At 39.8% G+C, this 56,317-nt stretch overlaps 6 protein-coding genes and 1 long non-coding RNA gene across 7 annotated transcripts; 2 read left to right on the forward strand and 5 right to left on the reverse strand.

Moving 5' to 3' along the window:
- The first annotated feature begins 9,550 nt into the window (after positions 1-9,550).
- On the forward strand, positions 9,551-10,183 carry LOC120287844. The gene is made up of 2 exons (XR_005546106.1): positions 9,551-9,611; positions 9,689-10,183. It is a non-coding gene; the product is annotated as an uncharacterized LOC120287844 (long non-coding RNA).
- Positions 10,184-18,303: 8,120 nt separating this feature from the next.
- LOC104456455 (cytochrome b561 and DOMON domain-containing protein At3g07570) lies at positions 18,304-22,198 on the reverse strand. Its single transcript, XM_010071253.3, has 4 exons — positions 21,928-22,198; positions 21,267-21,666; positions 18,960-19,249; positions 18,304-18,685 (listed from the first exon to the last, which is right to left on the reverse strand). Exons 1-4 carry the CDS (start codon positions 22,108-22,110, stop codon positions 18,458-18,460), a joined length of 1,101 nt encoding a protein of 366 aa, XP_010069555.2. The 5' UTR covers positions 22,111-22,198; the 3' UTR covers positions 18,304-18,457.
- Positions 22,199-24,816: 2,618 nt separating this feature from the next.
- Positions 24,817-30,070, reverse strand: LOC104416282 (cytochrome b561 and DOMON domain-containing protein At3g07570-like). Its single transcript, XM_010027691.1, has 5 exons — positions 30,032-30,070; positions 29,745-29,893; positions 26,110-26,117; positions 25,389-25,678; positions 24,817-25,044 (listed from the first exon to the last, which is right to left on the reverse strand). The coding sequence occupies exons 1-5, from the start codon at positions 30,068-30,070 to the stop codon at positions 24,817-24,819; spliced, it is 714 nt and encodes a 237-aa protein (XP_010025993.1).
- A 5,990-nt stretch (positions 30,071-36,060) lies between these two features.
- Positions 36,061-38,978, forward strand: LOC104456456 (peroxisomal membrane protein 13). The gene is made up of 5 exons (XM_010071254.3): positions 36,061-36,301; positions 36,839-37,072; positions 37,196-37,533; positions 38,158-38,250; positions 38,401-38,978. The coding sequence occupies exons 1-5, from the start codon at positions 36,277-36,279 to the stop codon at positions 38,611-38,613; spliced, it is 903 nt and encodes a 300-aa protein (XP_010069556.2). The 5' UTR covers positions 36,061-36,276; the 3' UTR covers positions 38,614-38,978.
- Positions 38,979-39,300: 322 nt separating this feature from the next.
- LOC104456457 (uncharacterized protein At4g08330, chloroplastic-like) lies at positions 39,301-42,375 on the reverse strand. The gene is made up of 2 exons (XM_010071256.3): positions 42,201-42,375; positions 39,301-41,490 (listed from the first exon to the last, which is right to left on the reverse strand). The coding sequence occupies exons 1-2, from the start codon at positions 42,350-42,352 to the stop codon at positions 41,148-41,150; spliced, it is 495 nt and encodes a 164-aa protein (XP_010069558.1). The 5' UTR covers positions 42,353-42,375; the 3' UTR covers positions 39,301-41,147.
- Positions 42,376-43,954: 1,579 nt separating this feature from the next.
- Positions 43,955-46,764, reverse strand: LOC104456458 (F-box/LRR-repeat protein 12). Its single transcript, XM_010071257.3, has 3 exons — positions 46,577-46,764; positions 45,788-45,844; positions 43,955-45,709 (listed from the first exon to the last, which is right to left on the reverse strand). The coding sequence occupies exon 3, from the start codon at positions 45,437-45,439 to the stop codon at positions 44,267-44,269; it is 1,173 nt and encodes a 390-aa protein (XP_010069559.1). The 5' UTR covers positions 45,440-45,709; positions 45,788-45,844; positions 46,577-46,764; the 3' UTR covers positions 43,955-44,266.
- An 859-nt stretch (positions 46,765-47,623) lies between these two features.
- LOC104456459 (GPN-loop GTPase 3) lies at positions 47,624-52,464 on the reverse strand. The gene is made up of 10 exons (XM_010071258.3): positions 52,314-52,464; positions 51,672-51,900; positions 51,451-51,559; positions 51,288-51,369; positions 50,957-51,042; positions 50,010-50,113; positions 49,764-49,894; positions 49,598-49,691; positions 48,956-49,011; positions 47,624-47,986 (listed from the first exon to the last, which is right to left on the reverse strand). The coding sequence occupies exons 2-10, from the start codon at positions 51,714-51,716 to the stop codon at positions 47,881-47,883; spliced, it is 813 nt and encodes a 270-aa protein (XP_010069560.1). The 5' UTR covers positions 51,717-51,900; positions 52,314-52,464; the 3' UTR covers positions 47,624-47,880.
- Between the last annotated feature and the right edge of the window lie 3,853 nt (positions 52,465-56,317).

The raw sequence follows: 56,317 nt of genomic DNA on the forward strand, positions 1-56,317 counted from the left end.
TAAGAAACATATGTCGAGTGACGTTCTGGAGGTCACACTTATATTCATTTAGTCTCCATACGCCTATCAACTTAAATTTTTAAGTCAAATTTTCTAAATTAGATCTGTAAAACTCCCTTACGTGGACGGTCAAACTTTCTAATATAGATCTGTAAAACTTTCTTATGTGGTTGGTCACTGATTCATGGGGTGGTGTTTCTCATTTCGGGATAAACAATTAACTCATGCGTAGTTTAGGTTCATGAAGTCCAAGATATTCAGAGAGTAGTAAAAATGGCCAATGAGTAAGTGGATTTTAGTTATTTTTATTTACATTAATTTGGAGTGGATTTTTAATCAAAAATTTGATAACCACTTAATATTTTTCAGCCTACATAAAATGAAATGCATAAGTACATAATACCACGCAGATCATATAGTCCCTGAATTTGAAAATTCCAATGCTTCTATTCCGAAAAGTAGAATTTCCAGATTTAGATTCTCTGTTCTCAGCTTAAAGCAAGACACTGTAAGACAGAACACACAAAAAAAAAAAAAAAAAAAAAGAGTAAACTGCGAGAAGCACTGACTCCATGGTTATACGGACTATTTGCATATTGTGAGAAAAATCTAAACTAGTCGTCTAAACCAATAATGTATTATGATTGTTCCCTTCGTATGAAAAACTCAAAATATCGTATTATTCAAAACAAAGAACTTGGAGTTCACTTGGCCTTCAGACTCAAATAATATGAAGGTAAGAAGGAATTTTTTTCTAAACAGATAAATGTTGAACCGTCTTTAAAAAACTTAATCATATAGTATATGGACGAAGCTAAAAGAATTAATCCAAGGGTAAGGTCATGTAGTATCTCGACATCAATGAGGTAGACGGCAGACCACATATATTAAGGGAGTAGAGTTCTAATGGAACATCTTATATAACATTTGAAATTCAAAATTTGAGTTGATTTTCTTTTTATTCAATAAAACTAGTCAATTCCTAAAAATTGTATTGATTTAGTTTCTCTAAGTTCGTGTGCCAAATTAAAATGAATAACTCATTTCTTGTCTAAAGAAAAAATTTTTTTATTAGGATTGAAGCCAATGACTCAGATAAAAGTCATAATTTTTCATCTTTCACCATATTAAATTGTTTTTAAATGACATCTGACTCGAGTAAAATAGTTTTCTTCGTGCAAATTCTTTTTTGACTTCTTCGGTGCTTATAATAAAGTGTAGGAGCCAATAATGTGTACTCCATGCATCAAAGCAGAGTACGTGTCGCAAATAATTCCTTATTTTTTCGTGCTGGTAAGTAATGAAATTATGAGTTTAGACCGAAGTATTAGCACATACGTTACACGTGTTGGACTAAGGACAACTAGTTCTTCGAGAGCGGCTTTTGAAAGTTTCATCCAGGTTTCCTGAAATCAGCAGATAACTCTATGGTGCTCGGCAATAGCGATGGTCGTGGGACATGCACAACGACAGAATCGTTCATTTTCTTGTGCAAATTCAGTGATATATCATCATTTGCGTATTGTTCGAGTTCGGAAAGGTGGGTAGAGCTTAGGATCATAGACTTGGAGAAAGATTTATTGTCTTCTGAATCATAAAGGTCATCAAAATATGATAGATCGTCTTCTTTCTACGCATGATTTTTGTTTTTGTCCATCTCCACCAAGCTATTCACGCATACATAGCACAAAAATCAACGGCCAGTTTTCTTAGATCCAAACCCTAAAGCATGTACAGAAATGTGTTATTGATTAAATGAGATTCCGAAAGTCATTACATTAGCTCCGACAAGTGAAATTTTCTAAACAAGTGCAAAGTCAGAGAGATCAAATTTCAAACTTGGGTGTGGGAGAGAAGAAAACCCGAAGAAAGTGAGATGACAAATTATCCTAGAATAAGAAAATGAAATCCTTTTTTGAGCTTATTAACGAGACTAATTAGATAAGCGGATTTGGCTTTGCATTAAATTTGGTATCAAGTTTGAAAAATGTGATAGGTCATTCCTCCTCCTAAAGACATGCGTTAATTTTTCTTCAAATGATGCGTATGAGTAAATCGACTCTCAATCATGCATGCATAGGTGAAAATAGAGTTTTATTTTCGTTCATCGTGGAAAAATTTAGTCCTTGAAAATGTACAAGATGAAAATCATTAATTTGAAAAGGACAGTTCACATTCTAAGAATTGCCTTCAATAAAATTTTCAATCAATACTTAGAAAGCGGGAGAAGTGTAAAAAAAAAAAATCCTAAACTTTTTTTATGTTGTGTCAATTTAGTCATTTCCGGTCAATTTTGGTCGGATTTTGCTAACTAGATGCCGGCAGGCTGACATAGCCTGATTGGCGTTGACGTTGACAATTTTTAATAATATTTAATTTTTTTGAATTTTTTTCTTTTTCTTTTTTCCTTCTCCTCCTCCTTCCTCCAACCGGTCGCCAACGACTTGCCAAAGGCAACTGCCACAAGGTCAACCTCGCCGGCCACCTCGCCAATGGCTGCAAGGACGACCTCGCGACTGGGCGAGGAGAAGCCAGCTTGAGGCCGCCTAGGCCACGAGGGCAGCCTCGTGCCGGACTGGCAAGGCTGGCCCTTGCTAACCATTGGCGAAGCTGGCCCGCCGACCATTGGCGAAGCTCGGCCCTTACTGCCGAGGCCTCAAGGGCGGCCTCGCACCCAAATCTGGCAAGGTTGAGCCTCGCCGGCCATGGTCGAGGTTCAACCCTCGTCGCTTAGGCCTCAAGGGTAGCCTCTCGCCGGCCATGGGCAAGGCTCAACCCTTATCGCCTAGGCCTCGAGGGTGGCCTCGCCCATGGCTAGCGAGGCTTGACCTCGCTAGATTCAAGCAAAAGGCCGCCCTCGCGGCCTAGGTGGCCTCGAGCTAGCTTCTTGCAGCCTAATGCGAGGTCGCTCTTGCAGCCATTGGCGAGGTCTACCTCGCTGGTGGTTGCCTCTGGCCAGTCGCTGACAACTAGCTGAAGGAAGGAGGAGGAGAAGGAAAAAAGAAAAAGAAAAAAATTCAAAAAAAAAATATTATGAAAAATTATCCACATCAAAGACCGATCAAGCCACGTCAACCAACCGGCATCCAAGTCAACAAAATCTGGTCAAAATTGGCCGGAAATGACTAAATTGGCATAATATAAAAAGGTTTAGGACTAAATTGGCACATATGTAAAAGATTTATGACTTTTTAACACTTTTCTCTTTAGAAAGCTAGTAACGATTATTGTCCTTTTTCTTTTTCACCAAATGAATGTTATAGGCTCTCACGTGGAAAAAATATTATTTCTCGCATTTTTATATATATGCAAAGCATTATTTTCGTATTCTAATCTAGCTTTAACGGTACTACTTCTTGCCCATATCGACATTTGCAGAAATCAATCATCACTCTAACGAGCATTTAAAAAAATGATTGCAATGATAAAATAATGTGCAAATCCTATATTATTCTTTTCTATGTGGCATGTGCTTACCATGTGCGAGGATATAGTTGCATATTAAGCTAAAACGGAAGGAAAAAAAAGAGAGATATCTTCAACCAGAAAAGGAAAACAAGATCTTTTCAAGGATATTTAATTGGGTAATGTATATAGACAATTTATCTCTGATTTACATTTTAGGTAATATATCTCAGATTTGCCAAAGTTATCAAGTAACTAATTTAGTTTATACATAGACAATATGCATGTCTATGTGTTAACCCTATTATTGGGCCAATATGGTAATTTCCCTGTTACGTACTTAAATATCTGAACTTACTACATGAAACAAAAATTACCAGCATACCATTTTCGCTTGGATATACTTATCTAGCATTTTCAGAAATTCATTTATTTCCTTATTTATTTATTTTCTAGACTTTCACAATTTTGAAATACTGAAAAAAGAAAAGATGTCCTTTTGGGATAGTATTAGTTATAGCCAGGAAAACACGATATTTTCAAGGATATTTAATTGGGTAATATATAGACAATTTCCCTCCTATTTACATTTTAGGTAATATATCTCAGATGTGCCAATATTATCAAGTAACTCATAGACAATCTACATGTCCATGTGTTAACCCTATTATTGGGCCTTTATGGCAATTTCCCCTGTTACGTACTTAAATAAAACTTACCAATATACCTTTTTCGTCTAGATATATTCATTTAACATTTTCGGAAATTTATTTAATTTCTTATTTGTTTATTTTCTAGATTTTCACAATCTTGAAATACTGAAAAAAGATGTCCTTTTGGGATTGTATAGTTCGTAGTTAGCAAAACAAGATCTTTTGAATGATAGTTAATTAGGTAATATATAGACAATTGTCCTTCTGTTTACATTTTAGGTAATATATCTTAGATGTGCCCATGTTATCAAGTAACTACATAGACAACCTACATAGCCACGTGTTAGCCCTATCATTGGGCCAATATGGCAATTTCCCCTATTAAGTAATACGTACTTACATATCTGAATTTGCTACAAGAAACAAAACTTACCAACATACCTCTTTCATCTAGATATATTCATCTAGAATTTTCAAAAACTCATTTATTTTCTTATATATTTATTTTCTAGATTTTCACAATCTTGAAATAATGAGAAAATATGTCCTTTTGGAATAGTATAGTTCATAGCCTTTAAATGCCAGCCATCCCTCATTTGAAATTATGTAGTAACTTAGACCCTGCTAGGTTGCATTTACAAAAATCGCATTTCTATCATTGATAGCAAAATAAAAAATTTTAACATGAAAACACTGCTTGCATGGTTTTCAAGGGATAATTGTCCAAAAAATCCTAAATCTATTGTATAATGACTAATTCAATTTTAAATATTTCAATTATGATAATATAGTCCTAAACCTTTTCTGATTTGTCAATGTAGTCTTTCCGATAAATTTTGGCCGGAAACCTTTAACGGGAAACTACCGTCCAACATGGTGTATCCAACACTAACGTAAACAATTTTTGCAATTTTTTCAAGTTTCTTCTTTTTTTTTTCTTTCATTTGCTTTCCCTTTTTCTATTCTTTTTCTTTATTTTCCTCTCCTCGTGGTCGATAAGGGCTGCCCTCGCCTCGGCAATTGTCAAATTTGCCAGATCTAGCTAGGGGTGTGCAAAATACCCGGGAACCGCCCGGAACCAGACCGGAACCGCCCGGAACCGGTGGTTCTTGAGGGAACCGGTCCGGTTCCCGGTTCCAATTTTTCGGAACCGGTGGGTACCGGTCCGGTTCCCGGTTCCATGGGTGGATCCGCCCACCCGGACCGGACCGGTTCCCTTTTAATATTAAAAAAAATTACTAAAATTGAATACAAAGCAATTGTTTTGTGGCAATTGTTTCTACCGCAGGATGAATACAAAGCTGAATATTAGGGAATTCTTATGCTTTTTGGTTGTTTAGTTTATTTATTAATATAATGATGAAGGTGATGTATTCAATAAAGTCTTGTTTAGTTGCACTTATTTTGTTTTCCTTTGTTTGGATGGTGCCTCATTTCACCTCCTTTGATTTGTTTGTGCGACTTGTGATATTTTGCCGAACCTTATGAGGGATATGTCCAGTTCATAGCTTTAAGAGAGACCCATTTTTCCTGAATACTTACTACTCTCTCTGCCTCTATATCAACTTACGTACATCAATTCCTTCATTGGTTACATTTATAGTTGCAACAAATGAGTTTTTGTTCCACGTACTTAAATTTGGTTTTTCTTTTCTTGGTTTGCTTTGATGTCAAGTAGTCGTTCATGTTGAAAACCAAAATTGTTTCGCGTCAATATCGGTTCCATGGATCCACCAGAACCGGACCGGACCGGACCGGCGGTCCGATTCCCGGGTGGATCCATGCAACAAACGGGTGGATCCCAATTCCAATTTTTCGGAACCAGTCCTTAGCGGGCGGTTCCCGATTCTAGGTCGGGAACCGCCCGCCCGGACGATGCACACCCCTAGATCTAGCTAGGGCCATGACACCCTTACCGGATCTATGTGAGGGTGACCCTCATTTGAGGCCAGCGTTGGCCGCATACCATACAATCCCAAACTTGGTGGTCATACCCTACTACAATGATGATACTATAGGGGAGATCTTGTGGAAAATAGCTCAACGCAAGGATGATAAAAATTAACACCTCTCATTCTTATTACTATTTTTTTCATAAATATTAAAAAAAAAAAAAAAAGAAAATGTTGCTTTATTCAAAACCCTAACTCTAAAAAAATATAAATCGCTAGCTGCAATCATATCCTTGAGTATACTTCAAGATGGCTTTCAATACAACAGAGCAACACTTAAATCGAACAAATATAATTAAAGGAAGGAAGTTCAAACAATACAACCCCCTTAACCTATTCTCTATGGAAAATTATACATGAAAAGGGTTAAAAGAAGGGTCATTACTTCCTGAACTTTAGTATCTCTAAAACAATGAGAATTACAAACAGAAGATCAATAATAATTCCATAACCGACATTCCATCCCTTTCAAACTTTTCTCCAATATGAGTTCCTCGGAAAATATCCGCAATCGCCAAAATAATCAAAATTCACCCCCATGTTATGATGATACTAATTCCAATGTTCTCACACTTCCCTTTCTCGATGGAGGCAAAATTGCCATCACCTTCCGAATGTTATATATAAAAAAGAGGAGACATGTATACATAATAATTAACTAAGAAAAATATATACATACAAAAATGAGATAAAGAGGGGAAATAATGTGATCTTCGCTATCTGATGGCTATGACATTCGATAAATCATTCTTCCAATATCATAAAAATGTGTTAAAGAAGTATTTTCAGTGGAGTTATATCTAACTCTCATCTTTGCCTTATTCCTATGTCCAAAGAGATTTATATCTATATATAGTAATCTAATATCGTAAGTGCATGCCTTGAACTTTGATAATGGAACAGGCGGTAAGCAGTGGGCTGAGTTATGCTGGGCTCTTCCATTATCAGGCTGACAACGGGCTTGTGCTGGGCCCATGTTACATGACCCAAATTGACGCGTTATGGTCAAGCAGAAAAATTCATGTACGCATATGGAGCATGCGAGTTTTTTTTTAGGTAGAATATAAGAGATATATTGATTTTAAACCAAAGAGCTATACAACTATAAACAAAAACTCGGCACCAAAAACTTACACTCACAAAGACAAATAAGTAAGAGCGAGTGGAAGGGTACCAAGGAAAAAGAGGAGGGGGAGGGGGGGGGAGGAGCCACAAACTACACAGGAGCATAAACAAGCCAACCAGCGGCTAAAAGCAACCAACACAACGGATACAAGGAAAGGGAGAACAGGGAAACCCTTACAACAAAACAAGGAACAAGGCAAGTGTGGAAAAAGACGCCAATGAATGGGGAGAAGGGTAAAGAATCCCAACTCAAAGATTAGTAGATAGGAACAAGCCCACTGCTGAAGTAGCTTCCAAAGAAATCAGGTGCAGCCCCATCTTCAGCTTTCGCGACACTAGCAAGACCCTTTGGAGAGTAGAGGGTTAGGAATAACCCCCTACTCAACTAAGTCCTTCACCGAAAAAGGTAGAGCATGCAAAGAGGTCAGTCTACCAAAATAGATGGGTTGAGAAACCAGCACTGCAGCAATCTTCAATTTGTAAAGGTGGGAGGGACCTGGTGAAAAGACAAAACTTTGTCCCTAATAACCTTTTGAAGGCACTTTTTCATCGCCAAAAGGGAGGGAGTCCTCTCCCAAAAGAGTATGGGTGCGTTTGGATGGGCATTTAGAAAGCCCATCCAGCCCCCAAAGCCCCTTCAGCCAAAGAGAGGTGTTTGGCAACCAATTCCCAAGGAGCTTTCAAATGAAAGCTGGCCCTTGGGAATGCTGAAAGCCCAAGGCTGGTGGAGACCAGCCTTGAGCTTTCAGCATTTTCGGATGCTGAAGGCTTCCATTAATAAAATTTCGTGGAGTTCCATTTTTACCCTAAAAAAACATCGGAAACCCAAATTTACCCCCATATAAAAGAGCAAAACCAGGGGTTTCGCCTTGCAGCTCCTCCAGAAACGCTCACGCTCCCAACTCCTCACGCTCACTCTCCCGAGAGCCCCACGACGATGTCGACTTCAAGATCAGCTTGGATATCGAATCCACCTTCAGATCTGCCAACGACACTTCTCCAGCACCTTCAGCGTGTAAGCTCGCTCGCTCGCTCACTCTCTCTCTCTCTCTATCTCGCTCGCTCGATTCTTCTCCTCATCTGGGTTTGATGATCCCATTTGACTCCCCTACTCCGCCTGTTTGTATCTCGTCTGCTTTTGCTTCCGAGTTCCTTGTTTTTTTTTTCCATGCTCTCGCTAGTTGGTAATCGAGATCTGTGATTGTATAACCCATGGCGGAGTGCGAGGTGAAATTCGGGCGGTTGCTTTTTAGCGGTCGAATGCGTGGGAATTTGGAGTTCTCCTTAAAAAGCAAGGGTTTTGTGTTGCTTTGCGGGTTTCGCGAGCTGAGATTCAATCTGGGTTTTCGAGGTTGGACAGATTTTTAGTAGTGAGCGGCAAGGGCTGTGGGTTGTGGGTTGTGGGTCGTGGGTGTTTTTTTTACGAATTTCAAAGGACATACAATTGGAGTTTTCCGTTCAATGTTTGAATTTCAAAGGACAAGTTCACAAATAGAAATACTGCATTCGCTATACTGTTTTGTTTCTTCATTTCTATCAAGCATTACCAACAGAAAACTTTGCATCCATCCTTATGTTGTAATTTTTATGTGCCTCGAAACGCCTAGTTTACCGCTGCTAATTGTAAATTGTTTGGAGTTATGTTCTCTCGGTCTGGTTTGGTTCCTATTGAATGAACTTTGGCATCTGTGGATTTTTTCTCTTTTAACATTATTTGTCCATAAATTTTTGTACACCATGTTTCCTCTTTCGCTAGCCGACACCGATGAATACATGCACGTGATCTTATGATGCTTGGCCACATGAGCATTGATTCTGTAAACTTTATTGGGAGAAAGAGTTGCATTATGCTTTTGTAACCATGACTAGACAGTTGAAGAAATGCAATCGTGCATGATTTTTAAGGCTGCTTTGTTTAGCTTGGAAGAGCTGAAATGATTTGTTTTCTTTTCTTTTCAACCCATTGAGCTCACTGCTCACAAACTTGAAACCCATAAGATAATAATATTTAGACAAAATCCAACAACAATCATTTCTTAAAGCTTTGTTGTTGACTATATATCATCATTCTCTTGTAAATACTAATATGGCAAAAATGTCGTTGATCAGCATCTCCATAATGCTTGTGAATTGTTTGAATCCCCAAAACATTCTTTACCGTGAATTATTAGTTGGACTACTGTTGGACTACTGAACATGTTATTCTCCATATTAGATTTTGGACTAAGAGCATGCTCCACTTGAAGACTGAGAATGCATCGATATATTTCATTTTCATGTGTAGCGCAACTAAATGTGTAAAACTTGCTCTTCCCTTCACTCTTTGAGCACCACTTTTGTTGTGGTTGTATGAGTGGAAATCAGCTATGAAAATTTGACTTCTTTCTTTATCAGCTCTCGGAGGCTTGAAGTCGTAGGGTGGAGTTGCTTCTTCAAGTTGGAGCATTTTGTGTGGCAGTTGGTGCGTTGATTGCAGGTACTTTTTCCATACGGTATTGGACAATTTTTTTTTTTTTGGTAAAGGTAATAGATATATTGACTTTAAACCAAAAGCTATACAGCTATACACAAAAACATGGCACCAAGAACTTACACTCAAGAAGACAACAAGTTAGATCGAGTGGAAGGGTGCCAAGAAGGAGGAAACAGCGCACAAAAATCATAAACTTGATGACCCGCGCAGCTAAGCAGTAGCAAGAAATCATCTGCAGCAGACAAAGGCAACCCTCACATACCAGATGCAGCTCCCAACTTCAACAATACCCACCCACCGAAGAGCAGCACAAGAAGCTAATTAGCCAACCAAGCAGCCTACAACTCTCAAGAACCGGCGAAGGCAGCAGCAGCACCAAGAACCCGAACTTACAGGGGAATATCGGCAGAATTAAAAATGGACGGGTCCAATCCCCAGCAATGTCGAATCCTCCTATTTCTATAAGTGTTGCAACATTTCTGATATGACACGTTTACGTGATCAAATACTTATGAATTTAGGAAGTAATAAATGATATTTGTAATTTTTAATGATAATGAGCTTCTTTCCTCAAAGCATATGTTATCATGTTTTTATTATAATGAAAGTATTCTTCTTGTAATTAAGAAAGAGAGCATGTGAAGTTTTTCTTGTAATTAAGAAAGAGAGCATGTGAAGTTTTTCCATTTGATGTTTTTTAGCAAAAAAGGAATTTTGATTTTAATAAAATTGTTTATACAATATCTTTAACATTGTTGTTAAATATAAATTAAAAAGTCGCAAATATTATTTTTTTAATTTTAAACAAATGAAAATTAAAATATTTAAGATTAATCACCAAATGGGCTTTGCAAATGTGTTTTTTACCAAACAGCATTTCTCTTAAAGTTGCATTTCAAAGCAAATGTTGTTCCACTCCTTCCAAATGATGTTGCAAAGGGCCCCAAACGCAAACCGGGCATATGGAGCATGCAAGTTCATGTTTATCTCCACCATTAAATGTGGTTGCACCATGGAGAACCCACATAATTCAATAATTGAGATGGAGTGAGTTTTTATACAAAATGTAGGTCGGTGTTTCGATATATTTGTAATTAAATGTATACCTTGCATCTAACAATTTAGAACCATTCTCACAAATTGCTATCCATGGAAATTGACTAGAAGCACACCTCATTCTTATAATTGTCCTCCACTATAGATCTTGTGAAAAGTTCTCGATTGGCTGCCATGAAAGCGATCGAGTTTGGTCACAAATCGAATCAACATATAAAAGTTTCAAGTCACAATTAACAAGTTTCCTGCACGAATCGTGCTTACCAGATATGTAAATCACATAAAACCCCACATAGTTTAGTTAAAGTCTATACTTAATCCAACCTACAAGGAAACACAAAAACGATAATCCGGTCCATAAAAGTTCTAAAAATCCAAGAAATGAAATCGAGTCGGCAAGCCGATCGCCGAATCAAATGTACACCGAACTTCTGTGCTCAATCAGTTGGTGCCAAATCAGCAGGTTTGCCCGAGGCCTCAGCAAGGCCGTTCTTCCCTGTCGAGTCGTTCAACGAACGATTGTCGTCAGCAATGCACCGAGGCAGCGCGTCATCGCCTCCTGCAGCACTCGATGATGCCCCAGCAAACCCCAGAAATGCTTCCATTGAAAGCTCGCGACCCTGCTCATTTTGAGCAATACATAAATAAGTACATACATACATATCATTTTCAAATACAAGGTTGGAGGTTTTTATGAGGATGAGAGGAGGATGTGGAAAATATGGGGTATATGTAGACCTGAAGATTGGGAAGCAAATCTGCATAATTTGCTGGATTGAATGGGAAGGGCATGCTTGCCATGGTTGGATTTGAGGCCATCAGCCATTGGATTCCCAACTTGATTTCCTCGTTCCTAGCTGTTACAAAAGGCATAGATCATAAGTTCCTAGAGACAAGGAGGAATACCGCCACCATCAAGCCTTCTATACCGCAAAAACAGTTCAAAATAGCTTCAACAACATAGAAAGTAAAATCAAACGTTAAGTGAGTTCTAGATGATCCGCAAAAGAAAGCCTTACCACCCATGTGAATCTGATTCATTAAAGTCTCGCGAAATTCCTTCCGATTGATGTTTGCATCGCTTAGATCCTGAGTATCCATCTAATTAATCATCGATGGACAACTTAAAACACCCGTCAGTTCATCTCAAATATGGAGACTTTAAATAGAATTATGTACAGAAACTAAAGGTTGGGATCGAATTCCTCAAGCTCGGAGAAAGTAGTCTCATCTCACCTCCAACGTTGTTAACTCAGCAGCTCGTGCCCTCTCTTGGACTCGCTGAGATTTCGCCTTATGCTCTAACAGATATTCCTCCACCCTTCTCATGTTCTCCGATTTGGTGGCAGATGCACGCCTCAACATAATTCTAGGAGCAAAAATTGAATGGAAATAATTTCCACTACCATATATGAGAATTTCGAAAAATAAAAGGAGGAGAGAAAGATTTGGATGACTTCATGTAAAGAGACACTCTTCAATATGAATTCAAGAAATCCAATCACATTTTTTTTTTATATTATAAAGTGGAAAAAGAAGAGGAACTAATTTGTAAATACGAATTCTCAGGGAATTGTTAAAAATGATAGAGCATATAGTACAAAGAAGGCCGTATAAAATGAAATGCAAAAGTACATATTACCACCCGGCTATTGGTGTACGAATTCGAAAAATTCATTAGCTTCTATTCCCAAAAGCATAAAATTGCAAGATTTAAGATCTTTGTGAGCTTGATAGCAAGACACCGGAAGACAGAGCAAAAATAAGCAGAGACTCCATGATTTTACGTAGAAAATGTGTATTGTAATTTAAATCTAGACTAGCCATCTAATTCAATAATGTTTTCCGGTTGTTCCTTTCGTTTAGAAAGCTTAAAATGTCTTTCAATTGAATGCAACTTTCAAGTAAAATTATAATTTCCTTCTTCCACCATTCTTCTCCTCCATCAAATTGTTTTGGGAAAAAGCCACAAAAAACCCTGAACTTTGCTCAAAGTGACACATTTACCCCAAACTTTTTTTTTTACATGAAAAACCCCAAACTTTTCAAACCGTGACACATTTACCCCAATCAAGGGCATTTTTGTCTTTTTATTCTGTTTTTTCCTTTTTCTTTTTTATTCTTTTATTCTTTTTCTTCCTTTCGCCGGCCCAGGGTCTCCCTTGCGGAGGGCACCCTCGCCCAACAAGGGTCGTCTTCGCAGTGTCCGGCGAGAGGGCCGCCCTTGCTAGATCTGGCGAGGGTAGGGACACCCTTGCCCGACACAGGTGAGGGCGGCCCTTGCCGGCGTCGGGCGGCCCTCTCACCAAATCTAGCAAGGGCAAGGACACCCTCTCCCGACGCAAGCGAGGGCAGCCCTCGCCGGACACCGGCTTCCCTCCGCTAGAGCCAACGGAGGGAAGAGAGAAGAAAAATAATGAAAAGACCAAAATGTATCACGGTTGGCAAAGTTCAGGGTTTTTCATGTCACAAAAAAAAAAAGTTTAAAGTAAATGTGTCACTTTGGGCAAAGTTCAGGGTTTTTCGTGGCTTTTTCCCAATTGTTTTATATGACCACCTTTTTTGGGGGGTCTGATTATGACTTCTTATTCAAGAGTACAATTTCTTTTTGCCCATAGTTCTTTTGACTTCTAACGGTGCTCATAAGTAAGTTAAGGAGCCTATAATGTGTACTAATCATGTATTATAGCAAACTAGGTGTTGCAAGTAATTCCTTGTTTTTTGGGATATTGTCTGGAATTAAACTGAAGTATTAGCACGTACCTCTTTGAGCGCCTTGGATTAAGGATGGATGATTCTTCGGCAGCAGATTTCGATTGTTTCTTCCTTGGCTTCTTGAAATCAGTAGATAACTCTGTTGTGCTCGGCATTGGCGATGTCCTTGGGGCATGCACAACAACTGAATCGTCCATTCCTTGCGCAAGAATCTGTGACATTTCATCGTCCGTGTATTGTTCAAGTTCAGAGAAGTCGACAGGACTTTGGCTCATGAACTGGGAGAAAATTTCATCTCCTTCTAAGTCACCAAATTCATTAAAATATAGATCGCCTTCTTCCTCGACATGATTTTTGCTTTCATCCATCTCCACCAAACTGTTCTTACAAAAACAACAGCCGATTTTCTTAGATCCAAACCCTAAAGCATGTAAGAAAATGTGCTGGTTGAATTAATGAAAAGCCAAAAGTCGTCACCTGATGATTGGCTCCCACAAGTGAGGTTTTCAAAACAAGTGCAAAATCAGAGAGGCCAAGTATTGGGTATTTGGGTGTGAGAGAGAAGGGAACCTAAAGAAATGAAAGTCAAAGAAGGTGCTAGAACAAGAGAATGAAATCCTTGCTTCAGTTTATAAACAGGACTAATTTAAATAAGCAGATTTGGCTTTGCATTTAATTTGACGAACGTGACTGGTTGTTCCTATCCTAAAAAAACATATGCATGAATTTTTCTGCTCACTATATATATTGTTCTTTGTCAATGGCCACTCTCAACTCAAATGTTCTTCGTCAATTTTGCATGTGTCGGGTCAGGAGGGAAAAAAAGAGGCTCTTCTTTTCGTTCATCATTGAAAATTTAGTTCTTGAGAATGTAGGAAGTGAAAAGCTTGAATTTGAGAAAGGATAATTTGCCATTCTATACTTAGTGGATTAGCGAGAATCATTATCCTTTTCTTTTATCACCAAATGAACGTGTCGACCATTATTTCACGGGTCTCTGTTTTTCACGCGAAAAATCTATTTTCGAACTTCCGCCTTGCTTTAACGGTAGGTCTTGCGCTCATTGACATTTGCGGAATTCAATAATTATGCTAACGGGTATTCTAATAAGAGAATTATCATGATTAAAATGCGCAAATCTTATATTATTCTTTTGTCTTTGGCACATGCTTACCGCGTGCAATGATTTAGGAGGGGCATATTAAACTCAAAAGGAGGGGGAAGAAGAAGATATTCCTTCAACCAGAAAAGGAAAACAAGCTATTTTCAAGTATACCTTATTCGATAATTTGCTCGATTTGTTTATATAAAGACAATTTCCCGACTATTTACTCTTTAGGTAGTAAATCTTAGATGTAGAAGTAGCTAGTTTGGGTTATATGTGACAATCTGCATGCCCATTCAACCACACTATCGAGCCAACATAGAAATACAACCTGTCAGGTACTTAGTATTTGAACTTGCAATATGAAACAAAACTTGACAACATTCCATTTTCGCTCGGATATGTCCATATAGCATTTTCAGTAATTCATTCATTTTCTGGATTTTCACCGTCCAGAAATTACTTAGAAAAGGATGTCCATTAAAGAAAGTATAGTGCATAGCCATTATTCAATGCCAAGTTGCCAACGGCCTCTCATTTGAATTGCGAAGTAACTTGGAGGCTGTTTGGTTACTTTTACAAGATTTTTCTATCGAAAAAATAGTTTTTAACATGAAAATGCTTTTTTTTTTGTCAACACACGACAACGCCGGTTGCATGGTCATTGATATTATCAATTCTCTGAAGACAAAACCAACATAATCTATTATCTTGAAAGAAAAAAAAAATTATCCTTCATGATGGAAAATCAATGGGAAAAGTACCAAAAAAGTCTTAAACATATTACATTGGTACCAATTCAATCCCTAAACTTTTCAATTGAACTAATTCAGTCCTAAACCTTTTAATATTGATACCAATTCAATCCATCGGCCAATTTCGGTTTTGGTTTATATTGACGCGGCAATTTTTATGATTTTTGAATTTTTTATTAATTTTTTTTTTTTTTTTTTTTTCTTTTCTTTTTTCTCCCTTCTTCCTCTGTTCCAGCGGTGGCCGGCGAGCCTGCGGTGAGGCTCATGGCTAGAGGCTCGCCGACCACCGGGTGAGGGCCGCGACCCTCACCGGCGACAAGCGAGGGCTTCATGGCCCTCACCCAATGGCCGGCGAGCCTCCGGCCACGAGCCTCACCGGAGGCTTGCCGACCACCGCGAATAGAGGAAGAAGGGAGAAAAGAAAAAAAAAGAAAAAAGTTAATAAATAATTCGAATAAATAATTAAAAATCATAAAAATTGTCACGTCAGCATCCGGCAACCAACCAACGTCCATGTCGGCGCCAACCGGCCAAAATTGGCCAGATGAATTGAATTTGTACCAATATTAAAAGGTTTAGAACCGAATTGGTCAAATTGAAAAGTTTAGGGCTGAATTGGTACCAATGCAATAGATTTAGGACTTTTTTGGTATTTTTCTCGAAAATCGATTCTAATTTTTCTATTTCTAATGTTGGATTAATAATAGAAAATGATTGCAGATATAGGTAAGAAGTTTCATCTTCTCATTTGTCACAAAATATTGATGAAAGCTTTTGGTCCGTTAAAGTTTTTGTGAGGGGTCAAATTACTAATTCTATAACAACTGCATATTTTTATCACGGACAACGACCCCTCATATATCATGTCTTAAAGTCATTAACATTATTAAATTTTTGCTTGTCTTTTAATAATTAATATTTTCTTCTGGTCTATAAACAATAATTTTAGTTTGAATTGAAAGTATTTCTTTTAATCTTATAAGGAAATAAACGTGCTACTTTTGTTAGTTCTAATTAATTGATTTTTAGTTTAACTACATATAGCTTATGAATGGACGATATCATGGAGTTATCAAATAAATGAAAAGTATAATTGATATTAAGACACGATAAACATAGTCTAGTGAAAAGAAGAAGAAGAAGAAAAGATAGCCATTTATTATTTGGCAACCAAAGATTAATATTTTTTTATGAAGAAATGCTTAAATAAACCAAAAGATAAGTTAAACGATTTCATTATTTTGCTAGTTGCAATCATATTTATGAGTGTACTTAGAAAAAGCCTTCAAGAGAACTGAGCAACATATCAACAAACAAATATATATAGACAATTCCTCCTATTTACATTTTAGGTAATATATCTTAGATGTGCGAATCTCATTAAATAACTAGTTTAGTTTACATATAAACAATCCGTATGTCCATTATCTAAACCCCATCATTAATCCAATATAGAAATATATCCAATTAGGTATTTGAATATCTAAGCTTGCAACATAAAACAAATTTGATAACTTACAATTTTCGCCCGGATATGTTCATTTTGAATTTTTAGTAACTCATTTATTTTCTGGATTTTCACAATCCTAGAATTACTCATAAAAGGATGCCCTTTAAGGACAATGTAATTCATAGCCATTGAATGCCAACTGTCTCTCATCGAATTGTGGAGTAACCTGGAGGCCGTTTGATTACGTTTACAACACCCATTTCTCTGTCAAAAAGAAATAGTTTTTAAAATGAAAACACTGTTTGCATAGGTATCGATTTATTGAATTAATTGAAAACGAAATCTAATATAATCTTTATCTTGAAAGGAAAAGAAAATTATTCTTCATCTTGGAAAAAGTGATTCTGGTTAACTCATTTTGACAGTTGCTTTTATTCTTCTTTGATGAGAGCTTTTAGTGCTTTTGAAATTTTTGTGAGGGATGAAATTACTAACTCGATGACAGTTGCTTTTATTCATCAGTGACTCTTAAGAGCTAGAGCTATTAACTTTTTTAATATTCCAGTTTGTCTTTTAATTTTTAAGATTTTCTTACATCTGAGAAACATGCTACTTTTGTCAGTTCTAGCAAATTGATAAATACCATAGCTGAAAAATTTTAAATAAAAGTCTAAAATGAATTTTGTATCAAATAAGAACCCGAATTAGATGTGTCAGTCTCATATAAGAGTCTAAAATGTCTATGGTAGTTTCAAGTAAGGGCCTAGCCCCGCTAGTCACCAGCTAACTAGAATTCCCGGCCGATCAAAAGACAATTTTAATTTTAAATTATTTTTCTTTTATTTCTTCTTTTTTCTTTTCTCTTTTCTTTTCTTTTCATTTTATTTCTTTTTGGTAAGCGCTAGCGAGGGCCAAGCGACCCTCACCAAAACTAGGTGAAGGTCACCTTACCTAGGGCCTTGCTAGTTGCGGGCAAAGGTGGCCCTCATCTATGGTTTTCGAGGGCGGCCTCGCTTGGGGCAAGGGTCATCTTGTCGAGGTGAGGACTAATCTCACCCATGGTCGGCGAGGGCAACCTCACCCAATCCTATCTAGGCATCACCAGCAAAGAAGAAAGGGAAAACTAGTAAAAAGAAAAAGAAAGAGAAAAAGAAAAAAAAACTCAAAAAAGGTAAAGGATGGAAATGTCTTTGATCAACTGAAAGGTCAAACTTTTTTTTTAATTGATATAGCCACTTCAAACTATTATTTGAAATAAAATTCATTTCGGACCCTCATTCGAGAAAATTAGGTATTTCATGCCTTTATTTGGCTTTTTCTCCATAGCTTATGAATGAAAGACGTCATGGACTAATAGAATAAATGGAAAGTATAATTTGCATTTGATTAGGATAGATATTGTTGAGTGAAAATGATATTAGATAAACATCTATTATTTGGCATAACCAAACATTAAATATCTTTTATTAAGAATCACTTAAATAAACTAATAACAAGTTAACTGACTTTACTATTTATAAATGTAAACAAAAATAAACGTAACCAAACGGGACCTTCTTCAATGAAAAAACAAAATCACCCTATTTACTATATTGCTAGTTGCAATCACACTCATGAGTCTACTTAAAACCGGCTTTCAAGAAAACTGAGCGACATATAAATTATAAACAAACTAATTTAAATTACAAGGAGAAAGTCCAAAGTCCACGACCCTTTAACCTATTCTCTGTGGAAACAAATACACACAAAAGGGGTACAAAAAGTGTCATCACTTCCTAAACTTTTGTATCTCCAAAACAATGAGAATTACAAATAGAAGACCAATAGTAATTCCATAACCAACATTCCACTTGTTCCCCTTTTCGCCTAAATGAATTCCATAGAAAACATTCGCGATCGCAAAAATAATCAAAACCCGCCCCACATTATGGTGATACCAGTTCCAATATCCTCGCAATTTTGATCCCTTCCCCGGTCGAGCCAAAATTGCCATGACCTGCCGAATTTTCATATAAACAATAGAAAAAGACATATAAGAAAGACCACAACTATATAAGATAGAAAATGAGATCGAAAGGGGAAATAGTGTATATAATATTAGGTAAATCATTCTGCCAATACATAATAATGTGTAGAAGAAGCATTGCAAGGGTCCAAAGAAATTTATATATGCATAATGGTAATCTAATGTTGTATGTGCATGCCTCGAACTTGGCAAAAAAACTGAATTGAGAGAGAGAGAGAGAGAGAGAGAGAGAGAGAGAGATTACCTGGAGGCAGCCAAGAACAAGAATGAAGATTCCCAAACCCTTGTGGGTGGAGACATTGCTGGCACTGATCTTGTTTTCCAACACGAAGCCGCAAATGATTCCCACCAAACCCAGAACGAAAGCCGAGGATTGAACGGCGGCGTGCACGTAGAACCACATCGGGTCGTACTGCTGGCCGTGACGAGCCACGATTATCCCAATGATCATCAAGATGCTCCATGCCAGCATGTTCAGGATCCCATGGCTCCTCCTCAGTCTGGTATAGGGAGTGCCCTCAGTCGTGGTTTGGCCTGTTCCGTAATTTGCATGCCAGAAACCCCATATTAGAAAGACCTTCATCTATCACTTAACATCTAGATCGTAGAAAAGAAAGTTGAAACAATGATGGCAATTTTTCTTCTCCCTTCTTCTTAATATTATTATTTAAGATATGCATGTACCTGGACCCAACTGAGGTAACAATGATGGCAACTCTCACGTCATTTTGCCTCAAAGACCTTTTCAAACTCTCATTCAAAGTAAAATAAAGAACTGAACAAAAGACCGTTTCGAATTTGGGATTAACTGGAGAGCCCTGAGATTGCTTCTTGATGACTATCAGAAAAATGTCAGCATCCACATTGGGTCAACTTGGGGCAATTTTTCATATTCTATTTCTTTCCGTCCAAACGGCGAAGATCAGTATACTTGATAAGGAATGGCACGCTTCAACTTCTCTGCACCGACGTGACACTTACCTGCCCCCTTGACATTGAGAGGTACTTAAGTGCTTCTGAAGGATCAAGGCAAGAAAATCACATAACGTATGACCCACATCAGCAGTGATGTTTCAGTGTTTTAGTATGACCACTTCCTTCGTTTATGTATACACAAGTTATGTTGTTGATCTCCACTCAATATTTTGTACTCTATGATTGATTAGGTGAAAAGAGAAGGGGACGCAGGCTGAAGAAATCCTGACATTTTTTCCTAAATTAGACTCCTTAGAACCATCTTCCAGCTTATTACCTTCAGTGTGATTAATTTTATGTATATGGGTGAATATTTATAGTGGTTTTATGTAAATTAAGTCACATCCTTTTTCAATTTTTCCCATATGGAGTCCAGCAAGAAAGGGTTGGCATCCCACACACCATGATGATGCGAAAGCTAGAAAAAGGCAATGGGCCCAACAATACTCAACGTGTGCGTAAAACGTACACTTCAACACATTCATTGATTTATTTAGTTGGTTATAATTGGTGCTAGCCCCATTTCCATAAAAAAATAAAAAGAAAAAAAAAAGTATTGAGAAAAAAGAGTAAGCAATAAAGTAACAATCATAAAGCAGTTGAAACATCAAACTACCAACATTTTTAGCTTTTATTTTTTTTGGTCGGTCAACATTTTTAGTTGAATAATGAATATATAATTAATAATTTAATCTTGTGTAATGACTCATTCAAAATTGTAAATAAAGGATTTGACCAATTTAATCCAAGATTTTCATGTCTATAATCTAATCACGTTGTAGCCTCTCTTCCTCTCTTTATTTTATGTTTTAAAAGGGAAGAAACTATTCTTATTTCAAACAAGTACTTGCATGTATTGCAATATTCTATGTAAGAACTCAAATTTTATGCAGACTGTGCACATTATAAAACTATATTCTTCTCTCTCTTGTTTGTCACTTTCTTCCTCCTTTCCTAACTTCCTCTTCACCTTTCTTTTGATTTCTACCAAATTGGTTACGTCTCTGCATCTATCTTATTCAACCTAAAAGAAAGTGGAGAAGTCATCAAATATCTACCCAAAACGCCTGGAAACGCACTAGCCCACCTACCACATGGAACCCACCAAACAAATATTAAATCCATTATTTTTTTGTTTCGTTCTAAGTCTAACCTTGGACAAACTCATTTGGTATTATCGCATCAATTTAGTGACCGAAGGTTGTCATTTTTTCGAATTTGTTTTGTCTTATAAAAATCTCTATGACCCCGTCTCCGATAATATTCCTAACCCAACCACTCCTATTCTCATTTAGTAAGTTGACTTTTGGTTGCTCATGTTTGCAATATGGTGAAACTGAGTGAAAAGTGGGGGACAAAGAAGGGTAAAAACCTTCCCAAGACAATCCCGTGATCCTATCTTTTCGAGGTTAAATTAGGTTTTTGCGTAGACAGACGGCATTTGATCTATGTCTAAGAGACCAACAGAAGCCTTGACTCGATGTAATCCATTGTTCTAAGCAATCCCGTAATCCTATCTTCTCATGGAAAAGGAGCAAAAAAGAGATAAGAATAGCAAGAGAGCAGTTGCACTGACCCGAGACAAAGTTCACGGAGGTCACTGTCATGTCCTGGTGCTGCATCAGCTGATACGTCGACCCCGGCGTGAATCCGGACGGCCCGACCGCGTAAATCAGGTTCGACTCAGGCTGGGCCGTGTTTAGCTGGAACGCCATGTAGGTGCGGTTCGACTGCGACACGATCATGGACGAGCTCGCCACGATGGTCAGGGAACCCTGGTCGGGCTTGACCTGGGATGGAGTCTGGGCATCCAGCGCGTACTGCTTCACCGTGCCGCTGCCGCTTGACGAGAACCAACCAACCACCGCGCTCGCCCCAACCATCTGCGGTTTGCTCGAGAAGCCCATGCCTATGTAGGAGTTGGCGGTGGGCGTGGAGAGGACGAAGCTCCATGTGTTTGCGGATGTTTGCTGGTACTGCAATTACAGTGTAAATTCACTAATGCTCAATCGATCACATCACATATCCAAAGTTTTAGATTGTTACAGCACCTACAATGAATTCAACTACCATATAAAGAATGACCTGTGAATCGTCACTTCGATTCGGGGTTGGTAAGATCCGGAACCGGTTCTCTCAAGGTTCCCAGATTTCAAAAATCGCCATAGTCTATAGATCGAAGAAACGCGACATACATCAAAGTACAATATTGAATCAGATTGAAGAGACAGTCTTACTCTGAGGATGAAGTTCTCAGATGCCCAAGCGGAGATGCAGGCGAGAGAAGTCGTGTTGAAGGGGAGGCCATCGACGTTCAGGTTGGAGCTGCACGAATCCAGCGACGACGACTGCGACCATACAGATGCCGCGAGGCCGCAGAGAGAGACGAGGACGATGACTAACGACGAAGACACCTTCATCTCTCTCCTTCTCTCGCTCTCTCTTGCTCGCTCTTTTCTCTCTCTCTGGAGGGTGGAAAGTAATGGAGAAAGTGTGACATTAATATATGTGAACTCGCCCGAGGAAGGTGACGATGTTGCTCCATTATTTTAAGGAGAATGATTGTAACTAACATGTTGTCTTGCCCCTGTACATTATTGAAGTCCCCATTACTCTTTACTTTATTATTATCCCCTTTTTTCTTATTTTCCCGGGAAAATCAAGACCGGATTTTCTTGTATTCACACGGCTTTGTAATGGGAATATTTTATTTTCGTGAATATCTAACTTCTAGTCCTCGAACTTAGGCACGTTTCCCAATCAAAAGATGAAACTTCGAATTTTATCTTACCAAGCCCTCGAACCTGTATGAATTTACCAATTAAGTCCTTCCGACACCAATCCTTATCTCCTTCCAGCTAATCTAACCATCAAACCAAGTCAGAAGATGAGGCATAGAAATTTCACGGTGGCTTGCCTTATGAGGCAAAAGGTACTGCCATTTTTTACGACATCTTGTCTATCAAGGCCCAATTTTTTGCACCATGTCACGATTCGACAGCCAGGTCAGCTTGAGTTGTTCAAGATGGGTTGTAGAAGGACTCGATTTCAAAAATTTAGGCAAGATCAATGACTCGATTGAATAAACCTAGAGGTTCAAAGGGTCGATTGGGGAAAGCCCGCGATATCAGGGACAAAAAGTAAAATTTCATTTTTTTTTCCTTCCTACATAGGGGTTCTCATCTTGAATTTTCAGTAACTTATCTATTTTTTTGGATTTTCACGGTCCTGGAACTACTCAGAAAAGGATGTCCTTTAAGAACAATGTAGTTCATAGGCATCGAATGCCAACCATCTCTCATCGAATTGTGGAGTAACCTGGAGGCCGTTTGGTTACGTGACCCATTTCTCTATTAAAAAAAAAAATAGTTTTTAACATGAAAACACCATTTGCATAGTTAACGATATTATGAATTATTTGAAAACAAAACTTAATATAATCTATTATCTTGAAAGAAAAAGAAGATATATATATATAATTTTAGATTAATAGCGAAAAAACGATTGTAGATCTCTTTTATGCAAGAACTTATACCTTCTTCTTCGCCCCAAAACTTTGATGTGAGCTTTTAGTGCTTTTGAAATTTTTGTGAGGGATCAATTACTCACGACAGTTGCATATCTTCATCATAAAAAGTTACTCCTCTCATATCATGTCTTAAGAAGTATTGACTTTTTTGATATTCCGGTTTCTATTTCAATAATTGGATATCTTCTTACATCTGATAAACGTGCTACTTTTGTTACTTCTAACAAATTGATATTTATCATAGCTTATGAATGAAAGACGTCATGGACTAATAGAACAAATGGAAAGTATAATTGGCATTTAGCAAACAGATATTGTTGAGTGAAAATGATATTAGATAAACATTTATTATCTGGCATAAACAAACATTATATTTTTTATCAAGAAACTCTTATATAAACTAATAACAAGAGACTTTACTATTTGTAAATGTTAGGAAAAATAAACATAACCAAACAAGATCTTATTCAATGAAAAACAAAAGTAAATAAAAATCACCCTAATTACTATATTGCTAGTTGCAAACATACTCATGAGTCTCCAAAAAAACAGCTTTCAAGAAAATGAGCAACATATAGACTCCGTTTGTTTCATGGAAAGTAACTTTCAAAAAAACGTTTTTCGAATTTTTCAGTGTTCATCTCATGAAAAATGAACTCATCAGGGAAAACATTTTCTATCAATGGAAAAAAGTCTTCTAAAATAGGGAAAAATATTTTCCACTTTTCAAGAAAACATTTTCCATATCTTCTTTCACCTCACTTTCTTTGACCAAATACATTTTCCTTTTATTTTTCTTTTTTTTTTTTTCAAAAATTGATTTTTATACCTTCTTTTTCTTTTTTTTCTTCACCCGGTTGCCTGCCACAGCAAAGGCCAGCGATCAGCCACTGGTGAGCTCGAGCATTGCTAGAGGACAACTAGTCTTGAGCCTTGCATATAATGATGCTCGCACCACCAAGAGGTGGTGAGGCTCACGCCTTGCAAATTGGAGGCAGCAATGCTTAGACCTCGCAAATCGACAATGCCCAAGCATCGCTAGGAGACCACAAGGCTCAAGCCAAATCGATGAGCCTCATGGTTGCTAGAGGCCGTGAGGCTCGAGCCTCGTTAGATCAATGACGCTCAAGCGTCACCAAGAGGTGTCGAGGCTCACACCTCACAGATCGGTGATGCTCGGGCCCCATCAAACGGAGCTCACCGGCCATTGCCATGTTCAGTGACCGGTTGAGGAAAAGAAAAGGAAATAAAAAAAATCAAAATCAAAATCAAAATCAAATTTTTAAATAATAAAAAAAGAACAGAATAAAAAAGTAAAAACAAAAAATGATCATGAGAAATATATGGACGAAAATCAAATTAGATATAGAATGGTAGAAAATATTTTCCATTTTAATTTCATATTTTAGCCGAATATCGAACAATATTATCATTTTCTTGGAAAATGACTTTTTGAAAAACATTTTTCATAATTGAACGAAGCCATAAATTATAAAACAAACAAGTTTAAATTACAAGGAGAAAGTTCAAACTCCACGGACCCTCAAACATATTCTCTGTGGAAACAAGTGCATGCAAAAGGGGTAAAAAAGTGTCATCACTTCCTAAACTTTGGTATCTCCAGAACAATGAGAATTACAGATAGAACGCCAATACTAATTCCATAAGCAAGATTCCACTTCTTCCCCTCTTCGCCTAAATGAATTCCATAGAAAACATTCGCGATCGCAAAAATGATCAAAACCCGCCCCACATTTTGGTGATACCAATTCCAGTATTCTCGCACCTTCAATCCCTTCCTCGGTCGAACCCAAATTGCCATCACCTGCCAAATTCACACAAAAAATAGAAGAAGACATAAATTCTTATTAACTAAGAAAGACGGCAAATATACACGATAGAAAATGAGATCAAGAGGGGAAACACTGTAGATAATATTAGGTAAATCATTCTTCCAATACATAACAACGTGTAGAAGAAGCATTGCAGCATGGCTAGTGAAGGTATGTCTGTCTCCCATCTTTTTCCCTTATTCATGTGTCCAAAGAAATTATCTACATATGGAAATCTAATGTTGTATGTGCATGCTTTGAACTTGATAAAGAAACTGAATTTTGTGTGTGTGTGTGTGTGTGTGTGTGTGAGAGAGAGAGAGAGAGAGAGATTCACCTGGAGGCAGCCAAGAAAAAGGATGAAGATTCCCAGGCCCTTGTGGGTGGAGACGCTGCTGGCACTGATCTTGTTTTCCAACACGAACCCGCAGATGATTCCCAGCAAACCCAAAACGAAGGCCGAGGACTGAACTGCGGCGTGCACGTAGAACCACATCGGGTCGTACTGCTTGCAGTGACGAGCAACGATTATCCCAGCGATCATCAAGATGCTCCATCCCAAGATGTTCAGGATCCCATGGCTCCTCCTCAGGCCGGTATAGCGCCTGCTCTCAGTCGTGGTTTGGCCTGCCCCGCAATTTGCATGCCGAATAACCCCATGTTAGAAAGAGCTTGATCTAGCACTTAGCGTCTAGATCATAGAAAAGAAAGTTGAAACAATGATGGCAACTCTTATTATTATTATTATTTAAGATATGCATGTACCTCGACCCAATTGAGGTAAAAATGATGGCGACTCTCAAATCATTTTGCCTCAAAAGACTTTTTCAAACTTATTCAGGTAAAATAAAAAATTAAAGAAAAGACCCTTTCGAATTTGAGATTAACCGGACAGTCCTGAGATTGCTTTTTGATAACTATAAGTAAAATGTCAGCGTCCACATTGGGTCAACTGGGGGCAATTTTTCGTATTCTATTTCTTTCCGTCCAAACGGCAAAGATCAGTATGTGTGACAAGGAATGGCACACTTCAACTCCTCCGCCAATGTAACGCTTACCTGCCCCCCTTGACATTGAGAGGTACTTAAAAGTGCCCGTAAAGGATCAAGACATTATCGGCCGAACTTTATTATATGTGAGGAAAATCACATAACGAAATATCTACATTAGCAGTGATATTTTAGGGTTTTAATATGACCACTTCCTTTATTTATGCATACACAAGTTATATTGTCGCTCTCCACTCAATATTTTGTACTATATGATTGATTGGGTGAAAAGAGAAGAGGACGCGGGCCAAAGACATCCTGAATTTTTTTTTCCATAAATTAGACTCCTTTGAACCACCCTCTAGCTTATTATTTTCAGTGTGATTAATTTTCTGTATATAGGTAAATATGTACAGTGGTTTCATGTATCTCAAGTCAAATCCTTCTTCAAATTTTCCCATTAAAAAGGGTTTGGCATCCCACATGCCATGATAATGCTCGAGCAAGAAACAGGCAATGGACCCATCAATAGTCAACGTGTGCATAAAACGTACACTTCGACACATGTATACATTTAATCAGTTTTTTATAGTTGGTGCTAGACCCATTTCCATTAAAAAATAAAAAGAAAAAAGAAAAAATATTGAGAAAAAAAGTTAGCAATAAAGTAACAATTATGGAGCAGTTGAAACATCAAACTATCCACATTTTAATTAAATATTGAATATATAATAAATATTTTAATCTTGTGTAATGACTCATTCAAAATTTAACAATAAAGGATTTAAGCAATTTAATCCAAAATTTTCACGTCTATAATCTAATTTCGTTGTAGCCTCTCTTCCTCTCTTTTGTTTATGTTTGAAAACGGAAGAAACTGTTCTTATTCCAAACAAGTACTTGCATGCATTATAATATTTTATGTAAAAACTCAAACTTTATGCAGTCTGTGCATATTATCAAACCATATTCTTATCTTTTCTTTTCTTTTTTCTTTTTCATTTGCTTCCTCCTTTCATCACTTCCTCTTCATCTTTGTTTTAATGTCTACCAAAATGGTTATGTCTCTGGAAAAAATGGAGAAGTTATCAAATATCTACCCAAAATGCCTGGCACTAACCCACCTACCACATGAAACCCATCAAACAAAAATTAAATCCATTATTTTTCCGTTTCGTTCTAAGACTAACCTTGGACAATCTAATTCGATGTCATCGCATTAATTTAGTGATCGAAGTTGTAATTTTGTCGAATTTGTTTTGTCCCATAAAAATCTCTATGACCCTGGCCCCGATTATTTTGCAAACTCATTCACTTCTATTCCAATTCTGTAAATTGACTTTTGGTTGCTCTTGCTTGCATTATTGTGAAATTGAGTGAAAAGTTATAGGTGAAAAGTGGGGACAAAGAAACGTAAAACCCTCCTAAGACAATCCCGTGATCCTACCTTGCCGAGGTTAAATTAGGTTTTTGCGTAGATAAACAGCATTTGATCAATGTCTAAGAGACCAACAGAAGTCTTGACTCAAGATGTAATCCATTGTCGTAAATGATATGATCACAAATTGATCCTTGATCTTTTTTGATATATACACAATGATCCTCATCTATCATTGTAAAGTCATATGCCATTATGGCATTATGAAAACGTATATATCCTTGTCTTGACGACGTTAAGGCCATATATCGACCCCCAAAGTCGACATACCTTTTCTTCTTGGCCTTTCACTATGAAACCAACAGGTTGTTCCATATATATTTCATCCTCTATTCTCCATTGAGGAAAGCAGTCTTTACATCCATTTGATGTAACTCAAGATCCATACTAAACACTATTGCCGAACTATGCGAATCAAGGCAAATCTTACTATAGGAGAAAATATCTTCATAATCAATTCTTCCTATTGATTATACCCTTCGCCACAAGGCGAGCCTTATGCCTTCAATCGAGCCATCAGCCTTTCGCTTTTCTTTTTGAGAACTCACTTGTTCCCAATGGCTTTGCGTCCTTTTTTGGAAGATCAAAAAGCTCCTTTGTACTTGGTTTGATTTCATTGACTCCATTTTCCTCTTTTCATTGCATAAATCCATTTCTCCTTACTAGGGCAATTTAGAGCCTCATTAATATTTCTTGGCTCATCCTCATCTTATGGAGCAACCATAAAAGTTTCCTTTCAATGTCAAAACATCGACGGGGAATACTTTGGCGACTTGTTCACCGTATGAGAGATTGTACACTTAGCACATCATTCCCCATTATGCTCCCACTTGGATTAGGTAATGATGATGTCCACATCGTGTGGTTGCAATTGAGAATGAGTTGAATTCAATTCATCACATCTTATATTACTCCCACTTGGATGAACTCCATTAATATCATAATCTTAATCCAAGGTTTCAAATAGGAAGTAATCTTCCCTATTTCGCCCTTCTTAGAAATTCATCCACTAAGAATGTGACATCCCGTGATTCAAATTCAGTTATTCTCCCACTTTCCTGCTCACTTACGAACACATACCTTTTTGAGTGTTCGAGTATCTCATTAAAATACTCTCGCAATCCCGAATTCGTATCTTCTCGTGGAAAAGGAACAAGAAAGAGCTAAGAATAGCAAGAGAGCGGTAGCGCTGACCCGAGGCAAAGTTCACGGAGACCGCTGTCTTGTCCCGGTGCTAGACCAGCCGATAATCCGACCCTAGCATGAATCTGGGTGGCCAAACCGCATAAGTGCATGTTTGGTTCGGTTTTGGGGAAATGTCCTTGAAAGAATGCAAATACCTTTGAGGTAAGGGGGTTTTCCGAAATGCTAGACTGTTTGGTAAACTATAACTGAAAAGTACTTTAGGAAAATGCAAGACTATTTGGTAAACATATTTGAAAAATCATTTAGTGTGACCAAATTAAGTTTTTTAGTTTTAGTATTTTTAAAATTACAAAAAAGAAACAATGACTATATAATCTTTTACATTTTCATGTTGAGAGTAATGTAAAAGATATATATTAGTAAATTTATTTAAAATTATATTAAAAGAATTTGATTATAGATTAGATGCAAAGCTCAACTTTTGGCCTAGGATTCTTTTAGGTTTGTTTTCAACTTTGAATAATTTTTTTAATTATTGTAGTATTAATCATCTTCGTTAATTAATTATCATTCTAGTGTATTGATAAAAAGTTGGGCTATTGATTATCAAAAGATAAAAATGGCAACAACAAAAAAAGGTGAACCCAACATTTGCAAAGGGTTTTTATTATTTTTTTAAAAAATAAAAATAAAATCTGATGAAACTCCGCCGCCAATCAACGGCGGTTGGGGTGTGGGGAAGATGATCGGTTAAAAAAAAAAAGAATCAACGGATGAATAGTAGAGGTGGACTTGCATTTCCGAAATGCTGAAAGCCCAAAGCAAGTCCCCACCTGCTTTGAGCTTTCGGCATTTTAAAGGCCAGCATTTGGCCAATGACACCTCCAACTACTGAACCAAACACCTAAATTTTTTTCCAATGGGCTTTCGGAGCTAAAAGCCCCTTGGGAATACTGAACCAAACGGGGCCTAAATCAGCTTTGACTCGGGCTGGGCCGTGATCAGCTGGAACCGCATGTAGTTACGGTTCGACTGCAACCCGATCATGGACAAGTTCAAGGTGAAGGAACCCTGTTTAGGCTTGACCTGGGCTGGAGTCTTGTCGTCCAATTCGTACTACTTCATCACGAACACGCCCGACGAGACCCACCTGACCATGGCGCTCGAGCCAACCATCTGGCCATTCTTCAAGAAGCCCATGGCTATGTAAGAGTCTGTGAACGGTGTAGAGAGTAAGAACTCCCATTTGTTTGCGGATATTTTATGGTACTACAATTACAGCGTAAATTCACTATTGCTGAATCGATCACATCACATCCAAAGTTTTAGAATTTTACAGCACCTATGACGAATTCAACTACGACCCAGGAATCGTACTTCAATTCGAGGTTGCTAAGATTCGGAAACCTGTTCTTTCAAAAGTTGCCCATTTTTTAAAATCGCCATGGACTAGAGATCAAAAGAAATGCGACATACATCAAAGTAAGGAAAAGTATCAAAAAAATCTTAAATCTATTATATTTATACCAATTTAGTCATGAATTTTTCAATTGGATCAATTTAATCATAAACATTTTCACATTGGTACTAATTGAATTCATCCAATCAATGTAGATCGAAAATTGCTAATGAAGACGCCAGCGATCATACATGGCACAACCGACGTTGACGTTGACAAATTTTAGGCGAGGGTTTCAGCTAGGGGTATGCAAAATACCCGGGAACAGCCCGAACCGCCCGGAACCGGCTATTCTTGAGGAAACCGGTCCAGTTCCGGTTCCAATTTATGGGAACCGGTGGGTACCGGTCCGGTTCCCGGTTCCATGGGCGGATCTACCCGCCCGCCCACCCACCCACCAAGACTAGACCAGAACTTTTTAATATTTAAAAAAATTACTAAAAGAAACCCTAGATCTCTTCTCATTCCCTTCGTCTTCTCTCTCTCTCTCTCTCTCTTCCTCGGTTCCTCCTAATCCTATCACCATTTCGATTCCTCCCTGAGTATCAACGCCGTCACGGCTGCTGTCCGCCCCCTCGCTCCAAACCCCTTCCGCCAGCAATCCGACGCCGTTGCAGCCCCTAAAACCGCAACGACCAACGCCGCAGATCCCGAACCGGTCGCGCCTACGACCACTTCCTCACATTGGTGCCTACGACTACTTCCTATAATCTCTCTCGCTACCTTCGACCACTTCCTCACCGTCGGGGCCTACAACTACTTCCTATAATCTCTCTCTCTCTCTCTCGCGGAGCCTAATTTCCTTGGTTCTATCTTGCGTCCTAGATCGAATTCTCAAATGGGTTTTTTTTTTTTTGGGTGAAGGAGGTGTGTCGAGGTGCTATTTGGAGTGAGAGCAGAGGCACAAATGCGATTCTGGAGGTGGAGCGGTTCTGCTGCGATCGCCTCAACCCTATTTTGCAGGTTCTCGCTTGCTGCGAAAGTTCTTTCTTTTCTCCCCACCCATGATGTGCAATTCTTGATTCTTGTTGGAATCGTAGGTGGGAACCGCTTGTTTCCGAAATGCTTGATTTTGGAGCTTCTATTGCCTGTGGTCATGCGTGTCTTTGAATTTGGAATGTGGAAAATGGAATGTTTTCTGGTGGTTGAAGTCTAGGCTTCTGCTCGCAATGTTGAATTTTATGCAATTGCACATGCTTTCACCTTTGATGTTTACCCGAAATGGAGTGTGGTTTCTGTATTGTTGTAGTGAATTCGAACTCCTAGCTGATGATGATTTGCATTTAAGTGAAGGAATTGGAATTACCCTTTTGGTACATGTTAATGAAGGTGGATGGATTATATACATAATGTTACAGTTTTTTTTTGTCTGAGATAGGGATTATTTTAGTAGGTAGTGTCGGGTTGTGACTTATGTGGTATTGACTGTATTGTTTATTTTAGAGTGTTCTCACCATTAAATTGCAGCGACACTCTGCTTTCTGCATTTCTGTGTAAATTCGTTGTGTTTACTTCTCCTACCGTCTACATCTCCACGTACTTAAATTTGGTTTTTCTTTCTTTGACTTGTTTTGATGTCACGTAATCGTTCTATGTTGAAAACCAAAATTGTTTCGAGTCAAGATCAATTCCATGGATTCACCCAGGAACCGGATCAGACCGGCAGTCCGGTTCCCAGGTGGATCCAAGCAACAAACGGGTGAATCCTGGTTCCAATTTTTCGAAACCGGTCCTTAGCGGGCGGTTCCCGATTCTAGGTTGGGAACCGCCCGTCCGAACCATGCACACCTCTAGTTTCAGCCCTCACTTGGATCTGGGTGAGGGCTCAACTCGCCTATGGCCGGCCAAAGAGTAAGGAAAAAGAAAAAAGGAAAGAAAAGAGAAAAGAGAAAAAAAAAACAATTAAAATTTCTAAAATGACTTTAAAAATTATAAAATTTGTCCATATCAGCGTCGGACAGCTGCCGATGTTGAGGTCACAATTTCTAATATAAATTAGCCGAATTGACTCAATTGATATTAATGTAGAAAAAGTTATGACTAAATTGATGTCAATTGAAATATTTATGATTTAATTGATATCAATACAATAAACTTTTTTCCTATAGAAGTATAACATCAAATCAGACTAAAGAGATAGATAGAGTCTCACTCTAAAGATGAAGTTATGAGAGTCCCAAGTGGAGATGCATTTGACAGCAGGGTTGTCGAAGCGGATGCCAAAGATGGTCGGTGACGATTTTGCTCCATTATTTTAAGGAGAATGATCGTAACTAGCATCTTATCTTGCCCCTGTACGTTAGTGAAGTCCCCAATGCTCTTTTACCTTTTTATTATTCCCTTTTTTCTAATTTTCACATGTTTTCTCGGGAGAATCGAGAACGGCTTCTCTTGCGTTCACGCGGTTTTCCAATGGGAATTTCTAATCTTCCTGAAAATATTATTTTTAGTCCTTGAATTTACATACGTTTCCCAATTAAATGATCGAATATCGAATTTATCTTATCAAAGCTGTATAAACCTACCGTTCAACTAATTCCAACTAGCCGCCCATCAGACCCCATCAGATGATGAGGTATAGAGAACATTTTTCCATGATGACTTGTCTATAGAAAAGAAATTTCACAGTGGCCTGCCTTGCTACCATTTTTTTTGTTTTACGACGGCTTGCCTATGAAGGCACAATTCTTCACACCGGGTCACGATTCGATAGCCATGTCAGCTCAAGTTGATCAAAATGGCCGGTCGAAGCACTCGATTGTAAAATTTTAGGTAAGTATAGTGTCTCGATTGAATAAACCAAAAGTCGATTGGGAAAAGTGGACAATTTTTGGGATAAAAAGTAAAATAATCCGACGGACAGGACGATGCCGTCGGGGCATATCGGCAGAGTCCTTGGCCGTGTCGCCCAGGCGTTGAGCTCATTCGATGATTCCACAGCGGTGACAAATGGCGATGAGAGGTCCGGAGATGGCGGCGTGATTGCAAAGCTCTGGCCTTGGGAATTTCACCTTCTCTTCTTCGTTTGAAAGGTTGCCCCAACTTTGTCGCACACCCTTCTTCATCATGCCCTTGGCTTCTTCGGCATTGTACTTTTGCCACAGGGGTGAAAGAAAGAGAAGAAAATGGAAGGAATTTTTTTGGGGGGGTTCGAGTTGATCTGACAGACTGTCTAGGGCATAATAAATATGTATTTTGATTTTATAATAGAGAAGTTGCTCGTTTCATCGTGGTTCGACGCGGAATTGGTTTTCGGAGAGAGTTGATATTTTATTATTATATTGATTCGGGTTCGAGCCGGCCTTCTGATTTAAAATAATCTTGTGAGCTTAAATCTAGGACGATCGAGCTACATTTAGGCCTCATTTATTTTGTCAAAAATATATTTCAAAAATAATGTTTTTGGCCATTTGGATCACTTAAAAAATAAGTCACCGAAACCTTATACTTAAATTTTAAAAAAAAAAAGATTTTTTTCTTAAAAAGAATTAGAAAACTTTTTTCAATATATAATTAAATATCGACACTTGAAGTTAAACTCTGTACTTAGGCATGAGAACTCAATGCTCGTTCTTGAACCCTTTAGCAAGACCAAGGCCTAGAGGCTCAGCCAGGTCCGCTAGGGTTCATTTAGATCAAGCCTGGATCCAAAGAGGTAGGGCCCGAAATCCTAGTGCCCAAGCTTGGGTCAATATAGGTGGGCTCAAGACATCGACACCCGTGCTATGACCTTGGCGCCAATCCTAGGTCCACAAAGATTAGGCCTAGGACCTCGGTACCATTGCTCGATGTCCCAACCTTAGTCCACAAAGGCCAAGGCCAAGTTCCCATAACTTCCTTGTCATTCCATGGAGGCTAGGCCAAGTCCACAAAAACTAGGCTCAAGACCCCAAAACCCATGTTGTGAATCCCATGCTTGAGCTGGAGTCTGAGTCCATCAAGGGCTAGCCAAGCATGCTAACCCAAATATCCCGCACTAAAGCCTAGGTCCATCAAGGCCAAGGCCCACAAACCCGATGTTCGTGCCTGAGTCCCTGATGCCCAAACATGGTCTTGGTGAACTTAGGCCAATGCCCATGCTTGGTCCCCTACACTTGAGCTCGAGACCCCAATGCTTATGCTCATCAAGACCAAGTTCAAGATCCCAATGCCCGTGCCTAAGTCCCCAACACCAAAGCTCGAGACCTTAGTGCCCATGCTTGAGCCCAAGTTCATCGAGGCAAGGCCTAGGACCCCAGTGCTTGTGTGTAAGTCCACAAACCTAAGACAAGTCCTCAACACTGGAGCATAAGTTACCGTCACCTGAGCCTAAGTCTATTGAGGCCAAACTCGGGACCTTGATGTCCATGCCTAGTTCCTTGGCTTATTGTCCATAAGTCATTAGTGCCAAAATATCATATGTTGATTTAGGAAAATTATATAAGATTTTCCTTATATATATTAGATTCCAGCCAAATATTGATTAGCTCCATTTGCTCAGTGATCCAGGGACAATGTTTTCCTTCTTATTTAAAGGGGAAGTCGATTTCTCTCAATTTAAACTTCTTGTTTTCAATCCATAGAAAAAGATTTCTTAAATCAATTAGTTTTCTATTATTCAAACATCAGAAAATCGAAAATAATTATCCAAAAATAATTTGGAGATGGGTATCAACGAGCTTTAGATCGAGCACCAGATAATCCAATTTAAGGATATTATGGCGAAGTTTAGATTGCAGACGAGATGATTGCTTTGAAGAAATCGTAAACCGTGTTTTACATCTAAGCTTGCCGACTTCGACACCCCTTTAATTTAAAGTGTTAACAAATGATTGTGGGTTATCCTGGAGCACAAGACTTATGATTGCATAAGTTGACGCAGTCCATCCAATGGGAAAGTATGAGTTTGTAAGTTTTCTCTTTTAATTTTTTTTTTTATCTTTTTGGAAATCATTGAATTGGACTTATTATAATGGATTTGAAGATGAAATAGTCAAGAGCGTGTCATGAATTCCGACCAAAAAAAAAAAAAAAAATGATTGCTTGTCATATAAATAAAGGTGAAATTAACATTGGATATCTCAAAATGGAATGCTTTTGTTCTTCTAGTGAAAGAAGCTAAAAATTATGCACGTTTCACAAAAAATAAATAATTTGTAAACTTATTTAAGTCAATCTTGATCTTGAAAAGTCAAGCTCAATCAAGATCCTATCAAGTGTCGAAGTTTGAACTTTGAAAATTCGAGTTGATTTGAGTACATATATTAAACCATGTCAACCATGTCAACTTGACTTAACTTGATTGTTCATCAGAGTAAAAATATTTCAATTGTTTTCAAGGTAGAGAAAAGGAGAAATACTTGCATGCACAGAATCGAGGGACCGTTACAACTATTGATCATGTAGATCACATAATATTCTCACGTAATAAATAAATAAATAAATAAATAACGACACATAGGGATGAGCATCAAGTCCAGCGTAATTCAAGATCAGCTCCGAAATTCTAGGTAAAATTAGTTCAAATGGGGTAGAATAGGACGCTAGTTCTAGGGTGTGAATTGGCAACTCTACTCGAGAACCGGTTTATTTCAGTTCAAAATCAATTTACCTCGTCGTTCTCAATCGAAATCAATTATCTTATAACTATTCGATAAAAGCCAAACAAATCTAACTCCGGACAGAACTGGGAATCGACCGATTCAGTTCCAGGTTAGTTCCTAACATAGCCATTCCGTTCCCAAACCCGATCAATGAGGACATGAAAGGTCGGGCTTGGTAATTGCTAAGCCCTCAAACCGGTCAACCTCGGTGACATCCTACGATCCACGGGGACCGAGAAACCATTTCCTCGAGATGCGTGATGTGTGATGATCATGCGAACGAGCCCGACCACCTTCCAAGCCCAAAGATCATCGTGCAATAATGATACTGGCGAGCCCAACGTGTCGATCGTCATCTTTTTCTTCTGCCCGCGTCATCTTCCCCGTCTTTATTTCTTTCTTTTTTCGAGATGATGACTGAATGTTATCGGATCGCGGCTGCTAAATGCGAAGGAGGTGAAAAGCCATCACGTTTCTCGATTCCCTTGTCTCCCTCTCTCTCCCTCTCTCCACCCCTTCTCCTCTCCGCCCGAGGTCAAAGGGAGGCTTCGCGCGTGAATCAGGCATAACGGGGTGCTTCATCTGAGTTCGGAGCTCTCTCCTATCCTACCATGGACTCCAGCAACGGCGCACCGGGTTCGCTCCTTTTGTTGTCTTTCTTTCTTGCTCGTTCGTTTCCGTTCTTGATGCAATTATGGGTGACGTCCGGCTGAATCGAGTGCTCTTTGTCTTCTCCGATTTGGGTTCCCATTCGCTTTACGTTTTGTGGTCGCGCGCTGAAAAAGGAGGGGGCTTTATTCTCGTTGCTGAATTTGGTGGGAGTCTGTAATTGAAGTTTCGATCTTTTTTGGTTTGGTTTAGTTGTGTGTGGTCTCTGCGTTCTGGGTTTGTTTTCTTTACGAGCTTAGCTGCTTTTTCCGTCTATTGGGTCTCGCCGTTTGTGTATCTTTAAGGGCAATCGTCGGTTGGTGTCTTTTAACTCTTTATCTGCTTGAATGATCCGTGTTTTGTAGTGATAATTGAACAGGGATTCTCATGTTGGTTGTTGCCCTTAGAGTGATTAGTCTTGAGGCAACTGGTGCAAAGTCAGGCCACTATGTAAAATCGACCCCAACCATCCGTCCTTCTTGTTTGTTTGCAGTAGTTTGTGACATTCATTCCCTGTTTGCGCAGCAAATGGTCCACCTCCTAAGCCATGGGAAAGAGCCGGGGGTTCGTCAGGTCCTGCGCCATTTAAGCCGCCATCATCTGGAAGCACTAGTGATATAGTGGAAGCTTCCGGAACAGCAAGACCCGGTGAAATTGTTTCAACTACTGATAGAACTGTTCCTGTCAATGCAAATTCTATTGCCAGGCCGGTTCCCACCAGGCCATGGGAGCAACAATCCTATGGCAACAGTTATGGAGGTGCATATATACTGCTTATTTTATGTCCGTAGTTGCATGTGTTTTCATTACATTTTGATTGTGTGTGTATCTCAGCTATTGCTTTAAAGAACATAATAAGATGGTTCTTGATAATCATTGCAGGATATGGTTCTGGCCTGAATTATAACTCAGGGTATAATTCAGGGATGTATGGCTCTTCATTGGGAGGATACGGAGGATCTTATGGGGGTGGGTTATATGGAAATGGAATGTACCGAGGAGGTACTAGCTTGGGCGGTGGTTACGGTGGGATGTATGGTGGTTCTAGCTTGGGTGGTGGTTACGGTGGGGGCATGTACAATAGTGGATTAGGGGGTCCAATGGGTGGTTATGGAGGTGGTTATGGTGTTGGCATGGGTCCCTATGGCGATCAAGATCCGAACAACCCTTATGGTGCTCCCCCTTCTCCACCAGGATTTTGGATTTCCTTTCTCCAAGTGGTGAGCAAGCATCCACTGGTTTTGTGAAGTTTAATGATTTTGTATTATTATTCTGAAAACCGGGGTTAGACATACAGTCTGTAAACTTCTTCTTACATGAGTAACTTTCTTATGGCTGATACAGGTTTACTCAACTAATTTTCTAAATCAATGCAATAGACATGGTTTATGAAAGAAACAGTTTGCACAGAATGTATACCCTGTACAAAGCCAGGAACAAGAATTGCATTTGATTTAACTAGGGAAACTTTATATCTTGGTGCAACCCACAAGCTTAGCTGTGGGAAGGTTGATTCTTACTTCAATATTTTGCAGAACCTGCTAAAAAACTACCTATTTCTGTATGTGATTCTCTTTAACTGCTGAGTAGAAAGGTCTCATAGCACCTTTTGATCGTGAATGTCCCTTTAATTGACTTGAGTTCTACCTTGGTCAAGCCAATGGTCCTTTATTACGAATATTATGTTGGCTATGTCGTTATATGAACTTTTATGCCTGTGCAAAAACCATGGAAGAGTAAGTGACCTTGCTGAATCTGTGTATAATTTTGTTAACTTATTATATCAATGTTAGATTACAATCAAGTGACTAGTGTTGTTGATTTGTTTTTCCATCTGATGACAGATGCAAGGAGTTGTTACATTTTTTGGCCGCATTTCAATTCTGATAGACCAGAATACCCAGGCATTCCACATGTTTATGTCTGCACTTCTTCAGGTGCTGCTTTCTCTACTTACTGTATTTTCTTCCAGATAAAATGTTGCTGGAATTGTGCCATTGGGTTCCGTGGCATCAGTAGTTGTCTTTTAAGCAAGTAGACTTGAGTGTTGTGCAACATTGATCATTAACTAAATTGCATTCATGCAGCTTTTTGACCGATCAGGATTATTGTATGGCGAGTTAGCTAGATTTGTGTTAAGAATCCTGGGAATCAAAACAAAGCCTAAAAAGGTTCCTCCACCTGGACACAACGGTATGCCTGGGCTCCCCGGTGCTTTCCCTCAAAATGCTATTGAGGGACCGAAAGCAGCTCAAAGTGGCGCATGGGATAACGTATGGGGGGACAAACCCAGCAGCTAAAGACATTACCGCAAGAGATTGGATGCTCAAGACTACTGAGGGTAATGACACAGACCCGCTCAATAATTGGGGCCAAAAGGCATGGTCACGCTGGCTCAGTCTCTCAGTTTTGGTTTGCCGAAGGGCTATTCTTCCTGTGAAGGCTGTATGGTCGAGAACCTATCCTCCATGAGATGCTTGTGATGTTGAATTGCACTGTAGGTTACTCAGTTACTGTATATCTAAGTAAAGAATATTCGTGGCATGTATATTTGGAATGAGTATGCAATGAGATTTGTTAGGACTCGGGAGGTTCAGTGTTGCCACTTTTCGCATTGTGTGCTCGATAAATTTGCCGTGCAAACTCACACGACCTTGTTATAGTGCTTCTCTGATGCCATCATTTCAAGTCGTCTTGTTGATTACTTACGTTCGAAGCATTTTGTTAGGCGTGACCTTTGCATGGGGTTACTTAGATTAACCTGGATCATGGGGGTATGTTAAGCACTTAAACAGGAGCATTCTGCAGAAATCTTATCTTGGATTATACATTTGTCAATTTAGAGGCCAGGTTTGCGTTTTAGATAACGGAAGTCGGAGCAAGTTAGACCTCTTTTCTCCTGTGCTTTCAGGGGTCGGGCTATATTGCGGACGAAATTCTTCGGGGGGATTTGATAGGTCCTTTAACAGGAGAACCAGGAGACAGTGTATCAAGAAAATAATTGACGACGACGATGAACGTTGCCAAATTTCTCAGGGTAATACTCAGACCGCTGCATCACACCTGTTCAAGCCAATCAATTCATCATCTTCCTTTCGAAGAAAATAAGTTGATATATACAGGTCAAAGCTAAATTTCTTGATCATGCCGCCGACTACATCTCTCTGAAAGTTTGCCTTCAGCTTTGACAATCACATGGAGAAGTTGAGGTGTGAATGCATCGAAGCAGGAAACACAATTAGCTTAAATAAGCCAATTTTTGTGCACTGAAATTACGCTCGACTGATCTTGATAGCAAATCAAGCGGGCTGGCTGACACAGCTCAATGTTCAAGTCAGCTAACTCTGCATGATAATCATTACGCATAATATCGTCTAGCAGTTCAGTATTCATCCTTGGATCTGAACACGATGCTTTTCGGTTTCAAACAGTTTGATTGTGTTTCCTGAAACAGTCGCAAAATGTGAATCCCTGCTCCAGTAAAGAACCATAAGCATCTTGCGCCCATTTCTCAATGCCTCCAACCTGCAGTTGCCAAAGTTCCAATGATGGCTCGCATGAAGTATTTCCAGGTTAGTGCAGTATCTCTTGATGGATCGCCACCCTGGAAGCTTGACCTCATGGCAGAATGCCAAGTCCCATTCTCCAAGGAACGGGTAGCCCTTCGCAATTTCCAAGATGGATTCGTCACCAATGGATCTGCACCCCCAAAGCTTAGGAACTTCAAGCCTTCCAGCAAATCCTGCCCCAATTACGGCCGACTTCTTTGTAGGAACACACGGACTTACCTAAGAAACATCTAGGAATTCAAGCCTGCTGCCGCTGACAATTGCCATTATGACCTTCGTGTCGATCTTACAGAACTCAGCATTGATATGCACTAGAGTTGATGAACAGCTTGTTAGCCCCATGCCTCTTACATTCATACAGTAGAAAATATCGACGGCACAGAGCTTCCGACATTGTTGTGATGGAGCTCTTTAACCACCATCGCTTATAGAAAAACAGTACACAAGATTGACATCCTCCAGATCCAAGCAAACCCCGGCCAGAGCTCCTAACCCGACTTCGGTAATACTAAAGCATTTGACTAACAACGGTCAATGATGGACAGCCAGCAGCAACTGTAGACATCCCACGGTCAGTAATAGCGGAATGGTAGTCAAGATAAAGACATTGAATAGGTGAACCATTCAACCACAATCAGGTCAAATCTGAATCAGATAATTCAGTTCAGCCAGAAAGAGATAAGGACTTGAGGTGCTTGACAGGCAAGCAATTTATTGAGATGGAAATACTTGACATAAAGATTGTAGTAGGATGCAGAAAGGTTCGACTGGTAATGATCTGCAGATAAGGGCTTGAGGTGCTTGATGGGCAAGCAATTTATTAAGATGGAAATACACCAAGATTGCAGTAAAAGGCAGAAAGGTTCAACTTGTAATGATCGAGGTGCTTGACGGGCAAGCAATCTATTGAGGTGCTTGACGGACAAGCAATCTATTGAGTTGGAAATACTTCACACAAAGATTGTAGTAGGATACAGAAAGGTTCGTCTTGTAATGATCTACAGCAATATCTTGAATGTGAAGCCAGCGACAACATGTTAGACCAAATGATGCACGACCAGAACTACAGCCTAGCTTTTGAAAAATAAGAGCAAGGCAATCATCAGACGGGTGTATGATGGAGGTAAGATTGATCTCCAGCCGGAACTTCTATGTCAACTTCAGCAATCTTGGGACGGTTGCAGCAGCCTAGCTTTTGAACAATAAGAGCGAGGCAACTATCAGACAATGTAAGATGACGTCCAGCCAGATCTTCTATGCCGACTTCAGCAATCTTCGGACGGTTGCAGAGCACGAATATTTACAGTAAACTTCTTATAAGACGATGTGGACAAGTTCGGGGAGTCAAAGCCGCAAAGAGCCGGTGAGTCCCCGTAGCCATATCCAATATGAGCCCCGCATTTACGGCAGAGAAGCTTCGTCTTGAGGCCCCTGCGAACCCAGGCGACGGGGAAGCAGTTTACTTGGTCGACCTGTGTGAAACGACTGAGGTCAACAGAAAGAAAGGAGATAGAACCTTTCTTTATCGATTTGCGATACTTCGAGCCTATCCCTGAGGTAATCCTATTGGAAGATGTCAAGTTCAAGGGATAACCACAAGATCCACAGCTGCAAATGAAAAGAGGAAGAAACAATTTCAATGATCTCCTGCTAAATGTAAGATGATAACCATCTAATACACTATCCAAAGGGCCAAACAACAAGCCACTGCAAGAGAGTAAAGTCTTCGATTCCACAAAAACCCGATCATTCATGGTTTTTCCTTTAGCAAAGCAAGAACAAAAACTGCATAAACCTCAAAATCGCCATCCACAAGCTTCCTAAGTGCTCCTCCATAATCCCCCTAATACAAACCGAGGTTGCTTAAGTAGTAAGAAACCGTCGCTTAAGCGCAGGCTAAAATCACCGCGCTTACACATTCTCTTCGGGCCCTCCGCCTCATGGGGCGAGGCATTACTCAGTTCAGGAACAACCAAATCGTTTTCTAATGACTTGATGCCGAGCGAGGCAAAACCCATCAACTCGAAAACATCTAAGATCAACAAAACACCGTCGCCGCCCTTCAAGATCAATTGCTTCACTCAGAGACGAAGACAGCAACGTTGCCGCACGAAAGGACTGCCAAACCTCATCAAAACTACAGAATTTTCAGAATACAACGCAGAACTGTGCCAAACTGACGTAACCCAAATGCAGAAATCCACAGAAACGGCGACAGGAACGGAAAAGATCGAAACTTTCCCACAATTCAAGCACAAAACAGCACATCAAACGGAGGGGAAACGATACAGCAGCGAGAGAGAGAGAGAGGAGGTGACCTGTAGGAGACGTCAGCGGGGTGGAGGGACATCTCGCTGCCCTCTCGCTTGTTGGAATCGAGGGATGCTTTAGAGGAATCACATGGAACAATATCATTCTCAAAGGCCTGGTACCATCCAATGAGAAGGAAGGAATAGATTTCGCTTTCCATTCTTTCCAAAGTTTCAATTTTTATTTTCGGTGGCCTTCCTTTTCTTCTTTCGGTTTATTTATTTATTTATTTATTTTTGGAGATTTCGAAGAATGGAATGCACGAGGGGGATCCTCTGACTTCTCAGTTGTCCCTTCTTCATGTCTGTACCCTTGCGCTCGTCGTACTTTCCAGGGAAAAATAAAAAATAAAAAAAAAAAATTTTTCTATTTTTCCTTCACAAGAAAACAGCCCGAACAAGCTATCATGCCGTATAATATTATTCTCGCGCCGGCCAATACTAATATCGACATAATATAAACTCGTCTTAGTACACCTTACATTCCGTTCTATCATCAACCGATCGGAATGCGTCGAGTAATATTGACTTCGAATTAAATTTACTTGTGCCGTGTCAAAATTGAAATCTCTTGCAATAAATCCACACCCTCCTATAATTTTCTTTTTCCGCCGTGATATAAAAAGGCAATAAATCCACACCCTCCTATAATTTTCTTTTTCTGCCGTGATATAAAATGGCAATCATACTCGATGGTCATCAACCATAAATAAAATGCAAATTAAAATGCTAGGCATGCATCCTAGGGGTGTGCAACGGGAACCGCCCGAACCGGGAACCGGCCGAACCGGACCGAACCGGTCGGTTTTGGGCGGTTCCCACGGTCCCCGGTTCCTAATCTTGGAACCGGTGGCGGTCGGTCCGGTTCCCGGTTTCAAGGTGAGAACCGGACCGAACCAGACCGACCGGACCGAACCAAATTTTTTTATATATAATTTATATACATAGAATTAATAAAACATATAAACATGATAACTTATTGCAACTAAAATTGCAATTTGAGGTAGCAACCTCTTATGTGGCCAAGAGACCATTAAAATCCTTTTTGTTACTCTTTTATTTATAGAAAAATCTCCTTGATAGTTTCGACGTGGGACTAAGATTTCAAGAGATCCCGTGAATCACACAAGTGAAGTTTAAATATTTTGCACGTGGAACACGTGTGATTAGTTTTGTTGAATTGCCCGAGAATCGAAATAAATTGATCGGTCAAGAGCGCGGTCACTCTTTAGTTCTTTAGTTGATTTTTTTGGACCGAACCGGACCGGACCGGAACCGATGGTCCGGTCCGGTTCCCGGTCCTAGGACCAAACGGTCCGGTCCACGGTTCGCAATTTTGGGAACCGGGAACGGTTCCAATCACAATCACCCCTAATGCATCCTAAGCATAAGATTTTTGCCAACATTGCAAAAAGAGAATTGGATTTGTGTGGCATTTCTTATTCACATACAATATATAAGGATGATAGCCAAAATGATCTATGAACTTTTGATTCAACGTGCAACGTCATTCCTTAACTTTTAATTTGCACAATACAAGGTTCTATATTTTTGTCCAATGTGCGCCATTCTTAGAGTTTTAATTTGTTCAATGTAGTCTTCGAATTATTTGTAAATGTTTAATGCAGTCTTTAAACTATATGAAAATGTTCAAAAGTTCAAGAACCACGTTGAACATTACACTAAAATTCATGAACAACATTGAACAAATTTTAATAATTCGAGAGCCACATTGAACGTCAAACTAAAATTCAGAGAACACATTTAGCAAACTAAAAATTCAGGGATAACATTGCAAATTTGATCAACATTGAGAGATCATTTGTGTTATTTTTCCATATACGTTTGTGCACAACACACTTTTATACAATTTCACTAAGCATGAATCACCGCCTCCAAAGTTTGGTCGAAAGGAAGCTTCTCAGTGCACCAAAATTTGAACGTACAGGAACGATCTCAATTACCATAGAAAACAAGCACCAAACCAAGAGGATCCATTAAATCAACCCCTCCCCCATGTTCTGATTCGATGCATCTTAATGTCGAAAGTCACCAGAGAACAAATCATGTATGTACTACCATGAAGCCGCCCGCTCAGGTGCTAGGCACGTTACCTCTTCGTCCTTCATCTCAACACTGTTTCTTTGCATTTTGAACAGTTCTATTGCAAGACCTGAGACGCGAGCACCCCTGCCGATATAAAGAACAGCAAGCTTCTTGCACCCCCTTCTCAGTGCCTCAAGGCCCAGGTCACATAGATTCTGACATCGGTTCACGTGAAGCTTCTCGAGGTTATTACAGTGCAACCCAACAGCTTGCCACCCCGGCGTCTTGACCCCATGGCACGATGCCAAGTTCCATTCCTGTAGTAACGGACAACCCCTCGCGATTGCAGCAGCAGATTCATTGCCAATAGATCTGCACAATCGGAGGTTAAGAACTTTCAACCTTTGAGCAAACCCTGAGCCGATTGTGACAAAGCAATCAGGACCGTGCCCACAGCCAACGCTGCCAATGTTTAGATATTCAAGCCCACCACCGCTCATGATTCCTCTTATTCCCTCGGCATCAAGATTACAGGACTCAGCATCTACATGTATCAGTGTTGGCGAGCAACCTCTAATTCCAACGCCAGTTACGTCCCCACTACAATGGGAAATCTTGATGGCCCTGAGATTGCGGCATCCTTCTGATAGAGCTCTTAAACCACGGTCGCTAATACATGAACAGTATGTGAGATTCACATTCTGTAGATCTGAGCAACCACTAGCCAAAGTTTCTAAGCCAACATCAGTAATATTGCAGCGGTAAAGACTGATTACATTTAAAGATCGACAGCCAGCAGCAATTGCAGACACTCCATGGTCTGTAATTTTCAAACAGCCGTCAAGATAAAGACTTTGAATACTTGAACCATAGGATCGCAATGGGGTCAAGCCTGAATCAGGTAATTCTGTGCAGCCTGAAAGAGACAGAGACTGTAGATGCTGAAAACGTGCAAGTAGTCTGTTAAGATGGAAAGAGTTGACATTAAGATTGGGGTACGATGGAGAAAGCTTCAAGAGGGTGAATGAACAGTCAAATTGTAATGATCGACGGGAGATATTCTGAACATGAAGCAAGCGACGACACGTTAAGCCGAATGATGCACGATCATTGCTACTCTTTAGCCTTTGAAAAATAAAGATGAGGCAATCATCAGGCAGTTGCATGATGGAGGCAGGACGATTGCCAGAAAGATCTTCCATGTTGATTCGACAATCTCCTGACGGATAAAGAGCTCAGATATTCACAGTTAACCTTTTATAAGAAGATGTAGACGAGTTGGGAGACCACAAAGAGGCAGGCAGTCTCCATAGCAATATCTGATATGAACCCCACAATTACAGCAGAAAGCATTTTGTCTCCAGCCACTCCCAACACCCAAGCGACGAGAAAGGTATACAAGACCTTCCCGTCATCCTCATTCAAGATAAGCACAGGGTGGAAAGAGGGGAGCACATCCAAGCTTCGTCGACCTGTATGAAACTATGCAGATCAACAGAGAGGACGAAGATAAAACCTCTCTTCATTCTCTTCCAACATTCAGAGCCTACCTCAGAAGTTATTCTACTGGTAGATGCCAGGTTCAGGGAACGACACAAGACCCGCAGCTGCAAACCAAAAGAAAAGGACTTTGAATTTTCAGTCTACTAGTTGAGAATCCATACACATTCCATATCGCGACAAGGATATTCCCTAATGAATAAAAAATAATCCCTTTTTTGTATAATCCTACAAAAGGCAAGTATCATTCTGGAGCAATCTAAACCGACGCCTGGTCGGAAATTAAAAACCGTCGCATCTTAACATAGCTTATCCATGTCGACACGGTATTTACTGCCCATCTTCGAAAGTCGGATCAGTCTTCCAAAACCATCCCCCCTAAAATGTACAGAACAAGTAACCATTTTTATCGATAAATTAGCAGAATTCCATCAGAACCGGCTCGGTGCATTTTCAGGCCGATGCAGTACACACTCAAATTTCCAGTCTTCCTCTCAAAGAAAGGACAGAGGTTCGCATACCATCGTAACCAATCCCCCAAGCCAAGGACATGAACTCGAACGAAGCGCTTCGCTATCTTAAACCATTATCGGATTGACAAAAGCACCAGGCTTTTTCGCTGCCGCCAGCTCTACAACTAGAGTTCGACGCTACCACGATCGCCCGGAACCAGCTCTCTACAATCGAAAGTCCGACAAGAAATGCAAAGCCGCAATTTTTCTCCGACCATCCAACACAATTTCACCAGAAAAAACCAAAATTGCGGCAAAATCAAGCGATACATCCGATTTTCAGCGGGTTTTTTCGCGAAGAAACGAGAGAGAAATAGAGGAACGTACATGGGATGGGTATGGTCGAAAGGACGCGCCTTCGTTTCCGCTCTGATGATTCGACAGATGACCCGGGAGGAGCCAAACGGTGATGATAAGCAAATGAGAAGAAGGGGAAGAGAGAGAGAGAGAGAGAGAGATGTTTCCACCTCCTCCTCGTTTTTACGTTTTCCGAAGGTTTTTTTGTCTCTGTCCGTCTGGGCATTAGCATGAGCTTGAGAGTGTCGTTTTTAGTGTTTCTTGGGTCGAGCGAGAGTGTCGTTTTTAGCAGAGGCCTGTTTTTACCCCACCGGAGTCGTAAATGGCCTCGTCGGAGGACGAACGTGGTGAATTTTAGTACTCAAATCCTTACCAATTGAATCGGCGCCAAGGATGCTATTTCGCATTATGGCCAGCCCACCTGCCTGCCGATCAATGCCGTGGTTCGAAGTTGCGATCCCGTCTAGTATCACCCAACTATGCCACAGTTCTAAGTCACTGTCGTCCCATGAGAGGAACACTTCATTAATGAGGCGGATCAAAGCTTAAAGATTTGGTACTTCGATTCCTAAATCGCCGTTTCCTTTTGCAAGAGATTAATTAACATCAGGGCGGATATTTCGACGATATTTTCGGGCTTTAGCAGCTGAAGTGCAAGAACTAGCAACATCAATATGATGCTATAAAAGTGACGATCGCCGTATTCATAACCTACCAATTACGAGCAAACCTTCGAGCTTCATTAATTTCCCATTAATGGTATGTTCAAAAGGTTGACATTAAATTTCGGTATAGTGACATAGAAACTGCAAACTTTGCTTGGCTAGACTTTACCCTGGAAACTGATGCAAAAGAATGAACCCAGTACACAAACACTGAATAACTGTGATAGAACATTGAATAGACAACGCATAGATCATCTCGGGTTTGCTGATTTGTGTCACAATAAAATTTGCCCATAGATACTATTCAGCCCAAGCCGACGTTGGGATCTCAAACTCATGCTTATATTCGAGTGGGGTGAGAGTATAGACCAAGACTTGATCAAGTGCAAACAAAATTAATCCCGGGCACAAATGAGGGAAACCAAGATAATTTAAAAGCAAAACAGAGGAACTAACTCACGTTGGAGCATAAGATTATAGAAAGTTTCAGTCTCCAGGACATGGACTCTAAACAGAAGGCCTATATCTACACTTCAACTCCACTCCGCTAGAAATATCACACAAGTTTCGACCCAATGACAAATGACATGATGTGGATGGAAGGATCGACATCACCGCGCAACACTTCAAAGTTGTCATAAGACACTCCCAAGTACATCGAAAATACATCTAGGGACTTAAGTCATCCTCTTCTGGATCCAAATCCTTGACCTTGACGTCCGCGTCTTCCCCATACTGGATGCAATTGTCGATTTGGGACAATACATATTGTATGCTGCAAAATACAACAAATTTTCTTTTAAATCGATAGAAACATGTTTAGACAATCGCATCATTTCATTCCTCACTCTATTTAAGCCTTAATCACTGGATAGAAAAGGCCAAGAGAGACCAGAAAAATCTGAGGTTCTCATAGCTTCCTAGAAGTCTCTCATCTTATACGGCTAGTAGTCCAAATCGTTTAACTTGGCATGACTAGAGTTTTCATATAGAAAGGCCATATAGCAAATACCAAAGGAGGGGAGTTTCTATACAACACTTTCGCACAGCAGACATAGAAGAGTACCAAGGATTTACAGAACAACGAAGAACTAGTCCGACAAAACAAACCACAAGGAGGGATAATCATCAAAAAGGAGAAGCAACAACTCTTCAACAAATTAAATATCCATAACCTACAATCCCACAGATTTTTCAGAATTTCAAGCGCCACAATCCATATATTCAGCTGATTCATTTCAGTAAGTAAAAGTTTATTTTTCCACTGAAAACAAACCAAAATCATCCAATCATGTCCTTAAAATCCCATGGAAGCCACATGCTGCTGCTAAAAATGAATAAGCAGAAACATGTTTTAGACTATAAAAGATCACACCAAGTCAGATATTTTCACAGCCTCTCTCGAGATGCCATCAACTAGAGACACAGAAAGATCCCATTGAACTTTTCTAATTACATAAAAGCAATTAACAAGTGTAGTCCAAAATTTCATCCACACAACTGAGCCTGATGGGTGTTCATGAACAAACAACCATTAAAACAAACAATGTTTCCAACTGAGCACAAGTGCATGCTTGCTCATGTGTGTGACAGAAGAGATGCAGCAAAAGAACAAGGGCATGAGCAAAGATGTAAGAGCATATGCACTCGGAGTGGCATTCCTACAGTCTAATATATACATATCAACATACACACACATACACACAAACACATGTGGGGGAAGAGAGAGAGAGAGAGAGAGAACCTGCTCTCTTTCCTCAAATCGAGAGGTATGAAGCTCACCATGCTATATTCATCCACCTAAATCAAAAACTCTTTGGAGTTAAGGCAATGAGAAATGTCCTAGCAAGATTAGATTACTAGCGAAAATCATGAATTATAACAAGCCAAATCAAAGGAGGATGAGTTCCCAGGTACTTATAAGCAATGATAGAAAGAAGCCAGAATGCTGCAATAGCACATACAACATAATGGCAGTATAAAGTACAAAGCACCACAAACATATTCAGTTTATTCACCATTTACAAATGAGAACTGAAGGAATCATTGAAAGCAACTAAAGAGCAGTTCAAAAGAGAATCTGTACGTATTTCCACTTCTACACCATGTGTAAATTTAACATCCAATACTAATTTGCAAATAACCACAAATTACGATCACTAAGTTTTACCAGTATACATGCAAAGCAGATATCTCACAAACCAGCTCTGCCAAAGATTAATTGAGCTTCTCAAACTTAGGATTGAGCAATTCAAAAGCAAGTCTGCATGTCTTTCCATTTCCAGGCCATGCGGGCACTCACCATCCAGCATTATCTTGCAAAAAACCTCAAAGTGCAATCACTACTAAGTTAAGCCAGTATGCATGAAGCAGATACATTACATACCAGTTCTGCCAAAGCTTTATTGAGCTTCTCAAACTTAGGAGCCATTGTTTGGTTCAACTCTGACAACAACACTCGAGGTTCCGGATTCAAGTAACTAAATTAAGAAAAACTCATCAGCCATATCAAATATGCAAAAGAAGCCGCCCTGAGAGGATTAGGAACTCACTCATCAATATCTCTCTTGTTTTTCACAAGGTCCATTTTTGACAGGATATTTACATGGGGCAATTCGAGTTGAACCATGGCAGAGAGAGATGCCATGCATCCACTGATAAATTTGGTCACATCTGTGATGAACTGTTACAAACAACTTGAAACTTTATAATCTAGATAACAAATCAATTGCCTCAAAATGTATCAAGAGGCAACAAAGTAATTAAAGATTAAAAAAAAAAGGCAATGTCCCACAAACCTGTGAATCAAGCAAGTATACCCCACAGACATTGAAGTTCTTACGCTGTAAATGCTCCACAAAATTTCGAAGCACTGGCACATGTGAGAAAAGTTCTATCTGGCCTGTAAAGTGCTTCGCAGTTATAATAGTTCATTTTAATGTGCAGACATAGTAAAAAAAGTACATAAGCCACATAAATGCCCGTGCATTCTATGATAATTATGCTTGCAAATGGAATTTGCTTAAAATGATGACGTTTGAATGAGGAAGAAACAAAGCAAAAATCAAGTCCAGATAAAAACTTGCACAAGACATCATATGACAATGCCAATAAGTTAGTTCACCATGAAATATTGACGATCAGTGAAAAAAGGATGGAGAGTATTTTGACGTCTAAACAAGAGGTCTTCCACAATATTCAGGATATCTAAAAGACTAGGTAGAGAATTGCTTATGCAGATTCAATACTAAGGCATTTGTCAAGGGAAAGTAGAATGCAAGAAAAGTACAGTTGACCACCCTTAAGCAGCCACCAATTCAACATGTCAAAGAATTGCTATTAAGAGGTGGGCTAAATTGAGTTTAATCACATTAAGCAGCTTGAGGAATGTAAAAACGATATCTAGCAAAGATGAAGAGTAGAAATAACTATTTCCTAGTCCTACGAGCACATTTCTGCTAAAACAAGTATCAGAAGTCAATTGCAGCATTACATGTTTGTCCATGATTCTTGACATGTGATAATTGTTCACATTGCATGTTGTACACCATTAAGAGGCGGCTAAATTGACTTTCATAATATTTAACTGCTCGAGGAATGCAAAAACAATATCTAGCAAAGATGAAGAGTAGAAATAGCTTTTTCCCAATCCTACAAGCACATTTCTACCATAACAAGTATCACATGTCAATTGTAGCATCACATGTTAGTTAACAATCATTGAAATCAGTTATTGTGCTATTACCTGGGCAGTCGAATACTAAGTAATCATCGTCCAAATAGTTATCCAGCTCCTCAGTGAGCCAATCATCCAGGTTTTCCTCAAGATGTCTATGTGAGAACATTAAGGTCGTCCACTGTGACCAATAGAAAAACAAGGAAAATAGAGAACAGAAGAAGACTAAGATACTTCCATCCTCCGATATTAATCAAGCCTATTGAAGTAATGAAATAATGAAGTCTTCAATAAGGTGCATCTGACGTCATTTAGAGAAGCATTGAGTGAGGACATAAAAGCGCAACGGTAAGGGAAAAGCAAACAAAAATAAAAAACACGTAATAAATGACTTGGATACTCCATGCAGTACATGAGGCCACCATTTGGGCCTAGTCCAAGTTCCTCCATAACATCATCCAATGAAATGAGTTCTCTGATATCTGCAAGGAAACAAACCATTATTACGAAGATCGGCCGAGAAGTACAAAGCGACGCTAAAAAGGAAAGCAGATTTCATTTACCCATGGCCACAGGATAGTCAAAGTTCTCTGCTGCAGGATCTAGGTTAACAATGTGTATTGTCCGCCCAATAGCTTCACAATGTTGATACAAACTCGAGCAATAAGTCGACTGACGAAAAAAGGGAAGCAAATCAGTCCCAGGATAACACCAACCACAGAACAAACCAATCCGAAGCAAGATAAACATTCAGAATCATCCAAAACTTTCGATAGGAAATCACCTTGCCACTGCCGGCAGGGCCGATGACCAGCTGTGCGTAGCCCATCTTAGCCTTCGAAAACAGCTATCGAAATCAAAACGAACAGAGAGTATGGAAGACCCGGAGCGACTCGAGAACGGCAGCCGCAATATACGCGGTGCACCAAACGCCCACGGCAAACAGCAGGTTCAGCAAGTCAGAATAAGACATAATAATCAACGGCGCCGAGCACACAGATCATCTCAAAAACCTGCATTGCCCATTCGAAAAGGAAAAAAAAACAACATCATCAGAGCTCCCGCTCGAAACATCTCCATCAACATAACAGGAACCAATCAAGCTCACACAAGAGCATACGCTTAGTGACAAAACCACAACAGACACTTCGATTTTCAAGTAGCCCTACAATCGTTTCAAAAGCCGCGATGCTCTATCGGAAAAGGGAAGCGCGAACGCGAGACGATCGAACACGGAACGAGCTCGCTCGTATCGGCTCGACCGAACGCAACGGACACCGGAGACTGGGATCGGCCGAGGATCGCGCCGAGAAAACTCGTGAAACACGGGACGATGCTAATAGCGCTCGATCGTCCGACGATGATTCTAGAAACGAAGACGAAACATCAATGGCAACGCTGTAGAGAGAGAGAGAGAGAGAGATACCAGTGGTGAAGAGGAGCTGAGGGAGGTTGTTTTACTTTCTGGAAAGCCCTAATCCATGGAATATCTCTCGCACGCAAGGGCTTTAGAGAAGGGGGAAGTTGCAGGGGAAAGTGGTTACCGTGTGGAAGAAAGAGCAAAGAGGTGGTCCCTACAATATATAACAAAAGAGATGAACATATGGCCCCCAAAAAAAAAAGAGGGATATTAGCTTTTTTTATTAATTTGATGTCAATTTTAAATTATTGTAAAATTTTATTTATTTAAAAAAAATAGGTATTAATTTATTCCATTTTAACTTGAAAGACAGCATATGCTCCATTTCTCAAGGATGCCTTATAAAAACATATATTAGTGCGTTTTTTTGGCAATAATGTTATATTTTTCGACTAATGATGCAAATCTTTCGACATAAACTGTTGCGCTCACTTCTTTTAATGATTTTCAAGTTACTAATCATTCCGATAAATTTGCGTTCTTTTACAAGCAAAAATATGCATGAGTTGTAGACAAAATTCTAAATCTTTTGCCAAGTTATTGATATGTCATTAGAAGAATTTTAATCATCAATTGATTGAAAGAAACTCTTGTGAAGGGATTGTACACATATACAAAGAGAAAAGTACTTTAGGATTCGAATTTTGACGGTGGGGTTGTTTATAATATGGATTAGATTCAAATTTGATAATTGAAGTGGATGACAGATGAAATGAAGATATTAATTTAACAGAGCATGTGTGAAAATTACTAATTGAGGATGTTTTGGGACGAAACAAAAGGACAATGATCCCTTCAAAGTAAGAGATCCTCTTCACTTATATTACAGTATAAAATATTGTTCTGTCTACGTAACAAAATTTCGAAATATTTAAAATTAAAGCGAGGGCAAAGAAACTTTCTCATTGGCCAAATTCAACAAGGAAATGAAATTTCTCTTTCGATCGAGTTTATTTCAGCTGAAAAAGCAATTATATACTTCAATTTAGTTGCTGCATGCGTGCGAGATGACTCTTTCTGTTTGGTTTTGATGGTTTTTAGGTGATGGGCATAAATTGGCCTGTCCGCCCATGATGGGCGTAAAAGCCCGGCCCACAGGATTATGGCCCATGGATGGAGGGATACGATGAAGGAGTACGTTTCTATTTTTGAGAGAACGTATATAAGGGAGGAAAGTGAGAGACGAAGACACCTTTTGGCATTTTCAACGTACGTTCGTCTTTCCTCTCTCCCTCTAAAAGAAAACCAAAAGCTTAAGGCGACGCCATCTTCCCTCCAAGGCCAATCGACGTCATCGAATCGAACTGGATTGTTTTTCTCTTCCTCTTATCGGCGTTGGTGTTTAATCTGTGGCTAACAAGGTACGCTCGATTCCGTGGTGTGCTTTAGGATTGGTGATACATGTGAATTTCTTAGGTTTCGTCTTCCGCATTCGTTTTAGGGATTCGATTTAATGTCGAATCCGGTTTTTGGGAATCCGACATTCCCAACATTGGTATCAGAGCCTTAGTTCATGTTTTCCCGATCTCTTTCATGTTTTTATGATTGATTTTTCGCGAAAATATTCGACCGACACGAATCGAGACGCAAAATCCCGACACCTGAGCACTGTTCGTCCATTTTTTCGAGTTTTTGTAAGTCGAAATCGATTTCTGAAGGCATAAAGTGAAAGGGCTCGTCAAGACGAGTCCGTCGACATGTCGACCGCCGTCAGGCGACGCCACACGCGCCCACACACACGGCCAGAAGCCGCTGCGTGTGGGCGCCACGCGCCTGAAGTGCTTGCTTAGCTAGTGCGTGAGCCACACGCGCCAGTGACAGACCGGCACGTGCGCGACGCCGCCGGCCGGCGAACCAGCATGCGCCAGTCGGCAAACCAATGCGTGCTGACGTCACCGTGACGTCACCCAACAGTCGGTAACCGCTGGGATGACGTCATCGCCAACGACCGTTGGCCGGCCGGCAACCCGACTCGACCCGACATGCACGGATGCCTGGCGCGTGCCGTGCACGCGCCGGCTGACGTTTGTGTGACGTCAGCCCGCGCACATACGCGGCACGTGCCGGTCGGTTCGTCCGACCCGGCCCAACCGATCCGACCCGACCCGTTGACCCGTTGACCGCTTGACCGTTGACCGTTGACCATTAACAAAAAAAAAAGTAATTTGTTTTTTTTTCAATTATGTCTGTGTGGGTTAGAGGTAATCCATTTTTTATTCTGCATTTATTGCAAAAAAGGTCAGATTCATCTAATAGAGAATGAAACAGGTTTTTCACTTGAAAATGATGATATTGAATCCTTATTCTCTGCTGACGATGAACCAACTGAACAAACTCTTTTACTTGCTTTGGAGTTTGGTGAATAAGCTGACGGATGGAGCGGATAGGTGAAAATGATGAGGTTGGCTTTGCAAAGGCGGAGTAGGGGTTCATGAGGGGGAGCTGGGTTTCAGAAATCTTAGTCTCATCAGTAAGAGAGACTTCATAAAGGTAATCTATCTTTGAGGCATTAGAGACGCGGAACTCAGGAGGTGTTGAGGATGAAGACGAAGGTGTAAGGGACACTGGTGCTTCGAGGATTTCTGGTTCTGTAGACATGATGAGAGGAAATCTTCTCAGCACTGGATTCACCTGTCAAGCGCATGGAATGGGCAACATTAAAAACGAAACCATGGCTCTGATACCATGAATGGACCTAGACTTAGAACCAGGGAGGAAGAGTAAATTTACTGCAGGTATGCATCCCACAGTGGGCGAACGACCCCGTTCAAGCCCTTTAGGGACAGCCTTTTAGCAGCAAACCACTCAGTCCTTTAGTTCAGAGCCTAGAGACACCCAGAGATGCCAGGATGGAAACATTTCCAACCTACCCAAGCTGCATTTCTTGAAGGATCCTACCAGGCTGGAGAAGAAGAGAGAGTTTAGAAAACCATGGAGAGATCTTTACAAAGCACACACTTTACTTCAGGGGACTCTGCCCAAAACATTACACCCTCCTTGCCTTATATAGGCAATAAGAGGTCACAAGGACACACAGGGACCTAGCTCACGGGTCCGGGAACAACAGGGGCACCGAAAGGGAATTATTCGCACACTATGAACAGAAACCGTACTGTGAACAGTACATTCCCTAGCCTAGTGCTACAGTAAAAGTGAACAGTGGTTTGCTACAGTGAAAATGTACGGACTTAACAGTCTCGTCCATCTCGAGCATTGTAGCTACACACTGAGTCATCCGAGCTGCCTCCTAGGAGATGTGCTTCATACTTCTGTTCAAGGGCTTCAAGGTCTTCTGGTGAGAGGATCTAGTTCAATCTTCGTGATGAGGATGCTTGTTCATGAGCCCAATGTGATGCTTCTTCTTCAGCCCAGTTTGTATTTTCATCTTCCTGAAGGTTAGGAATTCTCGGCTGGGGCCAGTTGGATGGATCTGTATAGAAAGATGTGTCCATGCTTTGGAATTGTTCATAGGGATCCGGGACGAGAGGTCCTCCAAAGCGTGCATAGGGGTCCGAGTGGGACCGGACGATGTCATCTTCGCTTGTCATTTCGGGCTCTTGGGACGATGAGGCTTGTCTCGTATTCTTCGAGTGCTTCCTTAGCTTCGGTGCTAGGTCATAATGATTCCACGTGGTGGGTGCATTATTCCATATTTCTTCGGGAATGGTCTTGTTTTTCGGCACAGATTCGTTGGAGTTCTCGATATTCATTTTCGCAGAGTCGAACAGATCTAGGATAAGATCTGTAAATCCGAGCTTCTCGATTGTTCAAGCTAGGTTTATAGGATGTGGTTCCTATTTCTAGTGGTGCATCGAGAATACTGCCATTATTTCTGCAGAAATTCCAAGGGCGTCGAAAAAACAGGATGGTGTGGACTTCGGGGTTTGGCGTTGTCGATCTCAGTTCTCTTTCTAAGTCTTGTTTCCAACATGTAGGAGGATAGAACCAATTTAGAAATTCTAAAAGATTTCTATCACATTCCTTTTCGACGTTTCTTCCGAGCAGGAATA

This window comes from Eucalyptus grandis, chromosome 8 (assembly GCF_016545825.1).
Source record: "Eucalyptus grandis isolate ANBG69807.140 chromosome 8, ASM1654582v1, whole genome shotgun sequence".
NCBI lineage: Eukaryota > Viridiplantae > Streptophyta > Magnoliopsida > Myrtales > Myrtaceae > Eucalyptus > Eucalyptus grandis.

Coding starts and splice junctions, on each gene's coding strand:
- LOC104456455 (XM_010071253.3), bottom strand. CDS start 22,110: ATGAAGGTGTCTTCGTCGTTAGTCATCGTCCTCGTCTCTCTCTGCGGC. Junction 19,250..21,266: donor CTCCGTGAACTTTGTCTCGG/GTCAGTGCAACT, acceptor ATTACGGAACAG/GCCAAACCACGACTGAGGGC. Junction 18,686..18,959: donor TTGTTCTTGGCTGCCTCCAG/GTAATCTCTCTC, acceptor AAAATTCGGCAG/GTCATGGCAATTTTGGCTCG.
- LOC104416282 (XM_010027691.1), bottom strand. CDS start 30,070: ATGGCGATTTTAAAAAATGGGCAACTTTTGAAAGAACAG. Junction 29,894..30,031: donor GGCAACTTTTGAAAGAACAG/GTTTCCGAATCT, acceptor CTGTAATTGTAG/TACCATAAAATATCCGCAAA. Junction 25,045..25,388: donor TTTTTCTTGGCTGCCTCCAG/GTGAATCTCTCT, acceptor TGAATTTGGCAG/GTGATGGCAATTTGGGTTCG.
- LOC104456456 (XM_010071254.3), top strand. CDS start 36,277: ATGGACTCCAGCAACGGCGCACCGG. Junction 36,302..36,838: donor CTCCAGCAACGGCGCACCGG/GTTCGCTCCTTT, acceptor CTGTTTGCGCAG/CAAATGGTCCACCTCCTAAG. Junction 37,534..38,157: donor GGATTTCCTTTCTCCAAGTG/GTGAGCAAGCAT, acceptor ATCTGATGACAG/ATGCAAGGAGTTGTTACATT.
- LOC104456457 (XM_010071256.3), bottom strand. CDS start 42,352: ATGGAAAGCGAAATCTATTCCTTCCTTCTCATTGGATGGTACCAGGCC. Junction 41,491..42,200: donor CCCGCTGACGTCTCCTACAG/GTCACCTCCTCT, acceptor TTTCATTTGCAG/CTGTGGATCTTGTGGTTATC.
- LOC104456458 (XM_010071257.3), bottom strand. CDS start 45,439: ATGGAAGATCTTTCTGGCAATCGTCCTGCCTCCATCATGCAACTGCCT.
- LOC104456459 (XM_010071258.3), bottom strand. CDS start 51,716: ATGGGCTACGCACAGCTGGTCATCGGCCCTGCCGGCAGTGGCAAG. Junction 50,114..50,956: donor CTTAGTATTCGACTGCCCAG/GTAATAGCACAA, acceptor AGCACTTTACAG/GCCAGATAGAACTTTTCTCA. Junction 49,692..49,763: donor AACAAGAGAGATATTGATGA/GTGAGTTCCTAA, acceptor TTCTTAATTTAG/TTACTTGAATCCGGAACCTC.